Below are 72,089 nucleotides of genomic sequence, written 5' to 3' on the forward strand. Positions count from 1 at the left end.
TTGTAAGTTTCTTGGATTTAGCATATGATGATTTTTTACACATTAAAAGTAGTCAAAACGGTTGGTTTTAAAAATGCTATGTGAGCAGTTTAAGGACTGTATCCAGTTGGGGTGGCTAGGTGGCACAGTGAATAGAGCACCAGCCCTGGAGTCAGGAGGACCTGAGTTCAAATCCAACATCAAACACTTAACATACTTACTAGCCATGTGGCTTTGGGCAAGTCACTTAACCGCAATTGCTCCCCCCACACACAAAAAAAGAACTGTATCTAGTCCAGACTTGGCAGAACAGAGCATTCCTGTAGTAGTGTTATTATATCAAAATAAAAACATTTCTGTACTATCTTTGAAGCTATATATCACACTACAGTGAGGCAAAAATATGGTACATTGGGAAACGTGGATGGATTTAAAATCAAAAGACTGGTCACAAGTTCCAATACCAATCAATCAGTGAATATTTATTAAGCACCTACCATGTGCTAGGTACTGTGCTAAGTGCTGGGAATAAAAATGAAGCAAAATGGTCTTTTCCACTTAACTTCCTATGTGACCTTTGACAAATCATTTAACCTCTCTGGGCCTCCATTTTCTTATCTGCAAAATGAAGGAGTTGGACTAGATTACCTTTAACGTCCTTACCAGTTCTAAATCCATGATTCCAGTCTCTGAGTCATACTGTTCCCATGTACTTGCTCACTCCTTCAAAGATGACAAGTATGTGTAGGATGAAAATTCAAAGCTTACCATTCTAAAAAGACGGCAGCAGACTTCTATTGAAGGGTGAATGGGGAAACCAGTGTTTCCCAACTTGTCTGTGAATACTAGATGCTGGCGGGCTGCCTAACCCAACTGCCAAAGCAACAGCTCTGAGCAAAAAAATGGAAGTGGGGGTCCACAGTTCCAAAGATATAAAACAGTACTTGTGAGCACCACATTTCTTTCTTATTAATCCTTAATCTTCCTGACAGCATTTGCTACTGTTGGCCTCCTTCTTGAAAGACTTTCCCTTAGCTTCAGTAACACTATACTCTCTTGGCTCTTCTACCTCTATGACAATTCCTTCTTGGTCTCATTATCTTACTGCCCCTTAACAAGGGTGGAGGGCACTCAGCTCTTTGCTCTTCTCTATGTTTATTTATTCATGGAAATTGTCCTTCTCCAGAGTTTCAATTATCACCTTTTGCTTGGATCACCTAACTAGGTTCAATCTATTTTTAGTGCTGTCAGACTCATCTTTCTTAAATGCCAATTTCCTTCAAGTCATTTCCCTGATAAGTGGCTCTCAATTACAAACTACAATCTAAAACCCCTTTGCCTGGCCTTTAAGTTCTTGCATAAAATTTGGATTAACCTTATTTATACAACTTTCCCCATGTCTAAATATTTTCTGCTTCAACCAGGAAGTTACCTTTGCTGTCCACCACACCAATTTCTACCTTGAAGCCTTTACTCATCCTATTTCTTTTATCTAGGAACTATTCTCCACTTATCTAGCAGAGTAACTATTGTTAAGGTCTAAGTTTAAATTCTACTTCCTCATGAAGCCTTACACAATAATCTGACAACTTCCTCTTTGAATTATAGTTTGCAGTACTTGATTATATACTACTTTATTCCCTTTCTAAGTAAAACAATAGAACTTTAAAGTAAAAATATTCCTTAGATGAATAGCCAAACTGAAACCCAAAGAGGTTCAGTGATTTACCAAGTCAGTTTGGCAGAGCTGGGCTTAGAAATCAGTTCTCCAGATTCCCAATCCAAGGATCTTTCCATTGTTATATCATCAATTAATCAAAAACTATTAGATATGCATCTCTCTCCGATACTCAGAAATCCAGTCAGACTGGTCTTCTGTTTTTTTATACATGACACTCCATATCCTATCTCTATTCATTTGCATTGGCTAGCTCATAAAGCTTGGAATACACTCCCTCCTTACCTACACCTAAGTCCTTCCATTCCTTTAAGAGGTAGCTAAAATATCTTCTACATTAAGTCTTTCTTCTTCTCTTCTTCTGCTAGTCTCTTCCTCATGAAACTACCTTGTATTCATTTGCTTTAATTCATATTATATTTATACTCAATATATGTATATGTGTTTTTACACCCTCTTGGAATATCTTTTCTTTTTTCTTTTTTTTTCTTTTTGGAAGGTAATTGGAGTTAAGTGACTTGCCCAAAGTCACACATCTAGTAAGTGTGTCAAGTGTCTGAGGCCAGATTTGAACTCAGGTCCTCCTGACTCCAGGACCGGTGCTCTATTTACTGCACCACCTAGTCGCCCCTTGGAATGTTTCTTATAAAGGATTGTTTTACCCTTTGTAACCATATCCCCAACATCAAGAACAATACTAAGTATAGGATATGCTATAAAATAAAAATGTCCCTATTTATTCTGAAGGAGCTTATGTTCTAAACAGGGAGAAAATATGCATAGGTATACGTGTGTGTGCATATAAATACATATATCCATATACAAAGCACATAAAAGACAAAGGATAGGGCAAGGTCATAAAAAGTCTCTAAATGTCAAACTTAAGAATTTATATTTGATCCTAGAGGCAACAGGAAACCCATAGACTTTATTGATTGGGGGCAAGGAAATAACATGATTAGATGTGCACTTTAGGAAAATCATTAGTAGACATGAGGAGGATGGCTAGACAGGAGAAACTTTAGACTGGGGTGGGGGGCAATTAGGAGTCCATTGCATACCACTACTAGGTCTATATTCTAAAGAGATCAAAGGAAAAGGACCTATATGCACAAAAATATTTATAAGTTTTTTTGTAATGGCAAAGAATTGGAAATTGAGAGGATGCCCATCAATTGGGGGATGGATGAACAAGTTGTGATATATGATTGTGAAGGAATACTATTCTGCTATAAGAAATGATGAGCAGAAAGGTTTCAGAAAAACCTGGAGAAGACTCTTTTAGAGAACTAATACAAAATGAAGTGAGAAGACCCAGTAGAACATTGTACACAGTAGTAATAATGATCAATTGTGAAAGACTTAGCTATTCTAATCAATACAATGATCTAAGATAATTCCAAAGGATCTATGGTGAAAAATGCTATCCACTTCTAGAGAGAGAACAGATGAAGAAATTGAGTACAGATTGAAGCATACTTTTCTCATTTTATTTATTTTTTGCAATATGGCTAATATGAAAATGTTTTACATGACTTTATGCATGTATGTATATATAATTGGTAGCATATTGCTTGCCTTCTCAATGAGTGGGAGAGGGACTAAAGGGGAAGAGAATTTGAAACTTAAAATGTAAAAAAAAAAAAATAATTAATTTTATTTTTTAAAAAGGAGTCTATCACAGTAGTCTACAGGAGAGGTGATTAGGGCCTAAACATACTGTACTCACGGAGGAGTCATAGGAGAGAGATGGCATGGTGGTAGAAAAAAGATGTGGCAACTGGTTATACATGTGTTTAGACCAAGGAGCTGAGGATGACATCAAAATTGCTAACCTGGATGACTGACTGACTACAAGAATAGCAGTGCCTTCAACAGTAATTGGGATGCTCAAAAAATAGGGTAGATTGTAGAAGGGATGGGGGAGGGGACGAGTTCTGTCCTGAACATGTTCAATTTGAGAAGTCCACAGGACATCCAGTTTGAAATGTCCATAAGCAGTTGGTTATGAGGGACCAGAACCGAGGTATGATTATTGTCGTTCAGTCATTTCAGTTGTGTCTGACTCTTAGTGATCCCATTTGAGGTTTTCTTGACAAAGATACTGAAGTAGATTGCCATTTCCCTTTCTAGCTCATTTAAAAAAAAAAAAACAGATTTAGAGATAACTGAGGGAAACGGACTTAAGTAACTTGCCCACGGTCAGATAGCTGGTAAGTGCATGATGCTCAATTTGAACTCAGGTCTTCCTGACTCTAAGCCTGGCCTTCTATCTACTGAGCCATCTAGCTGCCCGAGGGATAATGCTAGGGCTGAATAGTTAGATCTGGAAGTTGTCGGCATAGATGGCAATTAACCCATGGGAACTGACAGGATGACTAGTCGTGGTGGGGGAGGGACTAAGACAGAGCCTTGGGATACATGCAGGAGTTGGTGGATATGACCTGGATGATAAATCATCAGACTGAGGGAAAAGTCAGACAGGCAGAGGGGAAACCAGGAAAATGTTGGAAAATCCTAGAAGAGAGTGTTCAGGGGGTGAGCAGTAAGTTATATCAAAAACTGCAGAGAAGTCAAGAAGGATGAGGACTGAGAAAAGGGTATTAGATCTGATAACTAAGAAATCACTGATAGCTTTGGAGAAAGCGGTTTCAGTAAAGTGGTAAAGTCGGAAGTTATATTTCAGGGGATGGGAAGAATAAGAGGAGAAGAAATAGAAGTCTGAAGTATTCCAAGATTTTTTAAGGAGTTTGGCTGAGAAAAGGAGAGGTACAGGATTATTGCTAGAGGTGACAGTAGTTTCTGGTGAGGGCTTTGAGAGGTGGAGGGGAGGCTTAAGTAAATTTACAAGCAACAACTAGGAAAGACCTAATGGAGAAATTTAAAATGGGGCAGGGGAAGATCTGTTGCAAAAGACAAGAGGGGGATGGGATAAATGGTATATGTAGAAGAGTTGGCCTTGGTAGGTAGCTGTCCCCTCCTTATTACAGACTGAGCAAAGGAAAAGATCACAGGGGATGAAAGCAAGAAATTGTCAGACCTGGGAAAGGGGAGAAGCTCACAAGGAATGGCTTCTATTGTATTGGTATGGGTAAAAGGATGAGGCAAGGTTTTCAGAGGCGAATGGGAGTGGCATGGATAGCTGAAAAGAGATTTCAAACAACTACTGTGATAAAGGTGACAGAGAATCAATTAGGAAATAGGATCACCTTGCTGCAGAGAAGGTCCAGTTGAGATTAGATGGTATAAACTGTAGTGGACCCATTTGGCAGTTGTGTAATTTCCTTCAGCTCTGTTCAGACACATGTGAGTAAAAGTTCAGGAAGTATAGTAATGGTGGAAAAGTTCCAGGACTAGTGTTTTTGCAAGGCATGAAAGGGACAGGGGAGTACAGGATTTAAGTGTAGAGGACAGTATAGACATACACTCATTAATTAAAAGGTTAAGAAAAGAGGGAAACAGTAACCAGGTCTGGGGTAATGGCCTAGGGAAAAGTACAGGTTTAGAAGGAGTTAAGGCATAGGGAGAATAAGAGAAATGAGGACAAGAAACAATATTTATACTAATAATCTGAAACAACTGAAAACACGCATCAAACATAAAACTATTATATAAATATCAGTTATTACTTTTGAACCACCTAGATGTATTAGCCCTATTCCAGACATTTTAAAAATTCCAAAAATAAACACATTGGTTAGTTGAACTTTTGCATTTATACTCCAGCCTCAAAAATCATCCAAGCTCCAGTCCTGTATTTCCAACTGCTTACATAGCACTTCCACACAGATGTCCCAGAATCACCTCCAACTCAACATATTCTAAGTGTTGCTGATTATTCTATTCCCTCATTCGACTCACTCTTCCTAAATGCACCAATTCTAGTAATGACACCATTGTTCTCCTTGGCTTAAAAGTTTGGAATAATATTTTACTTGTTTTGCATGTTATATGCTTCCACATCCCAGGAAACTCATAACTGGGAAATCTCAATATCCTGGAAGATGGAATTAGCTTTAGTACTCACATCTCATCAAGACCCTCTGCCTGAAATGCAGAACCATGAACTCCAAAACCTTCATTTAAGGAGAAAGCCCTGCAGTCTTCTCTCCTAAACTACAGTGCTTTTGGACTTCAGTGAACTTAATCATGCAGAAATAGTATTCCCTTGCCCCACTACTTTTCAGCTTCCTTTTGAGCACTGTCTTTCCTTATTGGATGTCAGGGTAGAAATCACCAATACTCTTAATTCTGCCAATGCAATTTCTGATTTATTCCTTCTCCATTCCACTTCTACTACCATAGTCCTAGACTTTATAATTTCACACTGGCATTGCTTTTAATTGCCTCCTAGTTTATCACCTACCTTCACTCCTTGAGAACAGGGACTGGTTTGGTTTTTTTTTTGTATTTGTACTTGGAGCAAGAATACCAAATTAAGTAATCAACAAGGTTGCTACCTTTAAAAAGCGTATCATCTAACTTAACATGAACAATGTTGGTGTGAAAGAAGACATTAAGTTCCACTATGGTTAGCAACAATTTTCCATCCATCTTTTATATAAAACGTGTTTTTAATAATAAAAGTATACTTCCTACATTTAAGATATTAATACTTATCCAAAAACCACACATAGGGCTTTATAGACTGGGAGGCATGGTATGCAGCACTTGGAAAAATAAAGCTCACAGAGAAGTGAAAGTACAAGTAAACTGGAACTCTCTATGCTCTACTCTAGATTTTAGGTTGCTGCTTTCAGATTCCAAAAATGTTTTCTTCTTATGATTGCTTTTTTAAAGAAATCTGGACATTGCTTTCTGAAAAAGAACTGTCTACCAGCAGACACTCCTGCTCAACCATAAAAGAAACAGACTGAAAAACCAAGATAAAATCTGGGGTTTTGATATTTTAGTTTTTTTAAAATCTGATTATCTTTGCAATTTAAGCAAAATTATCATTTTTGCCCAAATAATATGGTAGTGAGCTCTTTAACACCTTTTTTCCCTTCTTACATAGAGATTTCTCTATGACCACACATCTAGCTCTCAAAATTAAAATTTTAATTCTTTCTACAAAATGTGGGGTTCTAATATTCATAATTTGTCATTTTAAAATCTATTGCTTATAATTCATATTTTATTATTCAGTCAGAAACAATAAGAATAGTTATATTTTAAAAGTCCTATCTTTTATTTCTTTACTAACAGACATTGATATATCTCTTAAGTTATATGGGAACAACAAAATCATTACAACAGGTTCTATTAACTGGAAACACTTCAGGGAGCTGAGGATGGAGAGATGGGAGTGGTAGTAGGAATAATGAGAAAACCTCTAAGGAACAACAATTTCTAGACATCATAGTAATTTTAAGACCTTCCATATATGAATGGCAAAGTTCTGGATAACTTTTAATGGCAACAATACTGAGATAGATATATAGACCAGAAAATAGGGAAATAAAGTATGGGGCACAAAGGAACAAGGACCTAGTTTGAAGCTAGATCTACTAATAACTCTTCAACTTTAATCAGTCAGTAAAATTCATTAATTGCTTATTATGGACCAGGCATTAGAATACAAAGAATAGCAAAAACAGTCCTTGCCCTAAAGGAGATCACATTCTAATGGAAGAGACCACATGCAAATAAATATGTACATACAAGATACACCAATGTATGTAAGTGGAAGTTAACTTTTGAGGCAAAGGCTCTAGCAGCTGACATACGAGTGGGGGGAACAACAGGAAAGTCACTTCTTTGGGACTTTATTATCTATAAAGAGGTTAAATTATGATGGTCTCTGTAATTCCTTCAGAGCGATAGCTCCTATGATCCTATACATCCTGCCCAAAACAAACAGTAAAAATGTAATTAAATGATGGAATAAAACCACAGGATGGGTTGCTGGTCTACTATTTAGGTTGGCTTACTCACTTTGATGAAAATCCCTATTAATATTTTACTGTCTTTAGTGACTACTTAACATCTGGGAGTTAGAAGACCTGGGTTCAAAATCTGCCTTCAACATTTATACTTATTCATGTCACTCTGGACAAGTCACTTCATGTCTCTATCCCTCTGGTAGAGGGAGTTCTTGTATTAAAAGTTCCAACGCAATCTGCGTGTCTTTCACTACTACTCAAATAGTATTAAGCAACTATACTCAAAAAAGAGGTTTTTAATAGCAAGTCAAAAGTATGACAAAACTTTATCTAAACTGATATTTATTAAGCACCCACTGTATGCATAGCACCACTAGTTAAGGTTTTTAAAGTAGTTTCTGTGCAATAGGTTATAGTTCAGTTGAGATAGCCACAAATATATGTATGTATGTGTATGTATATAGTTTCCAAAAAGTGGAGAATGATACTGATATACATATTGCTAGACTATTCTAGAGATTCAGAAAAAGGAAAGAATGAAGAAGTGGGTACTGAGGATGGCTTAAAAAGAAGCAAAGGATTAGGATTAGTGGAGAGGGGGAAAATGGGAAGAATTAACAAAGAAACAGAAAGACCCCAACTGGTGTACATACAGAAAGACAAATGTTAAGTTTAGACTGAAACGGACAGTTTGTGACACTTCAAATACTATGACAGGGGGGAAAGCTTCATAGGCAGATACTAAATGCTCTCCAAATTTATAACACATGTGGATTTTTACATGAATGAAAATGGAAAGAAGAGTAAGAAGGTAGGTTTACTTGATAAAATCAGAAGCAGCCAGAATTAAGGGGGCTAAGCAGTGGGCAAAGGGCTTGACACCAATCAGTGTGAGGAAAGAAAGGAAAAGCAAAGCAACCAACCACTAGACTACTAAATTGCAGAATTGGACTGTGGAAAGGGCACTAGATTAGGAGTTGGGGGGCTTGAATTAAAATCCCAACTCTGCAGTTTATAATCTGTGTGATCTTTGACAAGGCATGTGACTCTCTAGACCTTGGTTTCTTTCCTCTATAAAATGAAGGAATTGGACTAGGATCCTGTGACACTATTAACAGAGATAAAGTGTTTACCCTTGGAAATGGACATTTAAAAAGCCAGTTAGGAGGCACTTGCTGGGATTTTAGCAACCTTAAAGTTTCCCCACTGGACAAAAAAAAAAGCCTTGTCCAAATAAGCTTTTTGAGTTTGGCAGAAGTTACCATTGATTTGGGACATGACCTTCTAGTCAAAATAGTTTGTATCTAGGGTAGCTGATCTGAATTCTAGGAAGGCTCATTTCATATGTGCTATTATTGCTCAGAGTATATGTCAATAGGAGTAACTGATCTAGATGTTTCTATATCTAGTAACATTTCCGAACTAAAACTACAACATCTGAACAATTAGCAATGGTTAATGTTGTAAAAGGTTACCATTTTTGAGGTAGAAAAAAAAGATTAGTATTTTTACTGAGAACTTATACTAGTTTACCTTCTGTCTCATAATAGGACTCTTCAAAAGATTAAAAAAAAACATTTTGAGTTTTAAAAACAAATGTTAAAAATGGTTTTTACATGCAACTGGGAAATATGATATACAGGCAATGGGGTACAGAAATCTATCTGGCTCTACAGGAAAAGGGATAAGAGGTGTGTGTGGTGGGGATGATAGAAAGGAGGGCAGATTAAGGGAAGAGGTAATCAGAATGCATGCCATCTTGGGATGGGGGGGGTAAGAGATGGGGAGAAAATTTGGAACTTAAAATCTTGTGGAAGAGAATGCTGAAAACTAAAAATAAATTAATTAATAAAAAATAAAAAGAACATTGTACAGTAAGAAAATGTACAATGATCAATTGTGAATGGTGGTGTATGGCAAATTTCTTCTTCAGAAGAAATGTTATTCTTGCAATACAATGATCCAAGACAATTACAGAGTACCTACAATGATTAATGCTATCCATCTCCAGAGAAAGAAATGATGGACTCTGAATGTACTATTTTTAATTTTCTCTATTTAAAAATAATTTTTTTTCAATCTGTGTTCTGCATGATTCCACATGTATAACCTATATAAAATTGCTATCCATCTCAGGAAAGGCAAAAAGGAGGGAGAGAATTTGGAATTCATTTTTTAAAAATGAATGTTAAAATTTGTTTTTACATGCAATTGGAAAAAATAAATTATTATTTAAAAAGGAAAAAAGTATCGTTTTTGTGATAATGTAAATAAGCATCACAATTTTCAAAAGGCCAATACATCTTGTCATAGAGTGGTTAAAATAAATACCACAAACTACTCCACGTATATATCAAGTGCCGAATTTTACAATAAAAACACTGACAACATCAGGGAAAATGCAGCCATTATAATTAACCTTCTTACAACAGAAGATGTAATATGAAACAGTAGATATGGTAACAATTTTACTTAGTCTTGTTTTTTTTTACAACATAAAGCAAAGAAATTACTCCATGTCAATTATCTTCCCTGTAACTTTTTAAAGAATAACTTCCATATTTCACAGTTGTACAAACATACAAATGAATTCATTAGTCAAATCTGATTGGCCATTTCTGTGTATGTACACCTGAACATTTTTATAGTTTACTGCTAATTACTTGTGAAGCATTCTCATAAGCTATTCCCACCAAATAAATTCCTTGCTCTGTAAGAGATAACAGTTTCAGCCTTTTTTGAATTGACAAAATTATGGTAATTTCCAAGTATGAAGAAGTGATACACCTGCTTAAGCACCATTGAATCTATGAGTTCAATGTCACAGAAGTGTTCTCTTCTACTTTCTCCAATTCCTAATACCTAATGAACACTCTTCAGAATTTTCTACAGTGCCACATATTCATATGGAAAAAAGAAGTAATTCTGGGTGGTAGAATACTATCTCTCCATATGATATTAGCATAAAATTTGTTTGGCTACTAGCAGCCAGGTTAAGTTTACCAAAATGCATGGAAACCAAATTCTCCAAAGCTTGAACAGAACTTGTCAAAAGAAAGTTTTACTGCTAGGAATTCCAAACATGTTATACTATTACGCATTCAGAAAAATACTGTATCCTTCCCCCCACCCCCAACAGACAAAAAAACAAATTTTATATTACAAAAAACTCCCAGACACTAAAATTTGGTGTATTATTATTTGGATGGTTCTGTGATAGGAGAATTTTACAAACAATAGTAAAGTATAGACTTGCTAAAACGAATGAATTAACCAGAATAGTGAATTCTGAACTTTTTTTTTTTGCTTTTTGGAGGGGGAGGGGGAAGGCAGAGTAATTGGGGTTAAGTGATTTGCCCAAGGTCATAGGGCTAGTAAGTGTTAAGTGTCTGAGGTCGAATTTGAATGCAGGTCCTCCTGACTGCAGGGCTGGTGCTCTATTCAATGCACTACCTAGATGCCCCCTAATTCTGAACTTTTAAATTAACCAACAATAAAATGTTTCAAGCACCAAATGTCAATCATTATGTACTTTCCTCAAGCTTAGCAACTAATGAAGCCTTTAAGTCATGGCCTAGTAAATACCCTTAAAAGTGTGATGCAGCCACTAACACACAGTGTGAGGCCCCAATGTCTATAGGAATGATAGGAGTGCTGGACACCTGGGTTCAAATACTGCCCCTGACATTATTACTGACCATTATTAAGTTGGTTGCTTTATCTTGCAAAAAGGGAATAATAATACTTCCATGACTGACCTCACAGGGCTTTGTGAGGAAAGCATTAAAAAAAAAAACATTAAGTGCTTAATAAATGAAATATTAGTTGTTACTTTACAAGAAGGTACCATGAACTCATTAGAGGCCTATTTAAGAAACTGAACTGAGTAAGGTTGTTAATTTAAGGAAACAAATTAGAACCACCTTGGCAGTTTGGGAGAGAAAAGGGTAAACAGTGAAAATACAAATTTCAATAAGGTAAACAGGGATTTCTGCAAACTGCATTCTATTTTAGAGAACCTGAAAAACAGACTGATGAAAATACAACAAAGTACCTCTACCTATATTCTGCAGTCATACCATCATGATCAATAAATAAATGGGGCATTTGTTCAGAAGACATGGCAAAGAAGCCCAATTTATTAAAGAACTTGGATTTCTAAGTAAACTTTTAAAGAAAGGGAAGGAAGGTACTGGCACTAAGAAAATTAAAGGGCTCAGAAAATGCATGATATTCAAGGAAGATTACCAAATACTGAGAATTAATAGCCCATGTCTTCAAATACCTTTCAAAAAATTCACATAATGGGAAATCTGCTATGGTGCAATTTTCTGTACATTTAAAGCTATTTAAAAATATGAACAGAATTAAGATAGTAAAGGTCAGGTCTCATTAGCACAATTATAAGTTCAATAAATGCCTAAACATACAAATTCTGTTGTTGTAAGCTCTGCTGGGCTCCTTTAACCTCAAAAGTTTTGGGGGTTCTCTTTTAATAAAGATAATTACTTTAAAACACTGGGAGCTATGTTGACAAGCCAAATATATATGATACTATGCAAGACAGACATTAGATGGGACCTAATAATTGTTGCAAATTAATTTTAGGCACTTCTTGAACACAGACTGAGCACTTTCTATCGAAATAGTATACTGAGCATGCAAAAAACACCAAGAAATAAAATTTCAGTACAATGTTATGGGGCTTAATCCACTGATCATGTATGTTGTATGACATATGTCAAGTATGGGTTTTGGACCTGTGATTTAAATAACGTGGAGAATTCCTGGAAATGGAAACTCCCCCTGCCAATGCAGACAGCAACTGTTTTGCTTTCCATAGTTTTAGAATCAGGAATACCTAGATTCAAATACTGACGGTATGACCCTGGGCAATTCATTCAACCCCTCAGGGCCCCAGTCCAATCTCAGAGGCCCACTCTTATCCAGTATGTTTTGCTACCTCTTAATTGCATTTTATTTTGTTCAATTTCTCCTAATCCTTCCTGTTACATTAAAATTTAGTAGAAATAATAATTCTTAGTCAATAGAATCTTTAAATTTTAAAATGTGTCTTTTCTTTTTTTCTTGCCATTAATGCTTTGGGGAACTAGAGTGAAAGGTATTTTATAAACATTTTGGGTTTTTTTTTTGTATGAATTAAATTTTTGTTCATAATATGCAAAAACAGCATTCAAAACTACAGTTCAGAATTCCCTTAAAATATACAACTTCCTCTTGGATCCATTTACATTGTGTTTATTTAATAAAAGACCAGGCATATTACATGGAGACTGTTTTCATGTAAAATGCTTTACTGACTCCAATATTTTTGGGAATTTTTCTTAATTAAACATGAAAAAACCACATGGGAATTTAGATGCATTAGTTTAAAACATCATCTTTGGGCTAAAATTTAACATAAATATAAAGCTCCTTTGAAATGCTTATTTACCAACTCCACTCCTGCCCCTAAGCTGTATAAATAAGTTATCCATCCTTTCATATACAACAATACCTTCCCTGCTGAGACATGGCAAAGGTAATATAGTTCTTATTCTAGCCCAATAAAAAAAGTGCTGAGTTAGTGGAGACTGGCCATTTCCTGTCTATAATATTTGGGATTGCTCATTTCTCTCCTTGTTCTGTGATGAAGGATAGGAAACATCTAAAATTTCATGAGCCAGGAAATCTGCCACCATTTTAACTGCATCCCAATAATTTATTTTCTTTTTCAGCCAAAGAAAGAGATTTTATTAAAAACATGCCATACTGGCTAGGCTTCTAAGGAATCTGAGCATTTGTGACACTTGTATTGGCAAGCAGACCAGATTGAATCTGAGCCCCTGTGACACTTGTATTGACAAGTGGGCCAGAATGAATCTGAGTACTTTCATGGAGGCCAAGATGGATTTTATACACAGAAAGACTGCAGGAGGGATCCAGGGGTGGCCAAGCAGTCTGGGGTGATGGGAGTAGGGGTCCAAGAAGGATCCTGAGGAGGAATCTTGGGAGGATCTTGATGGCTAGGGTGACTAGAGGTCAGGAACCAAGAGAATGTGATTTTGATAGGATCAAGGGTTACCCCAATAATTTAAAGATGATCAGTCTGATTTTGCTCTAGAATCAACAACAGGGCATAGTTCTCAAAATAATGCAGAGAAGAATAAGGAGGATATCTATTTTTAGCTATTTTAATACTGAAGAAAAAAAGCTTACTCAGCTAAATCTCAGATACCAATCTCCTTCATTTTACATATGAGCAAACTCAAGCTCAGAGAGGTTGAGTATCTAAACAAGCCAGCTAAACCAAACTAGAACTAAAACACAGGTCTGTCTCATGAGTCCAGTGAGGTGCTCTTCTACTACACAAGCCTATAGAAAGCTATTCTCTATTTACCAGGGAAGCTAAGAGGCCAGGAGAAAGAAAGTCCCTCTTGCCTTCATAAAATATTTCTATCTCTGCTATACTGATCACAGTTAGACTTTAATGTCATATAGTACTGGGAGTAGAGCAGACAAGTTTTGGAAAGGCAGAAAGCTATTTTCATGAACTATCCTAGAATCTAGATCTCCCCTGTCTCTGCATTCCTTGCCCCATGAAAGTCATACATCTAAAGGGAAGAATTAAAACAGTTAGTTTATCTGCATTGGATTGGAATGATGGTGCTATGGAAGCAAGGTCTAAAAATTTTTTTTATCTAGGAGCCTTCAGACAATGTATTAGGAAATAATTTTCTACTTTATAAATTATATTCAGATTGAAGTTAAAGTTGAATTTTCATTTTCAAAGGATATCTGTATTTTTAGAGATTTCATAAGTATAATTTATCACTGAAAACTAACATCACAGTTACATGTCTTTGCCTAATCCTACCATTACTGAGGTGCAAATGCAATCCTCCTTTCAAAGACAAGTCATAAGTCTCCTAAATTAAGATCGCTTTTCATGAAAAAAAAAAAGCTGCATACAAAACAAAATTAAAAACTGGCCTTTGTTTTGACTCACCTAAGGTAAAAAGAATTATGGATCATCATTACAAATCTCTGTGAACCTTCATTTTTACTGAGAACTAAAATGAACTGCTTCAAACCCAAGAACTATCAAAATAAACTTTAATCTTTATCTGTGAACCTGAAAAATTTTCCTAGTTACAAACTTGAAACTGTGTACAAATATGAAGGCTTTAGCTTGTTTCAGAGGAAAAAAGTTTACTTTCCTAAGTGCAATACATCCTATGTATTCTCATGTTATTTCAACAGCAAACTGCAGAAACTATTCAAACTACAGCTTTAACTGATACATGGTTTTAAAATTTAATTTAAAATATACTTCACTTAAACATTCATGATTTAATCTATATGGATTCCTTCCACTGATGTGGATTACAATTTTTCTTCCAGAGTTTCTGTGGCTGAAAAAAATCTCTCCAAATTATGTTGTACTGGTCCTCAGACAATAAAAATATACTTCATCACTGACTGAAACACAAAGTCTTTCCAACTTGGTAAGACCAAATATATTTAAAATATACTTTTATTTAAATTGTGTATTTAACAATATACAACAAATTTGGAAAAATAAAACATTAGGGAGAGAACATACTGGCATCAATGTGACTTGGAGAAAGCCATTAAAGGGACCTATGTCAGTATCCAAAATAAAAAATAGTCAAAGTAACAACTGGAAGGATACTGAATGTGCTCCCATTTTAAGGAAGTCTCAGCTTTTAACTACAGCTACAATTTCTGAAAATCAGGTCTAAAATACCATCTGCATTAGATAAATAACTATAACTTATTTTTCCTAACAGGTGATTGGGGAAAAAAAGTTTGAGTATCTGGAGTTTGAGAATCAATAAAGCTTAAATCACTAAAGATCTGTAATGGATGAGTCAGCTTCAAAAGCATCCTGTTACATAATTAAAATTTTCATGCTTCCATTTTAAGCTTGAAAATGTATACTGATTATAAAAACATTAAACACAAGGCCCTTAATGTTAAACACTGAAGTGATCTACCAAAACCACGTTTCTGACAGTTAAAATTTTATTATTTTTATAACATATTTTGCTAGTAATGACCTTTAAATCTATAAAATTATTTATATGTACATTTATTTCTCCCTAATAACTTTATTAATTTTGAAAACGCTTACATTAAGGTTTAATGTTATTTCTTGTACAATTTGGATTATACTGTTTGGAAATAGTTGGGATTTTAAAGTTAAGCCAATATAATACAAAGGAATTTTTTAAAATGATAATATTATTAGTTAATATAAAGGCTACTCATGGTTATGTCAGAGGCTTATATTTTGACTTTTAAGAAATTTTTTAAAATATCAATTCAACATTTATAGCACTCAAAGTGGCAATAAAGTATTAGATTATTTTAAGTCACTTACCATGCAAAACCATTTTGAAATCATAAATATTCAGCTGGCTCCTTTATCTTGCAATCTAGTGCTCTCTAGCACTCAAATGAAATCATAATACATGTTCATTACTTTTTCTTGTTGTTATTTAGCAATATAGACGTGGGAATAAGTCACTTAGCTATAAATTTTAAATATTCTCAAAATACTGATGTTTTAAAACTCAAAAAAAAAAAGTGAAAAAAACTTCTTGCCTTCCATAGCAGACCACTACAAACCAATGGCAGAACCTCCACATTTCAGTGATCAGAACAGTATGCATTACTCTCAAAGATGTCAAATTCATTCAACATTTGCCATATAATTTAATGTATATACAGTGATTCTAACTAAAACTCAAAATTTCTGAAGGTCACACCATTTGATAGACATATTTCTTAAAATGTTTTTCTCATAATTGACTCTGAAAATTTACTTCCTAAATTGTATTCTCATAATTTAAAATACAAGATTACTTAAATAGACAATATAAGTTCTTTAAAAAAAAAAAAAAAGAACATTCTGGAAATAAATTAGTGGCAATTGGCAATATTAAATCAACTACTGTATAAGGATTCCACTCCAGTGTACCATATCTTTTTGTATGTGTTTATGATTTACTCTGACCCCCTCCCACTCCCAACTTTCTAAATTTAGAAATTTTCAGCCTTTTTCTTTTTTTAAAGAAGCAGTGCAAAAGATTTCTGGGTAGGTGAATACAATACAGAGAACATAAAGGACAAAGTAAAAGTGACATGTCAACATCTATGTACTGGTTTCATTCTAGGTATAAGTATAGGTTAGGTATATTATTTACCCTTCTCTAGTATATAAATCAAAGCCATTAACCTAAAATTGAAGTGTATACACAATACATATACAAACTAATGTAAAATATCTTTCTCATATGTAACATTACATTTAAAAAATAGTGGAAATTGAATACTTGTGCCATTGATTTGTTTTTTTTTGACTTAATCAAACAAAAAGACAACATTCAACTTAGGGAGGGTTATACTGATAATAAAGCTCTTGTAGTTAAAAGATGTCTTCCTCTCCCTTTATACTTACCACAGACTACACAATGTCCTGAGAGGATTCATCATGACAGAAATGTCAATCACAGCTTTAAGACCTAACTTCAGAAGAAACTAATATGAAAGCAAACTGTAGATCGTAGGACTCCATCTTTCTTTTCAAAGAAGTGGTCTTAATTTGTTTCTTATAGAAAAAATTTGTCAGTTTATTATAAATATATCTAACCCATTAATTTTTGCAGCTTTCAGGTTAATTATAGTCCAGCACTTCATTTATGCAAAGTCTACAAATAGAGGTCAGTAGAGATCATCTAATCTTAAGTCGTGACATCATCCATTCAAGTCCTTGGCACAATCTATAAATAAAGAAAATAAAATTATTTAGTTAATATTTCACATTTTAAAAGAATATACAAATGGTAATCATAGCTCACATTTATAAGAGGCTTTATAAGAAACACAGTGGGACAGAGCACTGGATTTGTAGAGAACCTGAATTCAAAATCCAGTTCTCCTAATTAATAATTTGCATTCCTGGGTAAGTCACTTAACCTCTGGGCTTCATTTCCCTCATTTATAAAATGACTAGATGATCTCTATGGTCCTTTCCAATTGATCCAAATCTATAATCCTTTTACAAAGGCTTTACATATATTAACTGAAGCATACAACAACCTTGAAACAGGTATTTTACGGGTGAGGAAGCCTGGGGTTTAAAAGGTTTACGTGACTTGCCTTTGGCACCACTCTATTGAAAAATTCTGATATGTTTTCTTTGACTGTTTTTTTTGGTTAATCTTGTTCACCCCCCTTTGAGCCTTCTTTTTTGTTTTGTTTTTGCCTTTTGGAGGGCAATTGGGGTTAAGTAATTTGCCCAAGGTTACACGGCTAGTTTTTTTGTGTGGGTGTTAAGTGTCTGAGGCCGGAACCGAACTCAGGTCCTCCTGACTCCAGGGCCGGCGCTTTACTCACTACGCCACCTAGCTGCCCCTCCTTTGAGCCTTCTTTAAGGCTCAGACTTATCTGGACTTCTATTCCCTGTTCTATCCATATTCTCTCTCATTTTTCTGACTTCAACTATCACCGCTTTCTATATATACCTTGGTACAACTATACTAAATCTATACCTTCAGGCATGACTTCCTGCCATACTTGAGTACTAGTCCTAAGCCTTTTATTTCTAAATACTTCCTGTACATTTGTATGTGGATGTACTAACATGTTATGAAACTCAACATGTCTAAGAATGAACTCATTATCTTCTCCCTAAAAAATATTCTAATACAAAAGCCTCAAGTTTCTGTCAAAAGGACTACATCCTTCTATTCTGCTAGGCTTGCAACTGTAGAATCAACTTTCACTCATTTTGCTCCTTTGTTCTCCATATCCAGTCATCAATTGGTACTAATTTCTGCCTTCAGAGAGCTTCTTCAATCTTTTCCTTCTTTAAAATTTTTTTTTTACATCTTCCCTCAGAATTTATTTATTTTTAGTTTTCAACAGTGATTTCCACAAGATTTGGTGTTTCAAATTTTCTTCCCATCTCTCCCCTACTCCTCACCCCAAGATGGCAAGCATACTGATCACCCCCTCCCCCAGTCTGCCCTCTCTTCTATCGCCCCCATTACCACCCTTTACCCTCTTCCCTCTTACTTTCTCATAGGGCAGGATGGATTTCTATAGCATCCTGCCTTGTATATCTTATTTCCCAATTGCATATAAAAACAATTTTTTAACATTTGTGTTTAAAACTTTGAGTTCCAGATTCTCTACCTTCTTCCCTCCTCCCCCCCATTGAGAAGACAAGCAATTCAATATAGGCTATACATGTGTAGTTATGTAAAGCATTTCCATAGTAGTCATATTGTGAAAGACTAACTATATTTCCCTCCACCCTATCCTGACCCCCCACTTGTTCTATTTTCTACTTTGACTCTGTCCCTTTTCAAAAGTGTTTACTTCTATCCCTTCCTCTCTTATCCCCTTCCCACCTATTTTCCTGTAGGGTAAGATACCCAACTGAGTGTGTATGTTATTCCCTTCTTGAGCCAAATCCAATGAGTAAGGTTGACACATTCCCTTTCACCTCCTTGCTCTTTCCCTCTACTGTAACTGCTATCTCTTACCTCTTTTTATGTGATATAATTTATCCTATTCTATCTCTCCCTTTCTCTTTCTCCTAATATATTACTCTCTCATCCCTTAATTTTAATTTTTAGGTATCATCCCTTCATATTCAACTCACTCTGTGCCCTCTGTCTATACACATACATACACATACACACACACACACACTCCCTTTAACTATCCTAATACTGAGAAAAGTCTCATGAGTTACAAATATCATCTTTCCATATAGGAATGTAAATGGCTCAACTTTAATATGTTTCTTGTAACTTTTCTTTTCTGTTTACCATTTTATGCTTCTCTTGATTCTTATACTTGAAAGTCAAATTTTCTGCTCAGCTCTGGTATTTTCATCAAGAATGCTTGAAAGTCCTCTATTTCATTGAATAGCCATTTTTTTCTCCTGAAGCATTATACTCAGTTTTGCTGGATAGTTGATTCTTGGTTTTAATTCTAGCTCCTCTGACGTCTGGAATATCATATTCCAAGCCCTCTGATCCCTCAATATAGAAGTTGCTAGATTTTGTATTATCCTGATTTTGTTTCCACAATACTCAAATTGTTTCTTCCTGACAGCTTATAAGATTTTCTCCTTGACCTGGGAACTCTGGAATTTGGCTATAATATTCCTAGGAGTTTTCTTTTTGAGATCTTTTTCAAGAGGCAATTGGTGAATTCTTTAAATTTTGAGTTCTATTTTACTCTCTGATTCTAGTATATCAGGGCAGTTTTCCTTGATAATTTCTTGAAAGATGATGTCTAGTATCTTTATTTTGATCATGGTTTTCAGGTAGTCCAATAACTTTTAAATGATCTCTCCTGGATCTATTTTCCAGGTCAGTTGTTTTTCTGAGGAGATATTTCACATTGTCTTCTATTTTTTCATTCTTTTGGAATTTTTTTTTGGACCTCCTTTTCCATTTGGCCAATTTTTTTATTTTTTAAGGCAGTTTTCTCCTCACTGACTTTTTGGACGTCTTCTGCCATGATTTTCTTGCATCACTCTCATTTCTCTTCCCAATTTTTCCTCTACTTCTCTTACTTGATTTTCAAAATCCTTTTGAGCTCCTCCATGGCCTGAGACCAATTCATATTTTTCTTGGAGGTTTTTGATGCAGGAGTTTTGGCTTTGTTGTCTTCTTCTGGTTGTATGATTTGTTCTTCTTTGTCACCAAAGAAAGATTCTATAGTCCAATTTTTTCCCCTCTCTTTGCTCATTTCCCAACCAATTACTTGACTTTTGAGCTCTTTGCCAAAGTAGGGCTCCGCTTCCAGAGTAGAGTACTCCGTCATAAATTTCTGGGGTTTTGTGCGGCTGTTGTCAGAACTACTTCTGGACACCTGTAAATTTTCAGTTTTTCTAAGGTGATAAGATCAAAGGAGAGGTGTTTACTCCTCTCCTGGTCCGTGGTCTGGTCTATGAGTGACTAAAAGCACCCTTTTCTGCCTCAGAACTATGAGGAGGGCTCCCTCTCCACAGCTGCCACAAGCTCTGTCACTCCAACGCTCCTCCTCACCCCAGGACCGCCACCCAAACTGCAACCCAGATCCAAGCAGGGCAAAGCAAGAGAATCCTGCCTCAGTGCCAGCAAAGATGTGGATTTGAATCTCAGCAATACACTGAGTGCTGCTTTTTAAAACCTGTAACTGGGTGGGGGTTGATAAAGCTGTCAGCTTGTGCCAGTTCTCACAATCTGCAAAAGATCAGACCCTGGTAATGGATCTGAGACCTTGTCTTGGCCTTAAGCATAGTCCCTGGGCACTGGGATATTCAATATGACATGCTTCTGGTCAAACTCTATCCCATATATCCAGAGACCTCTCTGTCTCCCTATGTTAACTTAGGCTGAAAAATGACTGTGACTTTTCCTTGGATATCCTAATCAGGACTCAGTCTAATGTATTTCCTAGTTCTGTTTGGAGTAGTCTTCAGGGGGACCACTCTGTATTCCTTCCTGCTACTCTTGCTGTCTTCTAATCAGAACATTGTATACTTCAGCCCTAATTGATCTTGCAGTTCTCTCAACTCCTATTGCACTTATAGCCTAAACCACAATATTTAGTATTGAATTATACTATATTTGTATTTTACACATTTTAGCTGGTGCAGGAGAAAGAAAATAGGAATTGAAGTCAGGAGACTTTAGTTTAATCTTGGATCTGCTAGTTATTACTCAGGTGATACTAATTCAACTATTTGTGCCTCAGCTTCTTCATCTCTTTCCTTATCTTCTTTCCTCATAAAATAAAGGCATTAGATAAGATGACCTCCATTTCAAGCTCTATGATCCTTTGGTTCTTGAAAAGCAGGAACCCTATTTTATACTTTCTTGTTATCCTCTACAATGTTTAGCACATTAAAGATCTTAAATAAATGTGTTGATTTCAAAAAGAAAAACATGTGAATGTAAAGAAGATGAAAAGAATATAATATTAGGGGTGGCCAGGTAGCACAGCGAGTAAGAGCACCGGCCCCAGTGTCGGGATGACCTGGGGATTGAATCTGGGCTCAGATACTTAGCCACACCCAGAAATAACTGGCCATGTAACCTTGAGCAAGTTACTTAACCCCAATTGCTTTAAAAAAAATATATATATATAATATTAACCAAAAGAAAGCATTCTTACCCCTCACCAGTGAGAGCACAGCATGCCTGGATATGCCACTGGTGATCTTTAATTGAAGTTAGCTTCAAAAACTGGGAAATTTCAGCTACAGTCATGCATTCTTTAACATCTTGTTTGTTAGCAAAAATCAGCAATCCGGCTTTTCTTAGATCCTATAAAAGCAAATTAAAATTACTTGTTTCTGAGGTTCCCAAATCACTTAATTCAAACATTTAAAGGTTTAACATAGCTAAGGTAAATTATGGTTTAAAAAAAAAATCAAACCTTGAATGTTTACATTTTCAAAAATAATGAACAAGTTTAAATTTATTTTATTTTTAAAAACTTTTTTTTTTCTGTTGGGTAGGAGGTGGACAGGAACAGAGGAAACATAAGGGGTTTCTAACTGAAGTCAGTTTGAAGATATAATAGAGATAACCCTCATAGAGCTCCATAAGCAGAAAGTAGAACACAAGACCAATAGAGAATTCAAAATAGAATGACTCCCCAAGTATCTATTACTAAGTTAAACAAAAGCCTAATATTCCCCTGCTTATCTTTTTTTTCTTCTGTAAAATTTCCAACATGATAGAAATCTATCACCAATAATTAGGTTCTGGATCCTAAAATCTCCATGTTCATTCTGCATCAACTTCTAACAGCACTCCTCCAAAAATGACAACTGAATAAAATATAAGCTCGTTATTATATTATCAGTTAATTTATACATGTCAGAAAAAAAGAGTTTCCTTACATGTTTCATGGTACCAAATGCTATCTACAATCATGTTTTTCCTTTCATTTTATCATTTGTACATCAGTATCTACTGTAAAAGAGGTCAGACTGATAATAACCTAAATCTAGTCCTGGTTCAGTCACCAGAACTCACTTTGTAGACTTGGGCAAGTCACTAAGTTCTGTCAGAGTTTCTAGTTTTAGTTTCCTAACAGGATTGTTATACAGATACAATGACATAAGAGAAATATTTAGTGCTTTAAAATGTGATCTTATCAATATGGGCATTCCTCCCACTGTTATATATTGCAACCCAGTTAAGCCTCAGTAGATGGCCTTCAAGACCTTCTGTGGCTAAAAAGTTCATTATGTGCTAGCCAACCACTCTGATTATGAATCTCTTTGAGACTACTCTATTTCATCACAGATTTTATGCCAAAAATTTCTGCACAAAAGCAGGGTGCAACCATTATGCAAAGATTAAAAATCTGTACCAAGGTTACTTAAAAATAATTTATTACTAAACTGTATCACTGGCAGACAAACTGTACAGCTGAGCTGGTGCAGGAAGATGCAAGTCTTACCATATCACATGACTTACTCATGGCAGTTTCAGCCCACTCCACCTGCACCTATGGCTCTTCATTGGATTTAGTGACAATACTGTTGGTATTACAGCATTCTAAACAAACCATGGCTTTTGGAAATATACTGACAATGCATGTGCGCTGAGAATTCTAGGCTTGTGGCTCACAATGTGCAAGAGATAAATGTGTATTCATATGCCACTGGTGAATACACTGCTGTTCTGTTTACCTTTTAAGTGGCGTGACAAACAGAATTATACCATGCGACAATTATGAAAAGTTATAAACCAATTTTTGGAGCAAAAAATAGGATGCAATGATTATGCAGTGAAATATATGTAATTAGGCTGTACCTTGGATGACAGACTAGGGTCCACACTTGAAGTCTAGCTAGTAGGCACTGCTAGAACTAATGAGGGGTCAGAAGCCTTAATGGAGAGAAACATATGAGAACACTCTCCGAAAACAGGAAGAAATTCTATATGAATCCAAGATCCTTGTTTTCCTATTGGTATTGATATTACCCAAGATCTTTTTTTATGTCTTGACTTGCTCTTAATTTGTCTGTTTAACTCAATACAAAGACAGAAACACAAAGACATAGCACTCAATAATTATCTTTTGTTCAATGAATGGTATGTACTGTTTCAAACCCCCTCTCCCAAATCTACATTTGTAGTCAAGTTGATGTTCCTGGAACAATATTTTCATCCTATCATTATTCTGCTCAAAAAGCATCAATGTCTCTCCATGGACAAAAGGATAAAGGTAAAAATTGTATTGTAAGCCTGGCATTATAGGGTACTCCATAATCTGGTCCCAAATTTACTTCTCCACCTTACCTGCCAACATTTCCCTGTAAGAACCCTTGGCTTTAATAAAAATGGCCTCCTTCCTCATGGTTCACAAGACATCTTATATTCTTACAGCTTCAATGCTTTTTTTCTATACCATTGCCCCAAGTTCTTCTCTACCAATTGCAAATTCTATTGACTCCTTGGCTCAAATCTTTTTTCAAAATGAAGCCTTCTCATACCATTCTAATTCAAAGATGTATTCTTCCTTTGAACTTCCTCTGAACATATGACTTATATAGCAGTTAACCATGTGCTTCCTTGTGTCATTCTTCTATGATTTTCTTGTATAATTAACTTTTCTTTTTCTTTCTAATTTGACTTGAATAAAGACTTTATATGTCATTCTTATCAAGTTTATGGGAGACATAAAGCTCAGAACTGTTAATATTCTGGATCATGTAATCAGGACCCAAAAGGATCAGAAGCCACATTAATAGGACAAATGAAACAAGGTAAAATTTAATTGAAATAAAGTTCTTTATTTAGGTTTAAGAAATCAACGTTATAAGTATAACATAAGGGATATATGGTTTGAGGAGAATTCATGTGAAAAAGGCCTGAGAAATGCAATTGGTTATAAAACACCAACATGGGTGAAAATTTTAAAATATTAAAAAAAAAAGGAATAACTTTTTGCTACTGTGTTGATTAGACTTGTGATTTCATCAGTGTAGATTGCTACTGGTAAGGAACTTCTTTTATCTATATACGCTGGCATCCTCCCTGCAATTCAAGAGCGTAAGAGAGTTGTCTGGGGAACTGAGAGGTTAAGGAACTTGTCCAGGGTCATATGGTCAATACATGTCAGAAGCAGAACAAGAACCCAGGTTTTCCTAACTTGGAGGCCAGCTCTTTATCTACTAGTGCTCTGTGCTACTGCTCAGAAAATAACTAAATGTTACCTATTCATTATTAATGATATAGCCAAGCAGATAACACTCTTGATTCTGAATACACCTATAGTTTTTCCTGATCCAGACTGGGAAAAGGCTGGGATCATCAAGGACCCATTAATTCATCAAATAGAATTACTTTTCATTGGATCCAATTACTGCAACCTGACAAGTTTCAGTAACTTTACCAGTACATTAATGTTTCCTATAACAATTAAGTGTGCCAGGGCTCACATATTAAGAACACAAACTTTCCTTTTCCGGGCAAATACCTATGATGAGGATTTAGAAATGTATGCTATCTGTTCTTATGTTATATGTACCTGTCATTTTTGGTAATAAAACTAGAATGCTGTTTTGACAACTAATGCGAGGGTTCGATGCCACTGAAACTGCAAAAATGCAAGAATAAATATATTTCTTTTGTAAAAAAAACCTCCTGAAAATACCAATTTTTAAGCTGATTTCCTATATCTCCACAGGACACAAGTTCTGCTTTACAGCATTTGATGAAAAACAAGTTTATCTTAAGTGTTGTAGCAATACCTCTTTTTCGTATAGTTGCTGGGACTGTGGCCTTATACAATGGCAAAATCAACTAGGAAAATGAATGACAACAAAGGCAGAAAATCCTTTGTTTATCAAAACTTTTCAAAACCACAAAAGAACTTCTGATACTTCTTTGAATCAACAGGTAAACATTAATTGCATGATATAATTTTGGTCATATTTAAGCAAGGCTTATCATATCACTGTAATGCATTTATAGATTACCACAAAACACACAAACAACTGTGCTAATTATGCTACTTTAGCATAAAATGTTATTAATGAGAAAAAACTAGCTGTATTGCAATTCTCAGATAGTGTTATAATACAAAATATATTAGAGCAAGGATGTTCATTATCTGTCATACAATTCAGTAAGTTACAAGATAAACAATAATGACATTTTACAAGACCATGTATGAAACATTTAAAAAACTTTCTACTCTGATATTCATTCACTCTATAGGATCCAACCATTAATTTGAGAAGGGTCTTTTAGCACAATCTGTAGGAGGTATATAGAGTTATAATACAAAGAGCACTATAAGATCTAGTAAAGGCTTGAAAGGCTTAAGAAATTAGAAATCATTGTTAGCATAGTTAAAGAAAAGTGGAATGAAATCATTGGTATTTGTTTCTTTTTTTTTTATCATCAAGAAAACTTGACAATGAAGAGTATTATGAAATCTGTAAGCAAGAGTATTAGGTAGTGACTGCAAAACTAATAATTTGTTAAAATACCTAAACATAAGGATTAGAGCAAATAAGAAAAATCCTGTTTTCTACTCAGTCTATTTGGCTTGACTCTTTTACTTCAATTTGGTAACTGATTAATAACATCACATTTTACCAAGTTAAATTTGAATGCTACAAAAACCTTCTCTTAATATAAATACCTAAGTAATCAGGAGAGGAAGACCAATAGCCAGGCTTCCCACACAACATTATGAAAATATACTATTTGGCTGCTTATCTAATAATTATATTAGTAACGAATTTAAATAACAGAGTAAAGGAAAGATAATTTTTCTTTAATATTTTTATAACTTAGGTTTTCCAAATTCAGGGCATCTGAAAATAATCTCAGAAACAGGGAGAACAATGTTTTTTTTATTTTGCCTCTTTCAAAATAAACACTTTTGTTTAAAGCAGTGATTTTTATTTTTGGAGGTATAGTCAGTTTTTGAAAGTAGTTAACTTCAAATGGCAAAAGAAACAGTTAAAAGTGAATATTAAATAGTTTCTAATTGGTAAAAATAAGGTTATTATATGAAGTCAAGATCATATTTCAAAGGAAGCTCTATGTATAAAGTGAAAGCAACTATAATTTCTCAACAGACAGAATACACATTTACTATACTCTAGATTACAGATTAAGCAAAATCTATACAGAGTAAAGTATGTCCCAGAGTTTCATCTATAAAAGCAAACTTCTAGAAATCAATTCAGTTTGATCATTAAGAATATTTATTATGAGGTTTTCAACTAAGTTGAATTGCAAAGAACTTTTGAAAAAAGTTAGCAGTGCTTCTTTGCCTTTTTTAATAGAATAAAGCTCTTAAAACTGTCTAAATTCTCATTGTTATACATAACTATAATCTTATCTTCAATTGATCTAGTATTATCCATGCATACTTTGGTAAGGCATTATGTTGATCACTGGGGATACAAAGACAAAAATGAAAACATTTGCCTAGAGGAGCCTACATCTTAGCTGCAGAAATACAATGTGAACATAGATAAAAGCAAAAAGATTTCAAGAAGAAGATAATGGTAACAACTGAATGCAGGAAAAGGTATTTCAGGAAAGGCCTCCTACAGAAAGGTCACACCTGAAACAACTTTGAAAGAAATTTGTAAAGAACATGTCTCAAATTTAAATTTTCTTACAAGTCTATATTCCTGAACAATATTTTGCACAGAGACAAAAATATTATAATCAAACACTAATTAAAAATAGGAAACTACAAGAATTTTTCTTAAGGTGAAACACCCTATCTCCTATTTTTCTTACTCTATTTTTCTGACACTTTTCCTACTTCTTGGTCTCTCCATCACCCTATCTTTGTCCCCTTCTTCACTCACACTGGCCTTTCCTTCAACCCAGGCCTTTCTTCTGGCTTCAGACTATTTTCCTCCCTCCATTGTTACTTCACTTGTGATGGATGTCTTGTTTTTTCTCATTCTATCTTTTTTTGTCCTTCTGGGGAAATGGCTCTATCTCTCTGTTGACATCCAAAAGAAGAAGGCAATACAGAAACACATCTTTTCTTGTTCCCACAGGATAGTAACTGATGGCAGAATGCTGCTAAAAAAGCAAAATATACCATGAAAATAGGATTATACAGAATATTTTATAGTTTGCACTATGTCATGGTTACTGTATGAGTGTATAGTTGTGGGACAATATATTAGAATGATCTTGTATTTTAGATATATTTTAAAATGTGTTACATTTTAATATCAGCTAAGCGAGGGAAAAATATCTGTACCTATGTATGGACTAACATACATATACTAATATTTCAACAACATTCAAAAATTTTGTAGATAAAGTATATTGATTCTTGCCTTACCATCACTAATTTCAATCTCAATTATATTTTCTTTCAAAGACTTGGCCTGTATTGTAAAGGTCCATGTTTATGTGCTGTCACTTAAATGCTACATCCTATGAATCTGCATCAAAGTAGGAAAAAGCATTTTTGTGCCTGATAAATGGAATAAAGCCTTTTGCAAGATTTCATATTTTGAAGGTTTCATATTTCTTTACAAAAAAGTTGCCCTTTTAATTTCTTTTATACCACTAGTTCATGTTCTAACAAATTTATTTACTTCTATTATAAAATGTTTTCAGTATTTTTCCTCTCTAACATAAAATAATTCAAAGGTCATTATGGCTTAATTAAGATCTTCTTTTGCAGTAAGAAATCTATAAAATGTATTACCAAATCTCATTTTTTTTAACCAAATGTGACACTTAGCTGGCTGTGTTTTTTTCTCTTATATCTGCTAAAGTTTTGGGTTTTTTTTTCCAGAAATATTGGGGGTTTTTTGTTTTTCTTTTTTGCTTTTTTGGAGGGCAATTGGGATTAAGTGACTTGCCCAAAGTCACATGGCTAGTAAGTGTGTCAAGTGTCTGAGGCCAGATTTGAACTCAGGTCCTTCTGACTCCAGGGCCAGTGTTCTACTCACTATGCCACCTAGATGCCCCCTGAAATATTGTTAATTGGATCACCATCAAATAAGGATTGCTTTGGATTATATAAATGAAACATCATTGAAGAATGATATCTTCACTTTGGATAATTTTCTTTATATATTATTATTTTTTGTATTTTATATTTTTATACCATAGTATGCTTTTCAGTTAACATATTCTTGAAAAAAATTCCTTATATGTATTTAGGGTGTTTTTTTTTAATTTTTTAATCTTTCATGAAATATAACAAGGCACAGCCTTTTGGAGTCAGATAAGAAAGGTACCATTGCTAGAGTAATGCAGCAAGAAAGTGGCCCTCTATTGTTCACCTGGTATTTCCTAAGCTGAAAATAGAGTAAGTAGGTATATCAAAGGAAGGCCTTACAATACCACGTGTATATCTTCATTACTTTTCCTTGACACAGCCAGCAGAAAAATCAGGGCCATGTTCGGGGGCAAGAAAAGAGAATACTGGTCACAAGAAAGTGAAATTCTTCAATGATACCAGATGAGTTTGAGATCCCTTTCCCCAATGACCTCACTCCAAAAATTGCCTACCTAGGGACCACCACCTGATTTTCAAGGTCAAGGCATATTTCAGTATATTTCCCCAGTGAATCCTGAATCCCATCAACATGTATCCTATCAGGATTTTTCCCTTTCCCAACAGTATACCTTAAGGTAAGGGTGGGGAATCTGTGGCTTTGTGGTCACATGTAGCCTTCTAGGTCTTTAGGTGCAGCCTTTTGACTGAGTCTACATTTCATAGAAGGAATCCTTTTATTAAGCAGATTCGTTCCCTTTAGTTTGGATTCAATCAAAGGGCCAAAACTTAGGACCTAGAGGCCACATGTGGTCTAGATGTTGAGGGTTCCCCACCCCTGCCCTAAGGATATCTGGACCTTGTCAGTGGTCTTATCAATGTACCCCAAAGTCCATCAGGCTTTGCATCCACCCTACTGATGAACTTATGTGAGCTGTCTTATCCGATAAGAATATGAATTTTTGGAGAGCTGGGGCTGCCATCACTTTCTATTGGTAATCCCAGAGTTTAGCATAGTGTTTAGCACAAAGTAAATACTTGATAAAAAGGCAGTTAGGTGGTGAACTGGAGAGTCCCAGGCCTGGGGTCAGGAAGATCTGAGTTCAAATCCCTGGAAAAGTCACAACCCCATTTGCCTCAGTTTCATCATATGGAAAATGAGCTGGAGAAGGAAATAGCAAACCACTTCAGTGTCTTTGCCAAGAAAACCTCAAAAAGGGTCATGAAGAGTCAGACAGGACAGAAACAAGTCAACAACAACCAAGTCAATAACAATCTACTTCCCAAACTTCCTATTCTCTGCCTTCTATAAACCAGATTATGTACCAAACACTTGGGTTAAGTACAATAGAACACCACCCCCCTCCCACATTTTTTCTGTTGCTCGTCACAGTTCCACTTCCAATTTGGGAAACAGAAAAGAGTAAACATCATGGCTGGCCAGCATAGTAAGAGGGAGTTTTCTTTCTGAACTTCATTCAAAGGAGAACCCAACATCAACACAGAAAAGTAGAAGGAACAAAAATCAAGGAACAAAATAAACAAATATTTTAAAAGAAATATTACTTACTTCATGTGCTAACATTTTATAGAGTTCTTCTCTAGTTACAGAAATCCTCTCTCGGTCTGTACTGTCCACAACAACAATGACAAACTGAAATAATTTTAAAATAAAATCATCAGTAATCACATAGTGAAACCTTTAAAACTCATATAATACATTGTAGTTAGAGTACTGGATTTTCAAGTGAGGAGAAACTGAATGTGAATCCTGCTTCAGACACTTACAAACTCACATTATGATCTCTCTGTCTCAGTTTCAGTTTCCTCAGCTGTAAGACAGAGATAAAGCAACTACCACAGCAGTGATGATCAAATGGATAATAACTTATCTAATGAATTTTGCAAACCTTAAAACATTAGGTAACTACTGTCAAGTATTGCAGTAAAATACTATAAAAGTGTCAGGGTGCTTATGTGGAGGGAATCCTCACCCTAAGAATTCTCTACACCAATGAAATCCTAGGTCTGGACTGAAAAAAACAAGTGCAAAGAGTGGCTGATGAACAAACCACATCTCTACTATGCACTGATGCAATGATTGTTAAAGAATCACTCTGTATCTATATAAAAACACACACTTTCTCCTTACTTGGCACTTCTGATACTTGCCAAGATAATACTTCTTGAATGGAAATATAAGAGTGGGACTAGAAGATTTGATAAAAAGCCTGGCAGAAATCATACTATAACTTCTTAGTTTTACAAGCTCAGGAAAACTAAAAGAAATTAGATCATAGCAGATTTAACTCATTTGGTTCATGGTGGTACTAATCACATATTAAGTTTAATGAAACTGCCTAAATTAAAATTATTTTTAGAATGTTTTTTTGTTTGGTTTTGTTTTGTTATAGTCATAAAAAAAGATCTAAAGCTAAGGAAGCCTCTCCTATGCTAATAAAATAGTACATCAGTACTCTACTTCTTTTCTTCTCTTGCTTAATAGATGACTAGTGATTTTACTCCTGAAAGAACATTCTTTCCCATTACACTTTAACCAAAGCCATCAACCTCATTGCTGTTAATATGACATGTGAAAGGCTATCTAAAATATTAGAAAGGTGTGTTCTACATGGATTTCCTTTCCTTTGCTCTAAAAATGTGATCTAAATTTGGGGCAAAGATGAGGGTTAGCATAAAGAAACAGAAAAGAGCAAATAGGTACCATTAACACAGGCTTCTTGTGCTTATAGGCTTATATTTCATCAGTTCATCATACTCTTTGGTATTCAAAAGAATGCCAATTTCTCAATTCATCTCTGAGGTTTTACACCACTGCATTCTTATAGGCCAATGGTCTAGAAATAGCTTTCAGGAGGTAGGATCATGAGCATCATCATAACTGACATTTGTTTAGCAGTTTAAGGTTTGAAAAACACTTTACATATGCCATCTTATTTAAAGCTCACAACAACCCCATAAAGGCTAGAGATATCACCAGCTTCATTTTCTAAATGAAGAAACTAAATAATTTACATTAAGTAAAAGTCAGGATTCAGACCCAAGTCTTCCTTACTTAAAACCCAGTACCACTCTATTCATTATACCCCCACTGCTTCATAATACTTCATCTTATAGTCATATTAATCCCTTTTGACTACAACTTGGTATAATTAACATATTCACCTCACAACAACCCTATGTGAAGGACATAGTCTGGTTGTTATTACCATAATTTTATAGCTGAACGAGTTCAAGTGACTCGGCCAGGGACACAGAGCTAGATGAGTGGCAGAGTCACAATCCAGGGTCAGAGCTCTTTCTACTTGACAATATAAATAAGAATATTCCACTAAATTGAGAACAGTCCAATTATAATATTAACTAAATAAAAATAAAGCACTGTAAATGGCACCTACAGTTGATGCTAATATAAAGATACAGATAGAGAGATAGGCACAAGCATATATCTATGTACAGAGAAAGAGAGATAGAAAACAGAGATTTTATTAACTAGAACCCTAAAATAATAAGAAATTTATTGCATTATACTTTAAGGAAAAAGAGGCAAATGATAAGCTGACAAGATGAAGGCAGGAGATTTAGACAAAATTGCAACTTTTTGGATATCTGCACATTGAAGTCAATCTCCTAAACCTTCAATTTCTACATTACTATATACATTCAGAATTAATGTTCAAAATGGAACTCAAAATCAAAGATGCAATTAAAGTTCATGATAATGTATTTACTAAAGCAGGAAATGAATTCATTTTACAAAAATTTTCAACGGAAATTAAAATTTTAAAAGTTTTTCTGTTAAATTTCAGATAATTAACCATCATGTTCTATCTCCCCAAGCATCTGGTTAATATTAAGTTTTACTGTATAGTGAAGCATTACCTCGGTGTTAGTATAGTAAGTATTCCACGAAGAACGAAGAGATTCTTGGCCTCCAATATCCCACATTAGGAAACGTGTATTATTAACTACTATTTCTTCTACATTACTTCCTATAGTAGGAGATGTGTGTACAACTTCATTCATAGAACTGGGGGGAAAATCAATCCATCACAACATAATTAGAAAGTACTGCTGACTGATTCTCCCAATTTTTCTACTAAGCAATAAAATCTGACAATATTATGAGTTTCCCTACATATTTTATATCACCAAATCCCACCAATCACAAAGTAAACTACAAGTATAAGAGAAAGTGGTTCTAATCATGAAAAAAACTGTTTCTAGAGAACTTTATATAACTCATTTATTTACTAGGAATTCTGTGATCAGAGAACTGTGTGATTTATTATTTTTCTACTTTTCACAGGTAAAAATGATGACATATGGAAAACTAAATGGCTTGCCTGATATAAGGATTAATGGCAGAGCTGGAAATTAAAACTTGAACTTGACTTGATTCCCTACTTAGAAGTCCAGCCTGCCTCCCTATAGGACAACTTAAATTTCAGGAGTAATTAAGTTTTTGCTTTCCTTAATTATAAATCACCCAAACAAGGAACATAATCAGTCACAATTAAAATTTCTTTTAAAAAAATTAATACTTACAATTGGTAAAGAATGGTGGTTTTCCCTGCATTATCCAGACCAACAATGATAACTTTGTGCTCTGAAATAAAGATAATACTGGTAAAATAGATAGATAAAGAGTTCAAAATAACAAAGAGTGGAGTCCATATATATATATATACATATATATTATATAGCTCTCTATCTTTACACTGCTGGAATTCAGGGGTATTATATGACAAACAGGGCTGACTTGAAACAAATTATCAAGTTAGTACAAGTTCATTTTCAGGCCCCTGTTGAGAAAGTAGGTACATAATAAATTTTTCTGGAATTAAATATCTTTTGTTTATTCTAGTCATCAAATTCCAGTTCTATCAGGAATATAAGACATTCAGAGGGCTTGGGGTAGAAGGAGTCTTAGAAATTATCTAGCTAGTCCAGGGGTGAAGAACCTCAAGGCCACACCTGGCCCTCTAGGTCCTTAAGGGAGGCCCTTTGACTGAATCCAAACTTCACAGAACCAATCCCCTTAATAAAAGGATTTGTTCTGTAAAAGCTGGTCTCAGTCAAAAGGCCATATCTGAGGATCTAGAAGGTCACAGGTTTCCCAACCTTGATCTGGTCCAACCCACCATTTTAAAAATGAAGAAACAGACCCAGTGACTCTTCCAAGAACATAAACATTAAGTATAGGTCTAAAACTTGAACCCAAGCACTCTGACTCAAATTATTATACTTTTTCCACTACAAAGGAGTAGTACTCTCTCATATGACTAGATAACATTGGGGGAACTTTACTACAGTAAACAATGGAAGACATCTGTATTATTTAAGTGAACTTAAAGTTTAATATATGGTCAAAAGCACAAAACACCCAATAAGCTAATTTGGTTTTGACTGCATTAATAGATACAGAATGTTTTGTGTGACTTTTACAGTAGATCTGAAGCAATTCCAAAGAAGGAATTTTTAAAATATGTTGAGTAATGGTGGTATCTCTACAAAAAGTGCTTAGCCTCCCAGGCTGATAAGGAATGAAAATGAAGGCCAGTGGAATTTAAAAAGCAGGTAGGAATGTTATCATCTTGAAAATAGATGTTGAAGTCCCAGAAGATTAAAGTAGGACAGAGTAAGGAATGAAAAAAAAATTAGTTGGGTGCTGAAATTATCTAGAAGTAGATCCTAGAAGTATGTGTTTGGGACAAGCAGGATGGCAGGGAGGAGGAGGAGGAGAGCAGTTACTAGTAAATGACAACAGTGATGATTAGGAGATCGTGATACAAACACTTGATAAAACTGTGTTCCTTCAGATGCGAGATACCCAACTATATGAGCTTTACTTCTAGACCATATTAATGTTGGGTCAGCTATAGTGACACTAAATATACAACTTTACAGACTATGATCTGGTTTATTTTTTTAAAGACTATCAGCAGTAATTCCTAAGTCCATTCATCTTTTTCTAAGCTCCTTTTATTCTCAGTTTCTCCAACTCTTCATCAATTTGCTTTTAAGGCAGGCCTGTACAACATACAGCCCACAGGACATTTTGGCAGGCTGCAAGTTGTGCAGGCCAACTTTAAGGAATATTTCCCTAAGTCATGGTTCCTCTACCCATGTAAACAAATGAATGTGAAAACAACAAAAGGGAATTTAGGAAGCTGAAAATGAGACTGAGAAATTCAAATCAAAACTAAAACCTTCCTCAATTTGGTCTCAACTTAATTTTTCTGGCTGCATTTCCTACTCTTCTCCTTCATGAACTGTCTGTTCCAACAACACTAATTATTCACCATCCTTACAAACACACCACGGATCTTCCACTCGTGTAGTACCTTTGCTCATACCATACTTTCATAGATCAAGACAGTCCATTCAACTTGTGGGCTACCTTGAATATTATCAAGATTTTCTTAATAATGTGAAAAAAAAATTGCCTTCCTATGCCCTCTCCCCTTTCCACCATGCACCTTAGATTTGGGGAGAGCATATTTCAAAAGGTTTAAGAAAGAATGGACTAAAATTCTTCTGGGGATGTCAATCAAAGAGGGATAGGATGCTCTCAAGAAATTCTGATAGCACTAACAAAAATGTTTCTTATGAAAAGAGGAAAGAACAGACTAAAGAGAATGAAGAAGCATGTAAAGGGTAAGGACAAAGAAGTGAAGATGAAATCAAAAGCGGCACTGATCTGTAAGAATGTCAGGAATATTAAAACCAGAGGCTTAGGATAAATACTAAGGAAAAGAGAAAGGATTTAACAAAAACCACTTGAGAACAAGAGAAAGAGCAGGGAAGCAGATAAACTAAATCCCAGGGTGCTGAAAGAATATGAAGATAGGCTTGCTAAACCACTATCTATGGTTTCCTAACCAACATACTAAACTAATCAAATGCTGTGATGATGTCCTAAGTATACATCAAGACATCCTAGTTTTTCTTCTTTCTACACATCAAAATTTCTCCCTCAGATATATTCATTACCAGCTTCTAAGAATCCCTATACCAAATTCCCACTCTGTATCTGGATCTAAAAACTCAAATACTTAGATGATAAGGTTGAAGTACAGAATCTGAATTTTCATGAAGAGGCTTCAGATATAAGAATACATACTAGCTTTTGCCTAGGAATAAAGGTGATCTAATGAACACTACAAAGATTTCTATGCTCCTTCAAAACTCAGCTCAAATGCTACATATAAGGCCTTTCCTGAAGACTCCCAGCTAAAAGGGTGTCTCCCCAGCCATCACTAAGAAATTACCTTGTAATTATTTTTTATACATTTTGTATTTACTTATATATGCACATGTTGCTTCTCCTGATAGAATGTAAGCTCCTTTAGGACAAGGAGTTATTTGGCTTATCTTCAGTGCCTAGAACAATATCTGGCACATAGAGGGAGTTTAAGATGTTTGTTGATTGACTGGAGGCTTTTGAGAGATTTAAACTGAAAATGGTAAAGAGAACGCTAACTACATTCATTCACTAAGTCAGATATAAATTACATAGGAAGATTGATACCAATGAAGAAACCATACAACATAAAGTTGACATATACCAGGATGAGGAACAGTAACAATATTTGTGACTTCAGATGCCTAGATGCCAACTATCAGTAATGTAAGGGAGTAGAGATTTTAATGTAAGCAGACAAATTAGATATGAATTCAATTATAATAGTTTTGTGACCATTTGAAAAAGAAAGTAGCTCAAGTCTTTTGAAGTGGATTGTCTTCACGATGTTATTTGTATTTGTTATAAGGGGGAACATGAGAGGACAAGAAATTTTTAAAACTAATTTAAATATTAAAAAATTGCAATCACCTTACTCCAATATGGATTCACTAAGAATAAGTCATACTAGACTAATCTCAATTCATTTTTTTGGGCAGTATTATTAGATGAGTATATTAGGGAAACACCAAAGACAAAGGATTTCAACAAAGTATTTTGACAGTTTCTCAAAATATCCTTGTGAACAAGATGGATAAGTAATTGTACTGATGAGTGCTTTCACAACTACCTGAATAGCTGGGCCCCAAGAGTGTTGATCAATGCCAATCTAGAAGGTGGTCTAAAGTACAGTGCTATAGGGATCTGTTCATGGTCATGTTCTATTCAATGTTTTCCATGCCTGAATGAAAACTTATCAAATTTGCAAATGAAACAAAGCTTGAAGCAATAGATAACAGATAACAAAGCAGATGACAGAATCAGGATCCAAAAGGGCAGTATACATAGAAATAAGACTGACTCCAAAGTCAGAGAACCTCAAAATGAAATCTTGGCTATGTTATTCAGTCTTCCTTATACAATTTAAAAATATTTTCAAATGCACACAAATACAATGTGCTGTTTATAGCAAACGTGCTGTAGTATTGTTGCAAATAAGAGAATAAACTCCTCAGCTCTTAAGAGATACTTTTCATAACAAGACACAATTGGCCTTTAGGTTTCTAGATTATAATGCCACCAAAACTATTTTTTACATTTACTTTCATACTTTCTCATGGAGGGTGGCGCTCAGCTAAGCTCAAAAGTATGCTAAGCATAGAAAATTATTGGGAACTACTAGCCCAGTCTATACTTCTAAACTCATGTATAAACCCTGATTCTTAATAGATGAATTCAACCCCTTTTGAAAGGATCTGGCAGAAAAGTTGATTTTACAAAGGAAATCTGGAAAGATTCTACAACTTCCCTCAGAATTCATTTTAGCGTCAACAGTCTTTCTTTTATCTAAACTCTCCTTGCTACAATAACATTTTATTTTATGACATCCTCCAGTGATCATCTTTCACATACTTACTGGTCATTCCTCAAGGGATTATTAACCCAAGCACAAGTAAAGTGCTGTAGTCTATGCCAAAATATGTCTTGTGAAGTAAAGCTTACATCAGAAAACTTTAGTGACTACATCAAATTCCTAAAAAGCATAAGGAGCAATAGCTTGACATACTTCAGAAAGAGAATATGGCAAAAAAAAATTTATGTAAAGAGGTGCTTTTCTATGAATTTTTCATACTCCCAATTTGTATTATAGTCCTTTGTGTACATGTGCTCTCTTTCTTGCTAGATTGTAAGCTCCTTTATAGGCAGGGGTCCTGTCTTTATAATCTCAAACACACTGTAACATGAACATGTTAAATGAAGGGCTTTAATATATGTTTATTGAATTGAGCCACATCACAATAGCATTTTATCAAAGAGCATCTTCTCCAAGCACAGTCAACAATTTGTACTAACACATTCCTTAGATGTTTTATTTTACCTAAAATTACTTCAGTTATCCCTAGGTTGTTCTTTAGTCAATTATCTTTTCAACACATAATGCAGAAAAATTGCTGTATAAAAATCAGATAAAAATGAGACATAGCTTTCAAAAGCTCGCTATGAAAAATAAGTTGGAATACATCTTCTCCTTGGTAAGATGAGCAACAAGAGACATAAACAGTCCGACACCCATCCTATCAGTGAGCTGATTAACAAAGGTTCAGTGGACTTATTTAACATTAAAATGTGGTGATCAATTCAAAGGTATGGATTTGATATTTTATCCTTAACAGTCACTATAGTATACAAAAGTATCCTCTACTAACATTTGACTAATGTCTAAATCATACAGCAGCATAAAATACTTGTTGCCTTTTTGTTATCTACACCTCATTTTGTGTCCTTGTGCCATATATTTCTCAATATTCTTCTAGATTTGCATTATAAATATCATATAAAAATGTCCCAAGCTGAGAAATGCAGGAAGTTTAACAAAACTAACATGCTAGCAGTTAACAGCATCTTGCACACAGTAGGTACTTGCTGAATTAAATTCTTTAGTCTTTAAATGTTTACTTACTGTTGATAAGAGGTTACTGATAAAAAGCACAACTCATTTTTCATCACAGAAATTAACTTTTACAAGACATTAAAATTAGAAAATTGTGGAGTACAAAGTTCATTGAAAAGTCAAATTTTCCAAATACTCACAACAGGCTTTGCTAAAACATGACAAATATCCTACAGTTGTTGAAAGTAGTGCAAGAGATTAACTGGTCTGCCCCATAGGCCTTAAGGTAGGTAAGATAGCATCCCCTACAGATACAGCAACTGAATTTCAAGGTTAAATTTTTAGAGCTCAAAGATACCTAAAGGATCATTAAGTACAATTTCTTTATTTTACAAATGATGAAACTGAAGCCTAGAGAGGCAAAATAACTTGCCCACTATATACAATCATTTAATAAGAATCATGACAATTTTTCGCTATTTCAGAGCAAATACAAATGTAGAAAGGGAATGCAATTTGATATATGTTACTTTCAAGTAGAATTATTATATGAGCTGTTTAGAGCAGTTCTCTGAATTAGTGTTTTTTTAATCAAATAAACAACAGACATAACCATTATACGTTACAATCATACCCCTACCAATCATACAGGAATAGATAGGTAGGGTTGTGACTTTTGTCATAGAAACCACTTCATATTCAAATGTGACCCTAAGAACTTTGGTATATGACAACACCATGAACAGCATACACAAAGAACAAATATAAATTATTGATAGCATAGATGAGTCAGGAAACCCGCTTATAGAGAAGAAAAGGTGTTAGGAAAATCCCATTTTGAGTATTTTTGTTTGCTCCTTTTATGATAAGGAGTCAATCACTTCCCTATTTTAAAAGTCAGTACTCATGTTTTATAAAAATTCTTATCGTCTCACAAACATAAATATTCATCTGTTTCAAAAGAACATAGACTTACACAAAACTTACCTGAAGTGTCATTAATTACAGAAACAACTGACTTGGTAACTACTGCTAACAGACTTTTTATAAAAACAATCGGTTCCAAAACAGGATTAGGAAAAAGGTAAATAATTTTGGGGACTAAATCAGGAGTTCCTAGAAAGGAGTGGGAGTCTAGATAAATTTCAAGGAATTTGTAAACTTGAATGAGATTTTTTTTTTTTTAAATCACATCTTTATTTTCATTAACTCAAGGGTAAGTCAACCTGGGGTGCATGAACTTTCTTGTTTTCCAAAATATTTCAATAACTGCATTTTCAACATGATTAGTTTAATGCACTGGGAAATGATCTACGAAGGATCCACAGGCTTCACCAGATTGCCAAAGGGTCCATGACCCCTCACCAAATAGATCAAGAACTCCTGCACTTTCCTAAATTTAGCATTTCCTTTTATTATGAATGTAGGCATCTAGTACCCATGACTTTGTCACCAAGAGAAATCACAGACATTTTCATATCACGATACAGCTGTTGCCAAGATCTCAAATATCAATTACGCACCTCACTAATCCGAAATTATATTTTCACGCCTTAAAAGTACCTTCAAGCAACCATCTCCTAATACGTAAAATGAGATCCTAACAGCATAAGCCAAACAATCAAAAGTGTCAAAAAGCTTTAACCGTAAAACATCTGACATGGGTCCCTAACAAATACCCAAAGGCTGCTCCAAAGGGCTGGCAGAAGAATTCCAGGAATCAAAGGCTTTCCAAGTTGGAAGGGAAGCAAAGGTTGAGATTAGGAAATGGGGCCTTTCGCTATCATCTGGTCCAGTTCTCTCGTCTTACAGTCCAGGAAACTAAGGCTCCAGAGAAGAAGAGAGCTACATAGACGTGGAATTTATCTCAATCACGATCTGCCAAGCCAGGGATCCCTTAAGTTTTGCAGACTGTGAAACCCTCTCTCGCTCCTCCTTGGTGGGGCTAGCGTTCCTACAGGGCTAAAAGGGAGTAACTTAAGGAACCCCCACCTCACCCAGACTCCAATTAGAAAAGCTGAAAGGCGGCACGTGTCGCCAGCCGGGGCAGGTGGGTGGCAGCCTCGCAATCCCGGGGGGAGAGGAGCGTGGAGACGGGAGACCCCGGCGCACTCCTGTCCTCCTCCTACCACATTCCTAGCCAAGGGAGACACGTACAAACAGGGATCTCGAGAAGAGTGGAAAGGAGAGGAAGGTGCGCAAGGAAGCATCTCCCGACTGGTGTGTGTGGGTAGGGAGAGCTAGGTTCTGGGGGCCTCGGATCCGCGGGAGGGGCGGACACTTGGAGCGCCTTCCCCCGCCGCTCCAAGGGAGCCACGTTCCCTATCCCCCACCCCCAGAGTACGCGCGGGCGCCGCGGCTGGAAATGTCCCTTTCGCCTCCCCTTAGGCGTCTCCCGCCTTCCCTCCAGCTCAGGCCTTCCTCCCTCCCTCCGTCTCTCACCCTGGTGATTGAACAGTCTCCATATCCTGGTGAAGAGGATTCCCATCCTCAAAGCAGCAGCCCCCGCCCCGGCCACCCAGGCCGCCTCCCCTCCCCCGGCTCAGTACCCGACGGCCAAGGGGAACGAGGAAGAAAAGGAGGAAGACAAGCCAGAGACCCCACGGCCTCGGCGGCTACCGCTCTTGCCACCGGCCCGCTCTACGAGAGCCGGAGGGAGGCCGAAGGCCAGGCTCTGCGCATGAGGCCCCGCCGCCGCTGCCGCTGCCGCCGCGGCGCGCTCCGGGCTCGCGGACATCGCCGCCTTGTCGGGAAGGAGCCTTACCGGCCACCGTCACCCCCTCCCTGCCTCCCCCCCCACCTCCAAGGCTGGTCTCCGCGACGGCGGCAGCGGCAAGGGGCCACAGAGCGTGGGCGGAGAGGGGCGGAGCGCAGCCGTGAGAGCGGGCTGAAGTGGGCGGGGTGTGAGGGAGTTTGGGAGGACGCGTGCGCGGTGGGCGGGGCGAAAGGAAGGGAAAGGTAGAAGGGACTCCCCAGGAGTAGGTCATTTGCATAACGCCTGCCCGGCTGGGAGGTCAGGTGGCCGGGGAGGAGCCAGCGCTGCTGAGGTCCCAGGGCTGGGGCGTTGAGTCGGACCCCGCCTTCCACGCCTTCGGAATTTGGACGAGTTCTGGCTGCTCCTTCCCCCTACACAACCCCTGCAGGGTTTTTTACTCCTAAAATCACTTTGGAGTAGCCTTGGGACTCCCCCCCCCCCGCCCCGCTCCGCCCCACTTTCGCTCCGGTGCGCAGCAGCTCCAGGTGAGACGATGCACTCCCGAGGTCACCTTGCCTAAGCCCTGGCCCCGCGGCAGGGACGGCCGGAGCGCCTCCCGGCCAGTGGTCATCCAGCCTCTGCCTCAACCCAGGGGAGAGGCCGCCTGGCAGGGTGGAAAGTGCTACCCTTGCAACTAGAAGACATTTTGAAAAACAACCAACCACCACCAATACAACCCCCAAAAGATTATGATGAAGTCCAGTTCTGAAGACCGGTTTTGGTCCGTAGCTAACCCTGGACCACGCCTGCGGAATCCACGCTCGGACTTGTACCCGGCTTTGAATGCGGCCGCTGCCTAGCCAGTGTGTTGGGCTTCCGGTTAAGAATCGCCTTCCACTGTTGTAGTTCATGTAAGCTCCAAAGCTTCCGAACTTTTTCTGAGGGAGTCCCTCGGCCACCTCTTCACCTTTGAAATCTTCACCATTTAGATCTTTCACTCTATATTGGCACTGGTGTCTGTTCTTACTGTTTCTGTTTCCACTCGCTTATCCCCTGTTGTTCGTTCTCCTTTCTTTAGGAATTTACTACCTGGACTCTATGGTATAAAGTCTGTGCTTATATTTGGGGACTTAAATTTGTTTATTGCAGACCTCTAAATATTTTCAAATACCCTTGGTTCATCAACCTCAACTCCCATGACTTGCACCTTTGCTTCACATGAGTAAACTGAACTTTCAACCACACATAGGGTTGGTTAATTATATTTGTAATTTTATCATTACTCGTAAGTGTACTACTTCCACAATCCATAACTTTGAAGTTCTATTATCTGACTATAACATTCCATCTTTTCAGCTCTTCATGTACCTTATCCTTCCCAAACATATCTTCATTTTCACCAAAGTCTTGCCACCTGGGTCCTGCTTTCCTCTGGGCCCTTATATTTACAAAGTTCAACTCTGTAATGTCCTCTATATTTGAGCCTTTTGCTCTTGCCCTGTTTGCTCATTCCTTTCCAAAATCCCAATCCTTCGTTATTCTCACCAACCTTTTTCTCTGCTTCTACTCATATTTTGCTTGTTAAACACCGTGGAGCAATCTGGCTACCTGGGACCACTACAGATTTTTATTATGTAACCTTAACATGGCCGTTGCTGTGTTATGCCAATCTTTTTACTCTTCCCTGACTGAACCGCTATTTCATTTAAAACAGCATCTGTTTCAAACCTCCACTTTTTGCAGACTACTCTTTTACCACTTCCTCCTGAAAAATTCATTTCATACTTGACTGAGAAGAGTGAAGCCATCCATCTTGAGTTCCTCCCCAGTACTATTCTTCAGATCACCTCAGTATCACCCCCTATTAAATCAATAATCAAACATTCATTAAGTGTTTACTCTGTGCCAGATACTGTTATAGGCGCTGGGGATAAAGACTTTAAAAATGAAACTCTTTAATTTCAAAAGATTCACATTCTGTTATAGTAAACAATATGTGCACACCTGGACACATACACTGCTGTCCTTAATCTCAGTACTACCTATACTGTATAATATATACATGCATGCATACATATGTGTGTATATATATATATATACACGTTAGTATACTGCCCTTTATCATGGAGATGGGAAATGGAGTGCAATATTGATAAAGGAAGAAGGTCAGTTTGACTGGACCATAGAATATGGAAAGGGGAGCAATATATTATGAGACTGGAAAGATACATTGGAGGCAGGGTGTGAAGCACTTTTAAAGATAAACAGGAGTTTATATTTTACCTTAGAAGCAACAGTGAGGAGCTCTGGAGTTTATTGAGTATAGTAATATAAACTGTGTATATATATATATATATATATATATATATATATATATATATATACACCGTGTTTCCCTGATAATAAGACACTGTCTTATTAATTTTTTTGGACAGAAAAACACCAGAGGGCTTATTTTCAGGGGAGGGCTTATTTTAATGAACATTGACAGCAATTTTAATAAACAGGTAAATGTGAACAAAAAAATGTACCTTTATTCAATAATGAATTCAATAAAGAACAGGATGATGCGCTCACTGCTGCAGCTCTGATTGGATGCAGCTCGGAGCGTGGCGTGCGTTTCACGGGAGGGGGGGGGACGGTGCATACAGAGGGTACCCTAATGTAGCAATCTCAATAGGGCTTATTTTCGGGATAGGTCTTATTATCGGGGAAACACAGTATATATATAAACTTACTACCTGGACTCTATGCTATAAAATGCATAGCATTTTAACATTTTATCCCCAGCGCCTATAACAGTATCTGGTACAGAGTAAACACTTAATGAATGTTTGATTATTGATTTAATAGGGGGTGATACTGAGGTGATCTGAAGAGTAGTACTGGGGAGGAACTCAAGATGGATGGCTTCACTCTTCTCAGTCAAGTATGAAGTGAATTTCTTTTCAGAGGAGGAAGTGGTAAAAGAGTAGTCTGCAAAAAGTGGAGGTTTGAAACAGATGCTGTTTTAAATGAAATAGCGGTTCAGTCAGGGAAGAGTAAAAAGATTGGCATAACACAGCAATGACCACGTTAAACTTACATAATATAAATCTGTAGTGGTCCCAGGTAGCAAGATTGCTCCTGTTTAACAAGCATTTTGCCCTCAATCCTATTTCCTTCTATTTCTTTTGGAGGCTTATCCCACCTTAAATCATCCCATGTCTCCTAATTTTCAGTGTTTATTCAGTGGCTCTTTACTGCCTACAAATGTGCTCAGATATTCTAGTCCTTAAAAACCTTTCTATGATCTTACCATCTCCTCAAGCTCCAAGAGAATGTTATGTACAATCATTGGCTTTAGTTTCTCATTTCCAACTCACTTCTTTTCCACTTGCTAGTTCACTTCTGTCAGTCAATGAAAAAATATTTATTAAGCATCTCTGTATATCAAGTACTGTGTTACAAATACAAAGAATAAAATAATCCTACTTTCAAGCTTATAAGGAGGTTTCTGTTAAGGAGACATACACATATGTAAGTATATATAGAATAAATATATACAAAATTAATACATGGAGTTAAATACAAAGGAGTTTGAATCAAACTACTCTTTCTGAAGTCACCCTTCTTTATGGGTAAATCCAATGGCTTTATTCAATCTTCATCCTTCCTGACCTCTCTTTAGTGTTTGTCACTATTGATTATTCCTCCTCCTGGACATTCTCTCCTCCCTGGGCTTCTGTGATACTACTCTCATTTTTCTCCTGTCTCTCTGATTGGTGCTTCTCAGTTTCCCAGGATTGCCATTCATAGCTCATTCGCTATTCATGGGTTTACTCCAGGAGACATTGGATTTCATTCTCTTCACTGTATTCTTTCTCTGGTTGACCTGATTGGCTCTCCTGGGTTCAATCATCACATCTATGTGGATAACTCCTAAATTTACATATCCAGCTTTCATATCTTTTCTGAATGCCAGTCCAGCATCTCCAGCTGCCTCTTAATATCACTCCCTATCCTATAGACCACTCCAGAACTGAACTCATTATCTTTTCCCTTAGATCCGCCTTCCTCCTAACTCCCCCCACTTTTTTTTTTTTTCCTGTTCAGAACACTACCATTAGTCTAGTCAGTCACTCAAATTCTAGAATCCAGGAGTCACAGTCAGCTCTACTGGCACTAACCCTGCCATATCAGATCAGTCACCTTGTCTTATTGATTCTACCTCCACAGCATCTTTCACATCTGTTCTTTTCCTTCAATCTATACAAGGACCATTCTACTTTTGTCCCTCATTAGTTATTGACTAGACTGTTTGCAATACTGTTCTAGTCTTCTTGTATCTGACCTCTCCCTTCTCCAATCTATCCTCTACTTAGATACCATATTGATCTTCCTAAAGGTAGGTTTGACCACATCACTTCCCTATTAAAGAAGCTTCAGTAGTTTCCTATTGCCCCTAGTATAAAATACAAACTCCTCTATGTTACATTTAGAACCCTCCCACAATCTGCCTCAGGCTCCTCTTTGTAGGTTTATTACACATTGCTCAAATTTCATGTTCCAGTCCAAATCATCCACTTGTTCCCTTTACATGATATTCCATATCCCATACCTGGAAGGCCTTCCCCCTTCAGTTCCACTTGGAATTTCTAACCCCCTTCTAAGATCATCTCAAATGTCATCTAAAGAAAAGGCTTTTCCAAATCCCCACAGTAACTCATGTTCTCTGGAAATTACTTTGTATTTATTCTGTATCTATTTACTTTTCTATGCACACATTATATCCTCCTGGTGCAGTGTCTCAGTCTTATATGGGAGGAGGGTGAGAGAGAGGAGGTCAGGGACAGGAAAGAATTGAGGGAACAACTTATACAAATAGGAGTATATGCCAAATGTATACAAAATTAATGCATAGCAATGGGGGAGTGATGCCATGAGCTGTGAGGGTGAAAGGAGCCACTTTATTTTAAATTAGCTTATGCTAAAATTGGATCTGTATCTTTGTCGTGTCCATTAATTATGGGTGTACTCTATCCCAGACTCTCTTTTCTTTTTTTCCCCCAAACTATCTTAGTTGGTGATCTTGGCTGCTCCTGGTTTCAGTTCTCATCTTTATGTAGATAATTCCCAGATCTATTTATATCCAACTCTAGTCTCTCTCCTGAGCTCCAATCCTGAATCACTACCTGCCTGTCAGAAATTTATAATTTTATGTCCCTTAGGCATCTCATATTCACCATGTCCAAAATATAACTTATTTGCTTTCCCCCAAAACTTGCCTCTTCTGAATTTCCCATTACTTTTGAGAGCACAGCTATCTTTCCAGTCACCCAAGTTAGCAACCTTAGCTCCTCATGTTGTCCTCAACTATTCTTCCTCACTCACCCCAGATATTCAGTAAGTTGTCAAATCTTGCCTTTTCTACCTCCACCTCTCTTATATACATCCCATTTTCTATAGTCACCAGCCTAGTTTAGGCCCTTATCATCTCTTGCCTGGAATATTTCAATAGCTTTCAAATAGTTCTCTCTATCTATCTGTCTCTCCCCCCAAAATTAATCAGTAAACATTAAGCATCTGCTATGTGGCAGGCACTGTGCTAATTTGCTGGGGATACAAAAAGAGGCAAAAGACAATCCCTATCTTGAAGTAACTTGAATGGAAATGCAAACTAATATATACAAAGCAAAAGTAAGCTACACATAGGATAAATAGAAAATAATTAACAGAGGGAAAGCACTGGATTATGAATGGTTGGGATAGATTTCCTGTAGAAGATGGGATTTTAGTTAGTTGGGACTTGAAAGAAGCCAGGGAGATCAGGAGTTGGAGTAGAGGTAGGGGGAGCATTAGAGATATGGGGAGCAGCCAGAGAAATTGTACTCTAATCCATCTTTGACACAGCTGTCAAATTGATTTTCCAAAAGAGCAAGTCTGACCATATGTAATGTAATGCCAAAAGAAAGGCATCTTCCCAGGTTCAAAATACCAGCATAGGTGCTCTCTATTTTATTCAGTGACGAACCAAGAACAGAGAAGATCAAAACATGACATCATTCAAAATACAGCATTTACTAAGTGTGATTAAATAATCTCCAAGTACTACCCCACCCCAGGACCTTCCAATCATTCTATCAATTACAAAGTCTCTGTTCTAAATACTTCTCCACCCCTAGGCTATACCTTCATTTGGTCCACCACAAAGCCCCTCTTCTCAAATGGAGATTAGTTACCAAACATAAGGTCAAAAGTTCCCCACCCCTGGATCACAATTGAATCTACCCCAGAGTTACATCAAGTTTAAACACAGCACTTAATACCCAAATGGAGGTCTTTTCTTCATCTTGACACGAGGCAAGTTCTCAGCAATCTTAGTTCCTGGGGAGACAAGGCTTAGCAAGGCCATAAGATACATTGCCAGTCCCTTCATGAATTTATCCTCTGTCCGTAGAACAGTCCTAGAACCCCTGAACACATTAGCAAAGCCCTCTCCCAGGATTTCTGTAAACATACAACAAGAAAATCCTTCTTCAGGGCTTCTGAACCAACAGAAAGGCTCCCAGACCCCTACAACAACAGCACTGTCCTTCACCAGTGGACAGTATTCATTCTGTCTGCAGGACAGTCTCCAGACCCCTGCAACAACAGCACTGTCCCTCACCAGTGGACAGTATTCACTCTCTGTCTGCAGGACAGTCTCAGGGCTTCTTAGCAAACAGCCAGGTTCCAGGACTTCTTCAACAAAAGGACTGTCTTTCACCAGTGGACAAATCTGGCAAAACAACATCAAAACAGACAGACAAAGTACCAGCAAAACAGCCATGTCTCCTCAGTCCTTGGCAGCTCAGGGGGCAGGTCTCAAAAGTCCAGGGCAATTCAAAGCAGCCACCAGCAATTCTCTTAGTCTCTCTCTCTCCATGAGGTGCTGCTTCCAAAAAAGATCATCCGCCTCTCTCTTGTCTCTCCAAAAATCTACGTCACCAGCTCCTCCCAGTTCAGGACTTTCTTTTCACATCAACAAGCCCATCCCACAAGTGGGATTAACAAACTCTGGGTTTCAACACAATCAATTTGAAAACCAAGCCAATACAGGGGAATCTTTAATTGCCATTACTATCACACCATATGACCCCCCCAATTCAATAAATTACAGTGGTTTTCTATTGCTTCTAGAATTAAGCTCCTGTTTTTGGTATTTAAAGATATTCTCAGGCCAGCCCCTTACTATTTTTTTCAGTTTTCACACACATTATTTCCCTCCATAAAATCTGCAATTTACCTACACTCACCTACTTGTTATTCTTCACTAACAATGCTCACTCTCCTATCTCTGTCCTTTTGTGTTGGCTGTTCCCATCCTTGGAATGCTCTCCCTCCTTACCTTTGCCATGTCATTATTGTCACATTGAGCTCCAGAATATTATAGGATTTTTCCAATGAGATCCACTGCCACTAAAGTGAGGTGGGCCTGACAATTCACAGAAGAAAAAAAAAAAGATGAAAAATGCTTGTTGCCCAGGCTATCACATCAGGTTGGATAGGTAATCCATTCATACACAAACACATACACACACACAGAATCAATGAACAATGAGAAAGTGGGCTCGATTGTATTTGGAATTATTTAGTCTACCCCCCCCAACACAAAAATCCATATTTTTAGCACCAATATTGTTCAAGCTATGCTATATGGTTGGTAATCCCAGAATTCCAAAATCTATGAAGAATAAAAATTGTGGATGAGTATAATTAGTAAATTATATATAATATAAATTATAAATAATCAATGATTATTTGTAAGCAAAACAATTGCCTAGGTGATCATCTAGGTCACAGGGGTGGGAAACCTGAGGCCTTGAAGCCACATGTGGCCCTCTAGGTCCTCAAATGTGATTCCTTTGAATCCAAATTTCACAGAACAAATGTTTTGATTCAGTCAAAGGGCCATACTTGAGGACCTAGAGGGCCACATGTGGCCTCGAGGCCATACGTTCCCCAGCCCTGATTCTAGGAAATGTTTGTCCTTCATAAAATGTGGCACCTAAAATTAACACAATACACCAACTATGTATGGTCTGATCAGGGCAAAATTCAGTGGCAATATCACCTCCCTACTCCTGAATGCTATGCCTCTCTGTTAATAAAGTCATAGATAATTAGCTTTTTCTTTGGTGCCATGTCACATTATTGACTGATCTTGAGCTTTCAGTCCAGTAGAAACCTCAGATCTTGTTCAGATGAACTGTTTTCCAGGCACATTCCTTAATCTTGGACTCATACAGTTGATTTTTGAATTTTTTTTATTAATTATATTACATATTCCATGTTGAAATTAATTTCAGTAGATTTGGCACAATATTGTAACCTGTCAACATCTTTTGGGGGCCTGACTGTAATCCAACATATCAATTATTCCTCTCACTTTGTGCAGTATATAAATTTGATAAATGTGTCATTCCCTGCCCAAGGCACTGATAAAAATATCAAAGAGCATATGATCAGGCATATATTCCAAAACATTCTGCTAGAATCCTTTTCCTAAGTTGACACAGTGACTGCTTTTGAGGTCTGGCCATTCAGTTACTTCAGAATTCACCTAATCATGCTATACGATTCACCTAATCATTCTATACCCTATCTCTTTATTTTCCACAAGAATAGCAAGACAGTGTCAAATGTTCTACTAAAATTTAAAGTGTATATTTCTATAAACAAAGGCATTTCTAACCATAAATTTCTATTAATGAATTTATATTATATAATATTAACTGGGCAATTACCACAGCAAGGCAATATTTCCTAACTGATTTTGTAACTTACTCCCCACAGCAGCTGTTCCTAATTTTTCCTTCTCTCCTTAAGCTTCCCACATCACCACCTCCTCTCAAATGAGGACTTTACAGAGAAAATAGAGACCATTTATAATAAATCCTCTCCTTTTACCTTTTCTATAACTCAAAGACCTTTCACATTATCCCATCTTCTGTCTTTTCCTCTAGTCTTTGATGAAGAGGTAATTCTTCTCTTTGCCAAGGCCAAAGCCTTACATGTACTTTTAATTTCATTCCCTTCCATCTTTTCCAGTAGACTGCTCAGACTATCTATATAATCATAAATCTCTATTTTTTAGTTTCTTCATTGCTGCCTGAAAACATGACTAATTATTCTATCATCCAAAACAAACAAAACCCAAACCATTCCCACAAACTATGGTCCTACTATATATTTCTCCTCCTTTTCTCAGCTAAGCTCCCAGGAAAAGCTATGTTTGCCTAAACTTCTCTTCTCATTCATTTCTCAACCTTTTGCAATGTGGCTTCTAAACTCATCACTGAACTGAAACTGAAGTACCAATAATCTCTTAACTAACAAATCTGAAGACCTCTTAAATTTTTTTATTCTTATCTTTCTTAATTTCTTAGCTACTTTTCACACTTTTGAACACTTCTGGATACTCCTGAATACTCTCTCTTCTCTAGGTTTCTGTGATACTGTTCTTTCTTGGTTTTCCTACCTTTTTGACCAATCCTTAGTCTTCTTTAATGACTCTTCACATACATCACACCCTCTAACTGTATCTGTACTCCAAACCTGTCTTGAGCCCCTTTTCTTTATCTTTATTCCCTATCACTTGGTGACCTCATCCAATTCTGTGGGTACAAGTATTATCCATATACAGATGTCTCCCAGGTCAATATCTCTCTTCTTAGCTCCAATCCAATATGGTCAATTGCCTATTAGACATTTTGGGCAAAAAATAACTCATTAACTTTTCCTCAAAACCACCCTCTTATGAACATCCCTATTTCCATCAATGGCTTCACTATTCTTTAGGTCACTCATGTTCAAAACCTTGGTATCATCTTTGACTACTCTCCCTCATAACACGTATCTAAATTGCCAAATCTTATTTTAAATTCTGCAACATATTTTATATATGTTCTCTTTTCTTCTCTTACACAGCTACCCTATTCAGATTTTCTTCATGTCTTGTAGAAGCAATATGTAGTGGGGTGGCTAGGTGGTGCAGTGAATAGAGTACCAGCCCTGGGGTCAGGAGGACCTGAGTTCAAATCCGACCTCAGACATTTAACACTTACTCGCCGTGGGACCTTGGGCATGTCACTTAACCCCTGCCTTCCCTGAAGAGGAAGAAGAGGAGGAGCAGGACAGAAATATGTATCAAAATAGGCAAGGCCAGTTTTCCCCTAAAAGCCAAACAAACTGTCCACGTTCCACTTCTATGGCACTTAACACTCCTACTCTGCAAACCAGGAGACTGCTGAGGTACTGGAGCCTTAGCTCCCTGGAATGATCAGGTCTCTGAGACACTTTCTTTGCCCTTTAGGGGAAAAAACCCCATTAGCCTAGCTCATATGGTGAGAGATTGTATTCAGTAGCACTTCTATCAAACACCTTTTGTCCAAACTATTGCATTAATCCCCCAACTAGTCTCCTTGCCTCAAGTTTCTCCCCACTCCAAACTGTCATCTATAACATTGCCAAAGTGGTTTTCCAGAAATGCATGTCTGACCAAGTCATTCCCCTATTCCATAAACTTTAGGGACTTTCAACTGCCTCTACAACAACATATAAACTCATTTAAAATGTTTTTTGTTTTTTTTTGGTGTATGTGTGTTAAGTGTCTGAGGCCGGAACAGAACTCAGGTCCCCCTGACTCCGGGGCTGGCGCTTTTACTCACTGCACCACCTAGCTGCCCCAACTCATTTGTTTCTAACTTACAAGACCATATTTTAGCTCTAGCCTGGCTTTCCATTTATATTTCATATCACTCCCTTTCTGTCACTCTACCATTCACCCAAACAAGTCTGTTTGCTGTTGCTTACCCAGGCCACACCATATTCGCTCTCTGTTCTCTCTGTCCTCAACCTGTATTTTAGAATTTCTTGTTTCATTTAAAATTCAGTTCAAATGCTACCTTCTACGTGGAGCCTTTTTCAACCTTGCTCCCCCCCCCACACACACAATGCTCCCTCCTACCCAAAATTACTATGCCTTTTTTTTTTTTGCATATAACTATATCTTTTTGTTGTTTAGTAGTTTCAGTCACATCCAACTCTTTGTGACCCCATTTGGGGTTTTCCTGGCAAAGATACTTGAGTCGTTTGCCATTTCCTTCTCCAACTCATTTTATAGATGAGGAAACTGAGGCAAACAGGGTATAGTGACTTGCCCAGGGTCATGAAGCTGTCTGAGGACAGATTTGAACTCATCCTGACTTCCAGCCTACCCATTGCTTCCTAGTGTTTTCTCCCTCTCCCACCCTCCCTTCCTCTCTCTCTCTCTCTTCTTCTTTTTCTCTTTCTCTCTCTCCTTCTCTTTTTCTCCCTCTTTACCTCCTTCTCTCCCCCTACCTTCCTTCCTTCCTCCCTAAGGTCAGGGAATATTTCACTTTCATATTTTTATCTCCATTACCTGCCATAGTGGCTTGAATATGGTATATACTTAATGTTTGTTGATTGCTTGATAGATATGCCATGCACATAAACAAGTGCTTAATAAATATTTATGGAATTAAACTAAATCAATCTATGGCATTCCTCTGATTTGCCAGTTTAGCAGCCCTAGTAAGCAAAGGAAATAAGGTTATTTTGTAATGATCCATTCTTTATCAAGCCATGACTTTTCTTGTGAACACTGCTTTTTTGAAATATTTTCAATCATCCCTTTAATTATGTGATCTAGAATTTCATAGATTTAGAGCTGTAATGGATCTTAAAGGTCATCTAGATTTACTTTCTCACTTTCCTAATAAGGAAGCTGATGCCCAGAATATGGAAGTGACTTGCTCAAAGTCATACAGATGTTAAAGGACATATCTGGAATGTGAAGCCACGTCTCTTATTTGCTTGTAGGAATGGAAATCAATTTCATTGGTCTATACTTTGTAGATTCCATTATCTTCCCCTTTCTATAAATTGGGATAACATTTGTCCTTCTGACATTTGCCAGTGGCACTGAAGAGGACCTGTATGAGAGCCAAACAAAAGAAATTAACCCATCTGTCCTAGATGTCATCAAAATAACTGTATAATCTGTAAACAAAAATTCTTCAGAGAAATTGGTTGGAATGTGAAAGAAATATCTATATTGATAAAACAAATGGAAATGCATTTTGCCTAAATTATGATATGCAGATGAATCAGTAGCCTATCAAATAAGTCTATTAACATGGAAAAGCATTGCATAGGGATGATGAGTTGGCCTCAGAATTAACTAGTAGGAGATCAGACTACATTGGATTTGACTTTATGTTGTCAATGATACCAAATTTGTTTTGGGAAAACCCAATCTCATGTATATATGTATATATGTATGTATGTATGTATGCATGTATATATACACACATATAAAAATGTATATATGTTTGTACTTGTATGTGTGTGTATATATATGTATATATGCCAATGCTACACTAAATGGTTACCAATTATGGAATACCTTGTCTTCGAAAAATAAAAATTACAATTTAAAAGGCAATTGAGGCTGAGATTAATCTAGCGCAGACTCACTCTGTATCAGACTATTTTGGCCCACTTGTCCAATACAAGTGCCATAGATACTTAGGCTCCTTAAGAATCTACTCATGGGGGCGGGGAACAGGAAAACTCTGTGAGCTCCCCCCATGACCACCTCAAATACCTATAAAATATGACTCTAAACAAGTTTTAGAGCTGCAGAACCCACAGAGTGACAGAGAGAAACAAATCTCCCACTGAAGGCAGCCCAGCAGGTGGACAGGAAGGGTTAGAGCCCAGCCCCACATGAGCCCAAGGTTTTAGCCCCAGGGCATCCCAGACCAGCAGGTTGCAGAGAACTTCGGAAGAGTGGATCACCAGAAGAAGTGGTGGTTTACAGAATTATAAACCCATAAGTGCCAAAGAAAAAAATGAGAGGTCAGTGTAGAACTCTGTTGGAACTGGGAGGGATGGAGGAGCTGGTCCAGCCCCTGCCCCCAGAGCTAGAAGTGGCCGAGGTGTGGTGGCCTTGCAGCTGCCTCCACATGGCTGCTTCATAACTCCTGTCCTGCAGATTCTAGGGGGGCAAGCGAACATTCAGAGGGTAATCACTTTTGCTTTAACCTGCCTGGATCTAGATTACAGTCTTGGGTAGTGGTCCTGAGTGTGTGACCAGTGAGCCAGAGTTTGGGGGGGCTGAAGATACAGCAGTTCTGAGCTAACAGTTCCAGCAGCTGTGAAAACCCCAGCCATTTGGGAAAAAGCTCTGCCCTCTGGAAGCAGAGTTTTACTGTGGCAAAGAGCTCAAAAGTAAAGTAATTGAGTGGCAACATGAGCAAGCAAAGTAAGCAAAGCAAGCACAGCAATCTGACTTTATACTTCTATTTTGGGGACAAAAAGGATCAAAGCATGGAACGGGAGGAAAACAATGAAATCAGAACTCCTTCACCAAAAGCTTCCAAGAAAAATATCAATTTGGTTACAGGCCATGGAGGAACTCAAGAAGGATTTTGAAAATCAAGTAAGAGAAGTAGAGGAAAAATTGGGAAGAGAAATGAGAATGATGCAAGAAAATCATGAAAAGAGAGTCAACCTGACTGAAGAAAATAATACCTTAAAAAACAGATTAACTCAAATAGCAAAAGATGCCCAAAAAGGCAATGAGGAGAAGAATGCCTTAAAAAGCCAAATTTTCCAGATGGAAAAAGAATCTCAAAAGCTCACTGAAGAAAATCATTCCTTCAGAATTAGATTCGAGCAAATGGAAGCTAATGACTTTATGAGAAATCAAAATACTATTAAACAGATCCAAACAAATGAAAAAATAGAAGGCAATGTGAAATATCTCATTGGGAAAATCACTGACCTGGAAAATAGATCCAGGAGAGATAATTTAAAAATTATTGGACTACCTGAAAGCCAGGATCAAAAAAAGAACCTAGAAATCATCCCTCAAGAAATTCTCAAGGAAAATTGCCCTGATATTTTAGAACCAGAGGGCAAAATAGAGGTTGAAAGAATCCACTAATCACCTTATAGTCAGGTTCTGGAGTTCCCAGATCAAGGAGAAAAAATTACAAGCAGCCAAGAAGAAACAATTCAGATATTGTGGAATCACAATCAGGAGAGCACAGGATCTAGCAGCTTCTACATTGAGGGATTGAAGGGCTTTGAATATGATATTCCAGAGGTCAAAGAAGCTTGGGATTAAAACCAAGAATCACCTATCCAGCAAAACTGAGTATAATGTTTCAGGGGAAAATATGGTCATCAATGAAATAGAGGACTTTCAAGCATTTTTTTTAAGCAATTGGGGTTAAGTAACTTGCTCAAGGTTACACGGCCAGTTATTATTTCTGGGTGTGGTGCTGAGTATCTGAGCCCGGATTTGATCCAGGTCATCCCGACACTGGAGCCGGTGCTCTTACTCGCTGAGCCACCTGGCCACCCCTAAGCAATTGGGGTTAAGTAACCTGCTCAAGGTTACACGGCCAGGTGTTTCTGGGTGGGTGCTAAGTGTCTGAGCCCGGGATTCAATCTCCAGGTCTTCTCAACACTGGAGCCGGTGCTCTTACTCGCTGTGCTGCCTGGCTGCCCCACTTTCAAGCATTGTTGATGAAAAAACCAGAGTTGAATAGAAAATTTGAAATTCAGATACAAGAAGCAAGAGAAGCATGAGAAGGTAAACAGGGAAAAGAAATCATAAGGAACTTATCAAAGTTGAACTATTTACATGCCTACATGGAAAAATGATCATTGTAACTTATGAAACTTTTCTCATTATGAGGATAGTTGAAGAGAATATAAATGTATATACATATTTTTGTGTACACATACATATATATGTCTATATCAGAGGGCATATGGGCATATAAATATGTATGTGAGTGTGTGTATATATGTGTATAGGTATACATAGAGGGCACAGGATCAATTGAATAGGAAGGGATGATATTAAAAAGGTGAAATTGAGAGGTGAGAGAGGAATATAATGAGAGGAGATGGAGAGAAACAGAATGGGGTAAATTATCTTATACAGAAGAAGCAAGGGATAACTGTTACAATGGAGGGGAAGAACAGGATGGCAAAAGGGAATGGGTCAACCTTACTCTCATTGAATTTGGCTTAGGGAGGGAATGACATACACACTAAATTGGGTATCTCACCCTACAGGAGAGTAGGGGGGAAGGGGATGAGAGGGGGGATGATGGAGGGGAGGGCAGGTTGGGAGGGACAGTTAGAAGCAACCACTTTTGAAAAGGGACAGGGTCAAAGTAGTGAATAGAACAAGTGGGGGGCAGGATAGGATGGAGGAAAATATAGTCAGTCTTTCACAATATATTCACTATGGAAATGTTTTGCATAACTACACATGCACAACCTATATTGAATTGCTTATCTTCCCAGTAAGGGTAGGTGATGAGGGAGGAAGGGAAAAATCTGGAATTCAAAGGTTTAAAATCAAATGTTTTAAAAAATTATTTTTTTTAAATGCAACTGGGAAACAAGATATATAGGCACTGGGGTATGGAGATCCATCTTGCCCTACCGGAAAGTTAGAGGGGGAATGGGGGAGGATATAGGAGAGAGCAGATTGGGGGAGGGGGGCATACAAGGGGATCACTGTTTTGGGGTGGTGGATAGGGGAAAGATGAGGAGAAAATTTGTAATTCAAAATCTTGTGGAAATGATGTAAACTAAAAATAAACATAAAATTTAATTTTAAAAAGGCAATTGAAAGTTATACACAAAAAGCAAACAGGTTACAGCTTATTGCTATTGTGCATGAAAAATGATGTAAAAATCATTACTGTAACTATGTATAACTCTAAACAGAAATGGGTAGACTTCTAGCTAAGATGACTGCTGAGCTGTGGTGAAAGCAGACCATGCAGCTTCACTATAGCTACTCCATTGCAACACACAATGATAAAGAAGAAATTCATTGAAAAGTTATGGTGACTTCTTCCAGCCCAGAACTGGGGGGGGGGGGGGAGGGGGAGGGGAAGGGTAGTCAGCCAGAAGCCTGCAGACAATAGAAGAGCCATCCAGCAAAGCCAGTGCCACCATTAGGAAGTAAACCCAACCCTCCCAGCATAACCAGTGCACAGCGCTCAATTCTGTGTCCTGAGGCAGGGAACAGAAGGCCCCCTCTCTAGGAAACCTCAGGGTAGGAAGCTACTGGATGCATTAATGACCACTGTAGGACAGTGGCAGCAATACTTAGATCAGGACTGCTAAGGCTTAGGGGCTCATCCTGTCCCAAAACACCATTGAGAGCCCTGAATATCTAGTACTCTAAACCTCACAGAACCAGGGGAAAGTGAAGTCTAACCCCAGAAAGTGACCCCAGGAGGTAAGAACCCAAAGGGTAGTATGTATCTGGGGATTGATACTAATCAGGGTAACCACCACACTAAAAAGTTCCACTAGGAACAGATCCTGGCCCTAGCACAAAGCTCCAATTCAGATTCTCAAGGTATAGATATTAGTAAAGCAAAGAAAACACCAAATAGTGCATTTATCCCTTCTAAATCATGGGGGTTTAGGGGCGGGGCATGCCTCCCCATCCCAAATCTGGAAAATTCATGTAAACTCTTTGGCCCTCTCTTCATTCCAGAGAAGTCTGAATTTTTTTTTTCTTTTATGGGGTTTTTATAATACCTTATTGTAAAATTTGGTTTAATATTTGGTAATAGGCTATATATGTAGGTCAAGGTTAAGTAAAAATACTGTTTCTGTGTTGTCTGAAAGCTTCTGCAAAACTCCCCCAAAATTCCCATTTAATTTCTTATAAATCACAATCGTGTAATATATCAAAACTGTGATGGGCAAAGTTAAGATGTGAAAGTGATAACTGTCTTAAAAATTACTGTAGATCCAAAGAAGAAGAGAGTAACCATAAAAGATGCAAGTAGTTACTTAGGGAAAAAAATGCATTTTCTATAAGAACTACATGAATACCTAGAAGAAGTAAAGTGAGAGATTTTTAAAAATGAAACACATGCTGTGGAATTGAACAAGAATAACACCTTAGAAGAAGAGAAAGTAGTAATCTTTACCCAAGAAATGGATTCTTTGAACTAGAGGAGATCAAGTAGAAAGCAATTACTCTATACGATAGCACTAATTATTAGATCAAAATTAAAAGATTGAAAAAAACAGGAGAAAATGTAACATCTGAAAGTCAAAAACGATAAGCTGGGGCAAAAGGTCAGAGAAGAGATAATTTAAGAAGTATTAGATTCCCTAAATCCAGAAGCCTGCAGACAACAGGTCTTTTTTCAATCTTCATCTTTCTAGACCTTTTTTGTAGCCTTAGGCATTATTAATCACATTCTTCTCCTTAACACTTTCTTCTCTTTAGGTTTTTGGGACCCTACTGCCTTATGGTTCTCCTACCTAACTAACCGCACCTCAGTCTCCTTTGGTTGATCTTCATGTAGGTCATTTACCACTAACTGTGGGTCACCCACAGGGCTCTGTCCCTTTCCTCTTCTGTAATACTATTTTATGTGGCAATCTCATCAGCTCCCATTTATTCAGCTATCATCTATATCTTTGCTGAAGAATGTCAGATCTGTTTATGTACTCCAAACCTCTTGGACTGATATTCAGTCTTGCATCACCAATTGCCTTTCAGACATCTCAGATTGGATATCCTGTAGGCATTGTAAACTCAGCATGTTCAAAACTAAACTTACTATCCTTTTCCCCAAATCCTCTCTTCTTCCTAGCTTTTTTATTACTGTTGAATGCACCACGATTTTCCCAGTCTCCTGGGCTTGCAACCTAAATGTCATCCTTGACACCTCACCCTTTCTCATCCTACTATATCCAATCTATTGTCAAAGCCTGTTGATTTTAACTTTTCACATTGTTCTTTCTTTTTTTCCTTGTAATTAATATTTTACTTATTTATTTTTAGTTTTCAATATTCATTTCTACAAGATTTCAAGTTGCAAATTTTCTCCCTGTCTTTCCCCTACCCCCACCCCAAGATAGTGAGACTACCGAATACCCCTTCCCCCAATTTGCTGTCTCTTATATCCTCCTCCATCCCTCCCCCCAAGTTTCTAATAGGGCAAGATGGATTTCTGAATCCCATTGCCTGTATATCTTATTTCCCAGTTGCATGTAAAAAACAATTTTTTTAAACATTTGTTTTTAAAACTTTGATTTCCAGATTCTTTCCCTTCCTTCCTACTCACCCACCCCTATTGCAAAGATAAGCAATTCAATATACGTTGTACATGTGTAGTTACACAAAACGTTTCTATAGTAGTTATATTGTGAAAGACTATTTCCCTCCATCCTATCCCACCCCCCCACTTATTCTATTTTCTACTTCGACTCTGTCCCTTTTCAAAAGTTTTTGCTTCTAACTACCCTCTCCCCCAATCTGCCCTCCCTTCTATCATCCCCCCTCTTGTCCCCTTCCCCCCTACTTTCCTGTAGGGTAAGATACCCAATTGAATGTGTATTTTATTACATTCTTTTTTTTCTTTTTATCTTATGGTATTATATTTTCTTCCAATTACATGTACATATAGCTTTCGTTTTTTTTTTCTGATTTACATCATTCATTTCTGCCAGATTTTGAGTTACAAATTTTCTCCCCGTTTTTCCCCTACCCACCTCCCCAATATATGAGTCCCACAGGATATCCCCTCCTCCAATCTGCTCTCTCCCATATTTTCTCCCGTACCCCTTTCGACTTTTCCAGTAGGGCATGGTGGATCTCTGTGCCCCAGTGCCTGTGTATCTTATTTCCCAATTACATGTAAAATAGTATTAATAATAGTATATATATGTACATGTGTGTGTATATATATATATATATATATATATATATATATATATTTAAACATTTGATTTTAAAACTTTGAATTCCAGATTCATTCCCTTCCTCCCTTGTCACCCACCCTTACTGGGAAGATAAGCAGTTCAGCATAGGTTGTACATGTGTGGCTAATGCAAAACAATAATATAGTAGATATGTTGTAAAAGACTGACTATATTTCCCTCCCTCCTATCCCACCTCCCACTTGTTCTATTCTCTACTTTGATCCTGTCCCTTTTCAAAAGTGGTTGCTTCCAGCTTCCCTCCCCCCCAGCCTGCCCTCCCTTCCATCATCCTCCCTCTCATCCCCTTCCCCCCTACTCTCCTGTAGGGTGAGATACCCTATTTAGTGTGTATTTCATTTATTTTATTCCATTATTGAGCCAAATTCAATGAGAGTAAGCTCTGGAGGAGCCACACAGCAACAGCTGCAGCCACCGTACCTCTGCCACCTCTCATCCTGGGGATAGGGGCCGGACTGTGCTCTTCCTCTACCCAGTTCCAACAGAGTTCCCTACTGACCTTTTACATTCTCTTTGGCATTTATGGGTTGAGAAGTCTGGAAATCACCACAACTACTGGTGATTCACTCTCCTTTCACCTTCCTGCTCTTCCCTTCCATTGTAACAGTTTTCTCTTGTCTCTTTTATATCAGATAATTTACCGTATTCTATCTCTCCCTTTCTCTTTCTCCCATTATATTCCTCTCTCACCTCTTAATTTTATTTTTTAGATATCATCCCTTTCTATTCAACTGATCCTGTATCCACAGAGTTCTACATATACATGTACACACACACATATATATACTCACATATGTATTTATACACACATATACCCTCCTATGCATACATATATGTGTATGTATACATATACATATTCCCTTTAACTATCCTCATACTGAGAAAAGTCTCATGAGTTACAGTTATCATTTTTCCATGTAGAAATGTAAGTAGTTCAACTTTAATTAATAAATTAATAAGAAATCCTTATGATTTCTTTTTCCTGTTCACCTCATTCTTCTCCTGTTTCTTGTATTTGAAAGTCAAATTTTCGGTTCAGCTCTGGTTTTTTCATTAAGAATGCTTGAAATTCCTCTATTTCATTGGATGACCATATTTACCCCTTAAGCATTATACTCAGTTATGCTGGGTAGGTGATTCTTGGTTTTAATCCTAGCTCCTTTAACCTCCAGAATATCATATTCAAAGCCCTTCAATCAGTTAATGTAGAAGCTGCTAGATCTTGTTATCCTGATTGTGTTTACACAATACTCAAATTGTTTCTTCCTGACAGCTTGTAATATTTTCTCCTTGACCTAGGAACTCTGGAATTTGGCTATGATATTCCTAGGAGTTTTCTTTTTGGGATCTTTTTCTAGAGGTGATCATTCAGTTCTTTCCATTTCTATTTTGCCCTCTGATTCTAAAATATCAGGGCAATTTTCCTTGAGAATTTCTTGAAGAATGATTTCTAGGCTCTTTTTTTGATCATGGCTTTCAGGTAGTCCAATAATTTTTAAATTATCTCTCCTGGATCTATTTTCCAGGTCAGTGGTTTTTCCAATGAGATATTTCACATTACCTTCTATTTTTTCATTTGTTTGGATCTGTTTTATAGTATCTTGCTTTCTCATAAATTCATGAGCTTCCATTTGTTCCAATCTAATTTTGAAGGAATTATTTTCTTCAGTGAGTTTTTGAAATTCCTTTTCCATCTGGCTGATTCAATTTTTTAAGGCATTCTTCTCCTCATTGACTTTTTGGACCTCTTTTGCCATTTGAGTTAGTCTATTTTTTAAGGTGTTATTTTCTTCAGTATTTTTTGGATCTCCTTTAGCAGGCTGTTGACTCTCTTTTCATGATTTTCTTGCATCATTCTCATTTCTCTTCCCAATTTTTCCTCTACTTCTCTTACCTGATTTTCATAATTCTTCTTGAGCTCCTCCATGGTCTATAATCAGTTTATATTTTTATTGGGGCCTTTTGATGCAGGAGTTTTGACTTCATTGACTTCTTCTGGTTCCATGTTTTGATCCTTTTTGTCCCCCAAAAAGATTCTATGGTCTGATTGTGCTTCCTCTTCTTGCTCATCTTGCCAGCCAATTATTTGACTTTTGAGGTCTTTGCCACAGTAGAACTCTGCTTTCAGAATGGAGAGAGTTTTGTCCCAAATTGCTAGGGTTTTCACAGTTGCCAGTGCTATGAGGAGGGTGCCCTCTCTACAGTCACCACAAGCTCTAGCAGCTAGCATTCCTCACTCCAGGACCACTGCCTAAGACTGCACGATCCAAGCAGGTCAAAGCAAGAGCAATTACTGTCTAAATAGTCACTTGATCCCCCTACACTCTGCAGGCCAGGAGTTCTGGAGGCAACCACGAGGCAGCAGCTACAGCCTCCATGCCCCTGCCACCTCTTGCCCCAGGGGGCAGGTGCTAGACTGTGCTCTTCACCACTGAGTTCCAACAGAGTTCCCTACTGACTTTTTACTTTCTCTTTGGTGTTTATGGGTTTAGAAGTTTGGAAACCACCACAGCTGCTGGTGTTTCACTCTCCTTAAGTCTGCTCTGGCCTGTCTGTGCCACTGGTTGGGGCTGCCATGGGTCTGGGCCCCTGTGGGACTGCTCAGCCCCCAGTGATAGACCCTTCCTTTTGGCCTTCCAGGCTGCCTTCAGTGGGAGATTAGTTTCTCTCTGTCATTTTGTGGGTTCTGTAGTTCTAAAATTTGTTTATAGAGTCATATTTTACGGGTATTGGAGGTGGTTGGTGAAGGAGCTCATGCATGTTCCTGCTTTTACTCTGCCATCTTGGCTCTGCCCCTCACGTCTTTCATATATATATATATCCTTCTCTGATACCATCACTTGGTATCACCTTATCACTTTACACCTGAACTATTGCTATAGCATGCTGGTTGGTCTGCCTGTCATATCTCTCCCCACTCTAGTCCATCTTCCACTTGGCTGTCAGAATAATTTTTCTAAAGTGCAGGTCTGACCATAAAATCTTTGCTTCCAGAACCCTTTATAATCTGTCTTTCCTCTTACCTTACCAGTCTTCTTATACCTTATACACTTCTCCCCACCTACTCTTTGAATCATTGATACTGGCTTCTTTGTTGTTTCTTTAACAAGACACTTCATCTGACTACAGGCATTTTCAATGGCTGTCCCCCTTACCTGGAATGCTCTTTTTCCTCCTCTCTGCCTCCTGGGTTTCCCTGAGTTCCTTCAAGTGCCAGCTAAAGTCCCACCTTTTGCAGGGAACATTTTCTGATCCCACTCAATTCTAATGCCTTCCCTCTGTTGATTATTTCTAATTTATTCTGTATAATGCTTGTTTGTAAACAGTTCTTTGAATGTTGTCAGCACCATTAGATTCTGGATTTCTAAAGGTCAGCAGAGACTATCTTTTTTAACCTCAGTGCTTAGCACAGTGCCTGGCATTTAGTAGGCACTTAATAAATGTTTATTGATTGTCTGACTAAAAACCATAATTAAAAAAGACTGGAAACTATTTTTCAAGAAACCAAAAATGAAAACTGGCTCAGATTTATTAGAAAAAGAGGGCAAAGTAGAGATAGAAATTATCAATCACTTCTTGTAAGAAACCTCAAAAGAAAAAGTCCTAGAAAAGTCATAACTAAAATCCAGAGCTCCTGCATTGAAGAAAAAAAAACTGCAAGCACCTAGGAAGAAGCAGTTCAAGTACCAAGGAATGTCAGGATAATAACACCTGACAGCTTCTACAATGAATGAGAGGAGATCTGAGTCAATACAATATTCCAAAAGGCAAACAAAGCTAGGCTTACAACCAAGAATAGTGTATCCTATAAAGCTGAGTGTAATCTTACAGGAAAATGGATCTTTAATGCAATAGAGGAATTTCAAGCATTTTTGGTGAAAAGATCAGAGCTGAGTAGGAACTTTGAAAAACAAACAAAAATAATGAGGAACTGAGAAAGATAAAATCCTTTGAGGAATTGGAGAGGGTTCTAGAATGATGTAGGGCAAGTAGGTGGCACAGTGGATAGAGTGCTGGGCCTAGAGTCAGGAAGACTCATCTTCATGAGTTCAAATTTAGCTTCAGACACTTTTTGGGGCAAAAAGGGGCTGGGGGAAAAGAGAAGCTGATAAAGAAAATATTGGGTAAAAATAAGATGGAGGGAAATTCACAAATAGTAATAACTTTGAACATGAATGGGATGTTTATAGCAACTCTCTTTGTGGTGGTAAAAAACTAGAAATTGCAGGGGTCATCAATTGGGAAATGGTTGAACAAGTTGTGGTCACAGAGGTGTGGAACTAGAAGGGTAAGTTGCAGGGAGACAGATTTTTGGCTTTGTTGAGGTAGGGAAAAACCTTCTAAAAACTCAAGGCTGCAATGGGCTGCCTTAGGCCCTATTGGATTCCCTATCATCAAACAGGGCCTCGGTGATCACTTGACAGAGAAGTTGTAGAGAGGATTCCTATTCAGTATAGGCTGGGAACTAAATTGCCTTTGAGTCTTCTTTAAGCTCTGAGATGCTGCAATTTAGTTTAATTCAGTAAGTATTTACTGGGTATCCATTGTACTATGTATAAGGTACTGTACTGTATGGAAATGTTTTTCTTTTGTTTACACCTGCTATTTATTCTCTTTTCCCCATAAAGCACAGTTCAGTAAATCTTTAATTTAATACTTAAAATACAATGGAATCCCAATGGATTCAAGCCTTTCCCAATATCTTTGACAATCCTAACAAACCCTTCTCAAATGTTTCATTTATGCATACAAAAGACTAGAATTGATGTTATTCAAAATATTGCCCCAAACTTCATTCAGCACCTGAACTAGTATTAAAATTTTGCCAAAAAATTTCAGCAAAAACTCAATAAAGAAGATTGGTCACATCAATTTAATGCATGTTTATTGAATACATACTGTGCTAGGCTAGATGATTCCAAGTTCTCTCAACAATTCTATTATTCATATAAGATATGCCATGAAATGTTCTAAGTGTTTTGTAAACCCTGTTTGTGCATAGACAAAACAAGTTTATTAATAATTATTCATTTTTAATTGATTAATGTGGCCTTTTATACCAATAGCTTAATAAATTTTTTTCCTAATTTGAATTTTTAGGCTCTAATTTATTCTCAGAATTTTCACTGGATTTTTTTTCTTCCACGATTCTACTAAGGCTTTGGAAGAACCTCTAATAATTACCAGTGGACAGCTGCACAAAAAGTCAAAGTAAAACACTAGGGGCAGCCAGGTAGCACAGCAAGTAAGAGCACCGGCTCCAGTGTCAGGATGATCTGGAGATCAAATCCCGGGCTCAGACACTTAGCGCCCACCCAGAAACACCTGGCCGTGTAACCTTGAGCAAGTTACTTAACCCCGATTGCTTAAAAAAAATAAAAAAAGTAAAACACTAGTTTGGATGTTTTTTTTTCATTTATTGTAGAAAAGAATTTTTTAATGCAGTTGATTTGTACACATCTAAATTTCATAAAACAAATCCATAGAAATTAGGATACTATAAGCATGCAGTCTGCATTTTCTCTGATAAATGTTTCTGTTCACAAAAATAACAACACATTTTTTTTCCTTTAAAGCCACTAAAGCAGAGGGAGAGCAAAACATGCAACACTGTACACATTTGCATAGTATATTTTACCCAGCATGCCTTGTAGAATGCTACACATATCTATAGAAGTAAAAATAGGAGGGGATAAATTAGCCTAAAAATAAAATAATAAGAAAAGAAATATTTATAACTGTTTTGGTTTTAGTAAAGGCAATATATATATTTAATTTTTGACCATAGAAGAGGAAATGTGGCAATAGCCTGGGAGATGAACAGTCCAAGGCCTATAGGTGGGGGAATAGTTTTTACATAATTGTACTGTATTTTAGGGTGATACCTTTGAACATTTAAGTTTTTACCTTTTCATTTTAAAATAGCTAATGAGGTTTTAATTGTGTTGTCCAAATAAAGCTGCACTGAGAGGCAAAACAAATTAAAGAATACGTAAATACTATTTCATTGTTGGGACATTTTTATTGATCATTCGGACCTTGGGCTAGGAAAATGTTAAATTACTTAAGCATACCAAAAATACACATGAGCACGAATTAAGAGCTCACCTGCACTTATAATTTACTATTATTGGAAAAGAAATAAGAATGGTGAATATTATATGCTGTCTTATCACAAAATAAATTATAATGTTTCCATAGAAGGGAATAAAATTTCAAAGAATAAAATCATTTACATCCACAGATTGCAAGGCTATGACATTGACTGCTGGAAAAGTGTCAGGCAGCAAATGATGGCAAATGAAGAAAATTCAATGAAACTTTAGAACTAAATCTATATCCTTTTTCAAAAATACAATTGCCAAATGTAACAATGGATTTCATTGTAAATTTGTGCTATAACAAATGTGCTTCTTTCTCCTTGCTCTATTTTCATATTATTGGCAAAATATATATTTTATAATTTTGTACTGTACAATATATGTATTTGCTACATAACTTGATTTTCTAGTGCTAATACAGATTAGAAGTAACAACAAAGGTTTATTTTGGCAATAAAATGCTTTTCTTTTAATAATGTCCCAGAAAATATTTGTAAGGCATATGAAAAATAGTATGCAACAATATAGCATTAATGATCCTGCATCTCTAATACATCCCTTATTCATACAGAACTCAGACTGATTACAGTAAGAGTTTTGTGTGTAAATGGCATGTAAGTATCAGGACTAGGCCCTAAACAAGTATATTTAGTAGCCATTAGTTGAAAAATTTAAGTGCTTGAAGTAGACCAAGAACACTTCCAAAGTATTGTAAAGCTAGAGACCAGCCTTTTGTTTCTATGGACAGTCTCATTTTAACCCTTTCTAAGTTTTGAGAAAGGAACTACCAAATGTATCCTCAATCACAGTAATACATTTTAAAAAGTTTTCTACTATACTTTCCCATTCCATGTAGGTCAAAAGAAGCAAAGGGAAAGTTTTATATATGTAAATATGTCTCCCAAATCAGAAAAATCTATTGTGATTCAATCTTATTTATATGATTTTCATTGCAAATAAAGTATACAGCCCTTTGTACAAGTTCATTTGATGATATATTTTCTATTCTACTACCAAAATGTTCCTTTTAAAAAAAAACAAAGTATTTGTGGTAAAATAAGCAACAAGAAGACTAAATGGATAGCTGCAGTAAGATGTATTTTCTTTGAGAAAAAGTATTCAATAAAAGAAAAAATTTTTCCAAAATAATTATACATTTTAAAGATGTGGTGGCTTTGTCAGTGTGCACAAACCAATCTTAACTGTTTTGACTGACTCAGTTCATTAAAAAACAAAAGTCAAAATGGTCATTTGGCAATTGTTATATTGACTTGTCAGCTCTTTTGGTTGGTTAAGTTAGTCAAAAGTTAAACATTGGCCTGTGCATATAAACACAGCCTGAATAAAATATCTGAATTACTAGCAGTAGCAGTACTAGCAGCATTTTAAAGTGCCCATACTACTTAAAAGGCATAAGGAACTAATGAAACAAATTACAATCACACAAGTTTTCATTCATAAGTCATTTATAGGTGAGTCCTAGATGATTCAAGAACAAAAAATAAAGAACCACATGCAACGTGGTCATGAAATTTGAAAGCAAATTTTGAAAAAGCTTAGAAACATAATTAATTTATTCTGGAAAGTTTCTGTCTATGTGTAGTCTGTTTCAATAAAATGGGCAACCCAAGATTATGCAAAGCCTTATGTAGTAAATGGTTAATGTATGCTCTAAATCTCAAGAGCAGTAAAAGGTCCAGAAAGCTCTGAATCTGCAATCGAGCAGAACATAAAGATTTCGAGTATGAAAACTACATTGTTTGGATCTGAAAATGCTTCTCTATTGGGGGGAGGGGAGCCCAGTAATTACACAAAAATAAACTATCTAATCAGGGTTTCCCTACCCCCCTCTTCCTATGATTACTTGTCAAGATGCTTTTGATTCTGAGGATAACCTTTTACTGGATGTAAAGTACCTTAGGGAGGAAGGAATGAAATAATGAAAAGAGCTAGTTGGAATCAGAGCTTCAAGACTTAGAAGAAAAACAGGAGAACTAAGCATATAAAATGCATTTAGCTTTGCAGCAAGGTTAGCAATAGTAAAGATTTTATCACCACTTATTGGCAGATTTTTTTTCTTAAAGAGAGGCTGTCTTCTGTAAAGAAGAGGTAGTATAAATAACAATATATATATGTCAGATTTACTCTAGTGGCTACATATTTTTGTAGGTTTCAGCAAACATCAAAGTAAAATTGTATAAGTAAGAGAATATGCTACTAGCATGCAGATTAAGGTTGCCTAGAAGTACTCTTCACTGATACACCCTAGTTTTCAATAGAATTTTCATGATATGTTCACTTTTATGATTTTAAGTTGGAAACCTACTTTTGGTATGACTTTCTCCCTCTTGCACCCCTCATCCCTCCCCCTCCCTGAATTAGGAGTTCCTCAAGAGTAACAACAACAAACAACAACAAAAAGTTCAAGTATGCAGGTAAGAAGAGGTTAACAGATTCCAAAAACATATTTTGCCCAAAAACAAAGCAAAAGCAAAACAAACCTATTAGAAGAGAATAAATAATTATCTCAAGAATTTGTCCTACATTATAAAAGATCTGTCTCCCTGTGGTCTAAGTGAAATGTCTTAACTTGCTCATGTAATTAAGATTGTCATATTAGCATGGTCTATGAACCTAAATTATTATCCATCTTAGTATTTTCGCAATAAAAATTTATAAAGATGACAAATAACCGTTAATCACTTATAAATGTCTAAGTGCTGCTTTTATGCACTGGAGTTAAACAGTTGACTGCTTACTCTTATTTTACAGTCATATTATAACCATTAAAGTCAATATTTGAATTGGGAAATTGGCATTATCTCTATTCAGTCAGGACTACATTAACTCTATAACATCACATGAAATCATTGCATAATATATATCACAAGACAACTGGCTGACATTGTAGAAGTTCTAATATATATTATAACTCTAAACAATGAGTTAAAAATGGCCCCCAAACACTGCAGTGCATATTATTTTCCCTGCTTATTAAAATAGTAACTTTTTAAAATACATGAACTCTCTTCAAATTAAGCAATAACAAGGTGTCTGCAGTTTGTTAAAAAAAAAAGTGCATGATAGTGCTTCCCAGAAATGCATCATTTCATTGTCTAACCTCTAGTTTAGTGTCATTTTTACACAAAATCACTTAAGTTTGAAAACTGGCCTACTGTTCATTTGGAGATAAAAAGCTTCTTACACACAAAGCAAAGGAAGACAAATATACCAAATTAAAGGAAATATTTAAACAGGGTTATTTAAGAAATTATGCATGATACCCTTTCCAAAATTGTTCACTTTGGGTTACAAATGGAAAGCAAAAGTACTATTGGCATCTGACACAATGATTGATTTTGTGCACATATAATGATTAAATGTTGGACCTCTTTATTAGCATGACATGGAAGACTTAAAAACAACACTTCAAGAGGTTTTGAAAATAAAGCACTTTTTAAAAATTGGAAATAATATAGTCATCTTGTTCATCTAAAAATATATATATATATAAATGCTATTGTAGCTACCTGCCATTAAATGTACTTATCTTCAAGCAGCTAAGTGATCAGATAGCTAATTCTACTACAGAATAAAGCTGAACAGCTGTCTAGTCTAGAGTTATACATCTCAGTGTACTTTTTGCAAGTAATACTTTAATGCACACAAACAAAAACTGGTAAAGCTTATAGAAAAATGTTTTGCCTAGTGTTTTCTTTCTCATGCAAGTATGAGTGCTGTACATGTGCTAAATATTTTAAATTATTGGACGATACTCTTCTATGCTCTGAATTAAAGTGAAAAACATGTCATTATATCTTTGTTCAATTATTAATGGATGCAGCTCTTTTGAGTGTCTTTACTGATGGTCCCAATCATCTGTATATTTCTCTAGAGATGGCAAAACAACCCTAAAAGTCAGTGCTGCATCTGTTAGTTTTAATTTACTGAACACCATTTTTGAGTTGTATCAACTGACTGAAATGAGTTAAATGATTAATAGTTATGCTTATTATAAGCTAACCATGATCATTATGAGATGTGCACAGTGAACAAGAGGAGAAGGGAAGGTGGGGAAGGACACAGAAAAGGAAGCTGTAGAGGATGTCAAAATTTTTGTAACTGATCCAGAAAATATAAGATATCATCATGGTCAGGAAAATTATTTAATTGATATGGGTCTTGATAGCTTAAATATTAAGATGCTTGGGGAAGAAAATAAGATAATATAAAATCAATAATTATCATTTTTCAAAAATAGGTTTCATGACATGAACCAGTATAAAAGGATTTTTACGCCTGGTCCTGTCAGGCTTTTAGAAAATGCATGCATTTTGGACTTTTAGAAATAATTCTTTGTTTTATAGACATTGGTGTGTTGTATAAAATGGTCAGTTCCAATAATTTCTTGGATCATACTGGATCTAAGGCTTCTTTGATAATGTAAGACACAAGGTCCCCAATTACATAAATGTATCCACTGGAAAAATTGTGAAGTCTCAGTAGGTGAAAAGGAGTGCTCTTTAGAAATAAGGCAGCATCATTTCCAAATTCTTCATAATATAATTCTGTGCATTAAAAATGTCAGCACTATCATTTTAGTGAGCAGGTATTTCTGATTCTGTTTATTTTTTATTGCAAACTCTTTAATCTGATCATTCATTTCAAAAAATTTATTTACTAGCATCATTTTGTATAAACACTGCTTTCAATATCAAAATTGAAAGTGACTACTTTAAAAAATCCTTCTGAATGTGGTTATGAAGAAATATCTATATAGGGCTGGGACAATCAGACATTCAAAGACAGACTGGATGATGCAGTGGAAAGTACTCAATTGTGCTGGCAGGTAAAGTCTGAATTTATGTTTGTGATTACTGGAATGGATCAATTTCCACCTAGAAGAAAGTGCAAATGAGAGGATGTCACATTTTTTCCTAGCTCACATTATATTCCTGGGCATGTGTATTTGTGCTCAGATTGATCAAAGGGAGGACAACACTCCATCTTATATTTCATAATACCAGTAATACTTTGTTTTGTTCATGCCATTCTCTTTCCCACTGCTGAAAAATACCAATTTTCATTGCCAATTTCAACAGAAATAATAGTAGTGACTAAACATAAAAGAAGAATACTTTGACGGCAACAGCGGTGCCAGGAAAACAAAACAAAAAAAATTAAATCCTATGAATACTATAATTGCTGTATTAATTTGAGAATTTTGGCACTACCAACATTTTACATTTGGTTAAATCTGAAAAAGCCATTCTGGAAATATTAACACATAACAAAATCTTTATGTATTTTCAACCTTAAGTGTAAATTTAGCTTCCAGCAAATAAATACTGTAGCTATTTTTTTTGGCTTGTATTGAACATTGTGATTTTCTTATTGATTAGCATTTTTTTAAATTTTCAATTGATTGCAACATGCTCAAGTAGGCTTTCTAGTCGATTCACCCAAATTCCAACAGGAATTGGTTTATAAATTGGTTCCAACTGGAACTGGTCATTTGGAATTTCCAGCACAGGAAATTATTTTATATGTGCCTTGATAAGTACCCTAATTTACAAACTGATGTGTCTAATACCTAATGAAGAAAAAGTAGTTATAATGTAAATGTCACACTAAAAAAAAACCACAACTATATGATTGGGTATCTAATTTCCCTCTAACATCAGGGCTTGATGTACTTTTTTTTTTTTTTCCTTTACCTACCATCAAATGACAGCAGCTTATAAGCACAGCAAACGCTGTACTTAACCTGCCAAGTTAAGATGATTAGTTTGTCCTAGTTATGTTATGGCAAATTGTCAACTGATGAATACTACCCCCCCCCCCCCAGGTTCTTAAACTCAAAGCCTATGTCGGGAATCATGGCTATATCCCCCAGGTGATCCTCGGTTCCTATGGGGTTTATAAGTGTCCTGATATGAGTCAGAGTACTCTTCTTCCACAAGAGGGTAATGATCTCGGCTGTGTTGGGAACTGGAAGACAAGCGGTTCCTACTCTTCCGGGCCCTTTCATTGTGATAATTTTCA

The 72,089-nt window shown here is 36.6% G+C and overlaps 2 protein-coding genes across 8 annotated transcripts in view; both read right to left on the reverse strand.

The window, feature by feature from the left end:
• Window positions 1–9,937: 9,937 nt before the first annotated feature.
• ARL5A (ARF like GTPase 5A) lies at window positions 9,938–42,230 on the reverse strand. 5 transcript variants are annotated; one of them, XM_069080832.1, is made up of 6 exons: window positions 41,215–41,422; window positions 33,166–33,226; window positions 32,500–32,647; window positions 30,167–30,250; window positions 21,751–21,902; window positions 9,938–17,351 (listed from the first exon to the last, which is right to left on the reverse strand). In XM_069080832.1, exons 1-6 carry the CDS (start codon window positions 41,405–41,407, stop codon window positions 17,303–17,305), a joined length of 687 nt encoding a protein of 228 aa, XP_068936933.1. In that variant the 5' UTR covers window positions 41,408–41,422; the 3' UTR covers window positions 9,938–17,302. The 5 variants fall into 5 exon arrangements, 4 of the variants coding, with proteins under 4 accessions (XP_068936933.1, XP_068936936.1, XP_068936935.1 ...); XM_069080835.1 differs by lacking the exon at window positions 41,215–41,422 and adding an exon at window positions 40,857–41,132; XR_011166858.1 differs by lacking the exons at window positions 9,938–17,351; window positions 21,751–21,902 and adding exons at window positions 24,368–25,856; window positions 27,184–27,659 and having other exon boundaries at window positions 41,215–42,230.
• Window positions 42,231–70,704: 28,474 nt separating this feature from the next.
• The window catches only part of CACNB4 (calcium voltage-gated channel auxiliary subunit beta 4), a 354,950-nt gene continuing 353,565 nt past the window's right edge, over window positions 70,705–72,089 (reverse strand). For all 3 annotated transcript variants that reach the window (XM_069080849.1, XM_069080850.1, XM_069080851.1), the window contains exon 14: window positions 70,705–72,089. This exon is cut by the window's right edge and continues 74 nt beyond it. In XM_069080849.1, coding sequence (XP_068936950.1) covers window positions 71,903–72,089 — 187 coding nt within the window. In that variant the 3' untranslated portion in view covers window positions 70,705–71,902.

The sequence above is a fragment of the Petaurus breviceps genome, unplaced genomic scaffold, assembly GCF_028583685.1.
Source record: "Petaurus breviceps papuanus isolate PSGF00001 unplaced genomic scaffold, PetGlider_PUasm1.0 91133, whole genome shotgun sequence".
Taxonomy (NCBI): Eukaryota; Metazoa; Chordata; class Mammalia; order Diprotodontia; family Petauridae; genus Petaurus; species Petaurus breviceps.

Excerpts from the sequence above, each read along its gene's own strand:
- ARL5A (XM_069080832.1), bottom strand. The coding sequence starts at position 41,407 with ATGCAAATGACCTACTCCTGGGGAGTCCCTTCTACCTTTCCCTTCCTT. Across the intron at positions 30,251-32,499 it reads CTTACTATACTAACACCGAG|TTTGTCATTGTTGTTGTGGA; the intron begins GTAATGCTTCAC and ends AAATTATTTCAG. Across the intron at positions 21,903-30,166 it reads ATAAAATGTTAGCACATGAA|GATCTAAGAAAAGCCGGATT; the intron begins GTAAGTAATATT and ends TTGCTTTTATAG.